The sequence below is a fragment of the Achroia grisella genome, unplaced genomic scaffold (assembly GCF_030625045.1).
Source record: "Achroia grisella isolate CSIRO2021 unplaced genomic scaffold, CSIRO_AGI_Agris_v1 utg7089, whole genome shotgun sequence".
Lineage (NCBI taxonomy): Eukaryota > Metazoa > Arthropoda > Insecta > Lepidoptera > Pyralidae > Achroia > Achroia grisella.
Window position 1 is genome coordinate 1 of NW_026713000.1, and position 58,086 is coordinate 58,086.

The following is a 58,086-nucleotide window of genomic DNA, read 5'->3' on the forward strand; positions in this document are numbered from 1 at the left end:
AAATTAGAACTATAACTATTATTTATAAATTAAATATATTAATAACATAAAAGAGCACTACTGACTTTTGCAACTACCGCCGAAGAAAAAAAAGCCTATTATATTTCGTTCTTCATTCTTCAGATATACAATTATATTAACCAGGTAGTCCTTTTATCCTACATGGCAACTCGCACGATTTTTAGAGGTACAATCGATAAAGTTATCGATATACCCCCTTTTTATTTTTATTTTTATTCTTTTGTCTATCCCTGCATATTTCTCGTTTTCTGTTCATTCTTTTTTCGTGCGTGGCAACGAAAGCACCTATTCTTAAGTATCTCGGTAAAATAAAAATAATCATGCCGAAAAGGTGTGCTCAAGAGAAGATCGAACATTACAATCGAAAAATCAGAAAATTAGAAGAAAAACAAAAGCGGAAGAGAATTCGGAGAAACGTAATTTCGACAGACTCAGACGAAATCTCAGGTTAGTAAAAGTTCAAATTACTATAGTGTACAAGTCTTAAGTACATTGTACATACATTGAAGTACTTTAATAGCTAACCTGCAGTACTTCAATACTATGTGTAAAATGGGCCTGGAGGTTGACTGCGGGTCATCACGACGGTACCTTACACAAGATTATTATTTCAATAATCGTTATTACGAAGGCCCAGAGGTTGACCGTGGGTCATCACACGGGCTAATTAGTAATCATACTAATTTTCGTTAAATACGATGAAATAATAGTTACCTTTTCTTTTCCCGGGAGGTTGATCGTGGATCAACACGATGGTATATGTAATCATGCACCTAGAGGGCGACCGCGGGTCACCACAAAAGGTCATACAAACTTATATGATTAAACAAAATATAATATTAAAGGTTTCACAAAAAAAAAAAAAAGTTTATTGTAGTAATAGCCTATTACATAAACATACATAAAAATATTTATATTCGCTATATTACACGTACACTAAGCTACCTCAGTTGTACACAACTGAACTTATTTTTCTCGTTATTTTTTAGATAACGAGCCACGAGTCAGTAGCGAGGTAGTAATACCGGCTGCTACTCCACCAGAAACAGCCGCAAACCTACCTGAAGCTGAGACATCTAATCAAGATGCTAGTGAGACAGTTCAAGATTCAACCATAGTTCCCGAACTAGATCCCGAAATACTAATCGCCTTCGGCGAAGCAACGGATGACTCACCAAAATATGGTGAAAACATACACGACAATCTAGCTCGACTATGGCAACCTATTCTCAAAAAAGGTTTGAACAAAGAGTCAAAGGATAAATTATTGAAACAATATTTAATCCCGGCTAACTGTACGCTCCTTAAAGCCCCAAAGCTAAATCCAGAGATAGCTGCAGCTGTCTCGGACGCCGTCAGAGGACGGGATAAAGAGTAGAAGCAGTTCAGGATCAGCTGGCTTTAGGGTTAACCGCACTAAACAGAGGTCTGTCGATTCTCCTGGACAATGATCAAGATAAACTCCAGGCAATAAAACTTATAAGTGACAGTTGTCGCATTTTGTGCGATCTACACTTCGTTGAAACTCAAGCTAGGACGAAATTCGTGACAGTCGGCTTGGAAAAGTCCTTCCTCAAGGTCATACAGGACGTTGACCGAGACGAAATGCTCTTCGGAAGCAGCCTCCCTGAAAAAATAAAAGCTTCAAAGGCAATAGAAAAACAAGGACTACAGATTAAAAAATCCAGTCCCATAGTTAAAACCCAAACGCCCGCTTCACAACAATCATCTAGTCGTACGGCCTCCCAGGGAAACTGGGTGGCCCCTCCCCGTTATCCATCGAACAGAGGAGGACGAGGGGGGGGCAAGAAGGGAGTAATGACCAACCGCAGAGCTCCTGTTTCGAACGCACCAAAAACTTCATTCCAGACGAGACAACGTGCCCCAACGCGTCATTAATTGAGGTACATGCTGGCAGAATACAGCATTTCTATAATTGTTGGCTTAAAGTTACAAAAAATCCCGTAGTATTAAAATGGATACGTAATGGATACCCAATCCCGTTTAATAGGAAAATCAGCCAAAATTGCACCCCCCGTAACATACTAAATTCAAATAAAGAATTTTCAGATATGAGGGTAGCGATCGATAAATTGCTAGAATTGGGGGCTATAACATCTTGTAAACGAACTAAAAATGACTTTACTTCTAGTATTTTCTTAACTCCGAAACCAAACGGAACAAAGAGATTTATCTTAAATCTAAAACCACTCAACGAATTCATTCCAAAAGAACACTTTAAAATGGAAGATCATCGAACAGCAGCAAAATTAATACCTAAAAACGGGTTTTTAGCAACAGTAGATCTCAAAGAGGCGTACCTATTGATACCTATACAGAAAAGTCATCAGAAATATTTGCGTTTTATCTTCGATCAAACATATCAGTTTAAAGTCATGCCGTATGGCCTTTCGGTAGCCCCGAGAGTTTTTACCAAAATTATGAAAGAAATAATTATCTATCTCAGACAGCAAAGGCTTAAATCAGTTATTTACCTTGATGACATTTTATGTATAGGTAACACTCGGGAGGAGTGCCAGGATAATATAAATAAAACATTAAAATTACTTAAATGTTTAGGTTTTGTAATAAATTACGAGAAAAGCTCCTTAAGGCCGCAACAAACTTGCAAGTTTTTAGGTTTTATATTTAACACAGTAGATATGTCTATATCACTGCCCATAGAAAAACGAAATAACATAAGCAATCTAATCGATAGATTCCGTTCTTTACAAAAATGCACCATTAGAGAATTTTCTCAATTAATTGGAGTTCTAGTCTCTGCTTGCCCTGCGCTCAAGTATGGTTGGCTCTACACAAAAATATTAGAAAGACAAAAATATTTAGCGTTAAAACTTCACAACAGTTACGATAAACAAATAAAATTAACAGAATCAATGTTACCAGAATTAGAATGGTGGAGAAAAAATATTATTTCATCCACCAACACATTGAGACCAGACGAAAATTTCGTAATGGAAATTTTCTCTGATGCTTCTAGAACAGGCTGGGGAGCATTCTGTAATGGTGCACGTGTAAACGGCTCTTGGACAGATGAGGAATATTTGTTTCACATTAATTATTTAGAACTCTTAGCTATATTTATGAGCTTGAAATGCTTTGCTCGCGATATGTCCCACTGTTCTATACTGTTACGCGTAGATAATACAACAGCTATCAGTTATATTAATAGAATGGGCGGCATACAATTCCCACATTTAAACGATCTGGCTAAATCAATTTGGTGTTGGTGCGAGGAACGTAACGTTTGGCTTTTCGCGTCGTATATTAATACAAAGGAGAATACTATAGCAGATGAAGAATCAAGGAAACTAAATTTAGACACGGAGTGGGAGTTATCAGATTGGGCATTCCAAAAAATAGTAATAACTATTGGAAACCCGGAAATAGACCTCTTCGCCTCTCGCACCAACACTAAATGTCAAAAGTATATATCTTGGAAAAGGGATCCAGAGGCTTTTATGGTAGATGCCTTCACTATTAACTGGGACTCATACTTCTTCTATACTTTTCCACCTTTTTCTCTTATACTCAAATGTTTGAGAAAAATCATTAGAGATTCGGCAACGGGCATTCTGGTTTTTCCCTACTGGCCAGGACAAGCCTGGTTTCCACTTCTACAAGACCTATTAGCATCAGAAATCATTACATTTAAACCTAGTAAGAAGCTTTTACTATCACGTTTCAGACAGCTGCACCCTCTACATCGCAGCCTTACCTTGGGGGCCGCGAAGCTCTGCGGCTCGCCTTTATCAAAAGAAACACACCGTCGGTCGCACTAGACATTATGGTTTCTTCGATTGCGGAAAATACTCTAAAACAATATAGCGTCACATATAAAATATGGTGGCAATTCTGCGCAGCAAAAAACATTGAAACGCTTAACCCTTCAAACAAGGACGTGTTAATCTTTTTAGCAGAACAATATACAGAGGGAGCTTCCTACGGATCGGTAAATTCACATAGATCCGCTCTGTCTTTGTTATTAGAGAATAATATAAGTTCAGACGATCAAATAAAACGTTTATTAAAAGGTATTTACAAACAAAAACCCCCGTTACCAAAATATATCAATACATGGAACCCCCAAGTAGTTTTTAGCCATATCTCTAACTGGTTTCCAAATAAAAATATTACATTGGAGAAACTGTCAAAAAAATTAGTAACCTTACTTGCTCTCTGTACAGCACATAGGGTACAAACAATTTCACTGATCAAAGTTGATAATATTAATAAGAGTCCAGAAGGATTTAAAATAGTAATTACAGACATTATTAAAACATCTGCAGCCGGAAGAGAACCACCCATCTTGTTTCTCCCCTATTTCTTGGAGAATCCAAACATTTGTCCTGCAACAGCATTAGAGGACTATCTAGATATTACCTCGGATTTAAGATCAAACACAATAGAAAATCTTTTACTCACATACAAAAAGCCTCATGGAAAAGCTTCAAGTCAAACCATAAGTAGATGGATTAAACAAACATTATTAGAGTGTGGTGTCGACGTTAGACTGTTTAGTGCGCACAGCACACGACATGCATCTACTTCAACAGCGAACTACGCAGGCATCTCACTGGATGTAATAAGGAAGACAGCCGGCTGGACTAATTCCTCTCAAACATTCGCCAGATTTTACAATAGACCTATTGTAGACGAGGGTCTTTTTGCAAAAACAGTTGCTTTTCAACCATAAGATTAATAAGGTCAACTTATATATTTAATTTATTAGATCAGGATGTGATTACCAATAATTTAATGATAACTCTCAAATTATATTTATTTTCTTTCAAAAATGATAATCGCCTTTGTTATTATTATTAATATAAAAATAAAACTTTTCTAATTATTTCGAGGATTCATCTCTGAACATCTACCTGGTTAATATAATTGTATATCTGAAGAATGAAGAACGAAATATAATATATGATCAAACGAACTTCTGGAGTGAAGTTCGATCAATATTATATGAGTCTTCATTCTTCAGATATATAACACTCCCCCATCCCAAATCCCAGAAAAGTTTTATATTTGAGTCTCTAAAATATGAACAGAAAACGAGAAATATGCAGGGATAGACAAAAGAATAAAAATAAAAATAAAAAGGGGGTATATCGATAACTTTATCGATTGTACCTCTAAAAATCGTGCGAGTTGCCATGTAGGATAAAAGGACTACCTGGTTAATATAATTGTATATCTGAAGAATGAAGACTCATATAATATTGATCGAACTTCACTCCAGAAGTTCGTTTGATCATATATTATATGTTATATAGTGTTAGGTGTAACTTCCTGTGGTGGCGCCACCGTCGTGCGGCGTGTCTATAAAAGGCTGCGAAACCCGGTGTGCGGCCTCTTTTGGTCGACAGACGTGCTCTCGAACGAATCTCCGTATCATACTGTGTTTGCTTTATAAGTTCTTTTACTTAATTTTGTTAAAATTAATTATACGATTTGTTATAAGTTTCTTTTATTTAATTAAATTTAGAGCATACTCCTAACATCAGAAGTGGGATTCGAGGCCATTTTTGGTCGCGAATAACATTTTTGACTAAGGATTGATTACATGTCGAGTAGAAAACGCCCATCGTTACGAGAGCACGCGTCTCCGTTCTCCACCTATCAAATATAGGTGAACTAGGAGCGTTAATGGACGCAAGTCTCAACAATTGGTGTCGCTGGAACAACGTGCGGGTAGCTCAGCGAAACAGGGGTTCGCATATAGCTGCCGACGTAGATGCTGACGACGTGCCTGCGCCGGCACCGGCCCCGCCGCGCTGTCGCCGCCCGCGCAGACAGTCGGCGCGCCAGCCAGACCCGCCAACGAGCGCACCTGGTGCGGTGGCGCGATCGGTTGCTACCTCAACAGACATTACTAAACGTCTTATCGACGCTTAATGTCATGAATCTGGTGAGATCTTTCCATTTTTATATTTCATACTTTTAAGTATGCGCAACATTGACGAATAGTTGCGATGAAGTAGATCGTGGTCATTCAGTGAACCGACAGACGGTGTCAGTTTTGTCGTTAAAAGGTGAAGTAAGCGCGTAGTAACGTGAGTGGGCTAGTGATGATCATACTTGGTCATATATGATAGCAAACTACGTAGTATAGAAGTAGATTCTCAAATACGGTGCTATAGTTGCAATATAGTCGGGTAGTATAGAAGTAAATTTAGTTCTTTTGAAAATAACCTACGAACAAAATAACAAAACGTATATGCGTTTTGTAAGAAGATAGGTCATACTGAATACGTTTACTTTACAAAGAAATAATCTGAATTAGGCTAACGCAAATTTTCGCCGTGACTTGGACTAGTGATAATGCACATCGCGACGAAATTACCGCCGTAATATGCGGGTACCCACAGATGTTTAGTACGATAGTGGTTCAACAACTTCTTTTAAATCAAAATGATCGTCTTCGTGTTGTAAGATGCACATATTATGCTGTTTAAACGAAACGGATATGCGGTCTGATTATACCCACAAATGTTTAGTACGACAGTAGTGCAACTTCTTTTAAATCAAATGATCATTTTCGTGTTGTAAGGTCTGATTTTCTTACTTTATCTGCAAAATTAATAACATCTCACAAGAAGTAACTTCTTAGTACCTTGTGATTATCTTAAAGACGCCAGGACTTATTGGTAATGATAATTTTAATATTGAAAAGACATTGCGTATACGAAATAACGATTTTAAGCGTATTTTTAGAAACGGCTCTTGAAAATGATATAGCGCGTAGTGAATCGATAGCGCGACTTAAATTGATAAATACACCGTTCCGTGGTGATGAAAATGAAAATTTGTCTTAATGAATAAACATTCTGAATACTTTTTAGTGGCTCAGTCACAGCTATAGTCAACACCGTATAGAGATACACATTCAACTACTTGTTAACGAAGTAGCGTTATGTAGGTACGACGGTTAATTACCGAATCGACCATATAAATTATTTTACGGTTATAAATTAAGCATGCGTGTGAAAATCCAGGTTTACAATTAATTTCCGCTGAGTGAATTACCTCGCTCCTGAGGTTGTGTATCCTAGGAGACTGGAACTATTTGTAAGAGTCAGGTCAGGCCGAGCGTATACAAATAGAAAGATGGATTCTTCATTCAAACAAATTTCAATTTGAGCACTTCATTCATTCATCAAGTAATACTTATTTTTGAATCTTCCGCGTAAACTATCTTATCGTGTAAGGAACGAGCGAGGAAGACTAAGTCTGTTGCTCTTTTGAACACTTGTGGTAACTCTACATTTCAAGTTCAAATGTGTGAATACAAATTGCCAATTAGTACTAAATCATTAAAATCTAAATATTAAATACGCAATCAATTGGTTGATTAAGTAAATAAGATTAAAGCGGTGTTAGAGTAGGAAAGTCTCTACAAGCAGTCCTCGTTCATGTTCATGAACTGATCAAATGCAAACAATAAGATGTAAGGAGAGCTGACACGGTTTGTGCAGTCAGCTATCTTAGGCGGTATATCCCGTGATACACCCAAATCGCCTCTTGAAATTTTAACGGGGGAAAGAATAGAAACTAGAGAGATGAGATCATTTCTATATTGGCTAGTCAATCCGCGTTGCTTATCTTTGACCATTTACGGACTGAAGTCCATACGGATGCAAGTGCACTAGGTTACGGTACTAATTCAAATAGGAAAAGACGGACGCATATACGCAGTAGCTTTACAATATGTGCAGATCCAAGGTACTACTCCTGAGCTCGAGATACTTGCTGTTGTCAAGGCGTTGCAACATCGTCATCTCATCGGAAAACATTTTAGGGTAGTAACTAACTGCAGCGCCCTGAAAATTACACGAGGATTTCTTGCCTAGGGTAGTGCGCTGGTGAATGTGCCTACAGGATCGTGATTTGACGTTTGAATATCGTAAAGATTAGTTCATATCTCACGCATCGAAATCCTTTTAATAACCTAACGAATCGTAGTAGCATGTGCTGCTGATGAGGAAACTACTTGTACAAGGGCAGTTGAATAGTTTGCGATATATAAAGAAAATAATTATTAACATATCTCTATAGGAAATAGTCGCGATTATTGTTATATTTCTAAAGACTACGTGTTGACCATATTGACGTGGAAACGTTGAGTTCAAATTAGTTGACGGTTTCAAAGTTGGATTCATCTTGTAAAGAAATATTATAGGGCACGGAATTGTTTGTTTAAGGTGTAAACATGTTACCTTATATCACGTTCCTCTCCACCCAATGTCCAGGTCCACTATACTTTCAATACCTTATGATGCAGTACATAAAATGTAACAAATACAAATATATTCTCGTACACTCAGATGCTTTCTCTATTGTTCTAACCTATACAGAGTCAAAATAGTGCAGAGTCAAAAAGGAATTTGAGTTTTTCAAATGTAATTTGTATTTTTGAGATAAATTTTATCGTAAGGTATTTAGGTAACACCTCGTGTAAGGCTTTGTGCAGCATCGAACGTGTTATAGGATACACCTCGTGTAAGGCTTTGTGCAGCGTCGAGTGTGTAATAGGTAGCACCTCGTATAAGGCTTTGTGCAGCATCGAGGGTGGCTATAGGATACACCTCGTATTAGGCTTTGTGCAGCATCGAGTGTGTCATAAGATACACCTCGTGTAAGGCTTTGTGCAGCATCGAGTGTGTCATAAGATACACCTCGTGTAAGGCTTTGTGCAGCATCGAGTGTGTTATAAGATACACCTCGTGTGAGGCTTTGTGCAGCATCGAGTGTGTTATAAGATACACCTCGTGTAAGGCTTTGTGCAGCATCGAGTGTGTTATAAGATACACCTCGTGTGGGGCTTTGTGCAGCATCGAGCGCGTTGTAGGATTCACCTAGTGTAAGGCTTTGTGCAGCATCCAGCTTGTTATAGGATAAATCTCGTGTAAGACTCTGTGTAGCGTAGAGTGTGTTATAGGTTACCTCTCGTGTAAAGCTTTGTGTGGCTTCTATGTATACATGCTTAGATCAGATTTAGATTAGTCCTTGTGAGGCAACGTGATCCTACTTCCAAAAATAAAATGCTTACCACTAACTTATGGTTCACAGGTTGTGAAGAGTCACTGTTGACTCGTCTCAGAGCAATAGCCCTGAGAATACCTTTAGCCTGGACAGAACGCATAAGATTAGCAGTCGGACCAGACGACGCGCCGTGACCAGAAAGCATCGGGGACGATGCTCCGTCAGGAGAGGCCGTGTTAGGTGTAACTTCCTGTGGTGGCGCCACCGTCGTGCGGCGTGTCTATAAAAGGCTGCGAAACCCGGTGTGCGGCCTCTTTTGGTCGACAGACGTGCTCTCGAACGAATCTCCGTATCATACTGTGTTTGCTTTATAAGTTCTTTTACTTAATTTTGTTAAAATTAATTATACGATTTGTTATAAGTTTCTTTTATTTAATTAAATTTAGAGCATATTCCTAACAATAGTGTATACAATTTCATATCAAATTTGTTATTTCAAGATGCTCCATTTTTTCACGTATTGCTCGTAACAGTATTATAACTTGCTATGCTCGTTGCCAGACCCATATTGTTGTTACAACCCCCCGCCGGACCCTCCTAAACTATACTATTTTATAAATAAACTTACGTCATTTTAATAAAGCTGAACTTTATATATATTATTGAGATTTCTGTCAAACTGAGTTTCCTAAATTGCCAGACAGTTTTCTAGGTTCCTTATCATACCAGACTCATTGAAACCGTATATTGGGTAACAACGGTGTATACAATTTCATATCAAATTCGTTATTTTAACATGCACCAAATTTTCACATATTGCTCGTAACAGTATTATAACTTGCTCTGCTCATTGTCAGATACTTAGTGTGGTTCCAACCCCCCGCCGGACCCCCCTAAACTATACTATTTTATAAATAAACTTACGTCATTTTAATAAAGCAGAACTTTATATATATTATTGAGAGAACTATTAAACTGAGTTTCCTAAATTGCCAGACAGTTTTCTTGGTTCCTTATCCTACCAGACTCATTGAAACCGTATATTGGGTAACAACGGTGTATACAATTTCATATCAAATTCGTTATTTTAAGATGCTCCATTTTTTCACATATTGCTCGTAACAGTATTATAACTTGCTCTGCTCGTTGCCAGACCCTTAGTGTGGTTCCAACCCCCGCCGGACCCCCCTAAACTACACTATTTTATAAATAAACTTACGTCATTTTAATAAAGCTGAACTTTATATATATTATTGAGAGTTCTCTCAAACTGAGTTTCCTAAATTGCCAGACAGTTTTCTTGGTTCCTTCTCCTACCAGACTCATTGAAACTGTATATTGGGTAACAACGGTGTATACAATTTCATATCAAATTCGTTATTTTAAGATGCTCCATTTTTTCACATATTGCTCGTAACAGTATTATAACTTGCTCTGCTCATTGCCAGATCCTTAGTGTGGTTCCAACCCCCCGCCGGCCCCCCTAAACTATACTATTTTATAAATAAACTTACGTTATTTTAATAAAGCTGAACTTTATATATATTATTGAGAGAACTATTAAACTGAGTTTACTAAATTGCCAGACAGTTTTCTTGGTTCCTTATCCTACCAGACTCATTGAAACCGTATATTGAGTAACAACGGTGTATACAATTTCATATCAAATTCGTTATTTTAAGATGCTCCATTTTTTCACATATTGCTCGTAACAGTATTATAACTTGCTCTGCTCGTTGCCAGACCCTTAGTGTGGTTCCAACCCCCGCCGGACCCCCTAAACTATACTACATATTTTATAAATAAACTTACGTCATTTTAATAAAGCTGAACTTTATATATATCATTGAGAGTTCTCTCAAACTGAGTTTCCTAAATTGCCAGACAGTTTTCTTGGTTCCTTATCCTACCAGACTCATTGAAACCGTATATTGGGTAACAACGGTGTATACAATTTCATATCAAATTCGTTATTTTAAGATGCTCCATTTTTTCACATATTGCTCGTAACAGTATTATAACTTGCTCTGCTCGTTGCCAGACCCTTAGTGTGGTTCCAACCCCCCGCCGAACCCCCCTAAACTATACTATTTTAGAAATAAACTTACGTCATTTTAATAAAGCTGAAATTTATATATATTATTGAGAGTTCTCTCAAACTGAGTTTCCTAAATTGCCAGACAGTTTTCTTGGTTCCTTATCCTACCAGACTCATTGAAACCGTATATTGGGTAACAACGGTGTATACAATTTCATATCAAATTCGTTATTTTAAGATGCTCCATTTTTTTTTGCTCCAAAATAACGAATCCAAAAAAACGAACACTAAGGGTCTGGCAACGAGCAGAGCAAGTTATAATACTGTTACGAGCAATATGTGAAAAAATGGAGCATCTTAAAATAACGAATTTGATATGAAGCAAATGGCTACGCTACCAGTCCGACACCAGTTAGTACATTTTGCTCATTCTGTTTCAGCTTCAGCTCAGCCTACTGCGCGTCTTTCCGTATTCGCTGTTGTTGGCTTCTCTTTTTGGACTTGGATTTTTGTGAATTGAACTTGTTGATTCCATACCGACAACTTTGGGTTGTCTCTTTTGGAATTGGACTTTTGTGTTGGTATCCTTGTTATAATAATTATAATAATGTTTAATATCCAAATTTAGAGCGCTATCCAGATCACTGCTTATATGTACCGGCCGCACTCACGGAGGGCGGCCATTTCCCGAATCAAATACGGGCTGGAGGTAGAACTCGCTTTCCTTACGAGGAAGAAGTGTTGCAAAAGGTCGCAGATGACCAAAGTATTTTCGTTTGTACACAAACGAAAATACTTTTCTTCTTTTTTCTTTTTTTTTTCTTTTTCCCGTTCTTTCTTATTGTAATAGCACAGCACATCGTATTTTACAAAGACCCGAAATGCATCCGTTTCACGTACAACGAGTTCAAACTTTTCTTCCTCAATATTATCCTTATTTAAATAAGGATAATATTTAAATATAAACTAGGTTAAGATTTTTCTTTATTTTAATTATTTTACTTACTTTTGTTGACTTTGGTAAAAGTGGCGTCATATCTGTCTCGCTCACTCAAACAAACATGTTCACTATCCATCTCCCTTATTATTTTGCCGTAAAATTAAGATTCCTTGGTAGGTCCAAGGAAATAAATAAATAAAAAAGTGAAATAATGAAAAGTATTATATAAATTTATTAAAACGTATGTATTAATACGTGAAGTAATAACTTTGTATCCTTTTTACGAAAAACAGCGCGGACGGATGAATATGAAATTTCGCGTACTTATAGTTTATATAGAGAAGGTTTGCAGAATAGTCATATTTTTTTATTTAAATTATGCATAAAAATATAAATAATCATGTTCAAACCTATAATTATTCAATAATTTCATTTGTATGAAGTTAATAGATCTTTTATGATTAGGTTGTAATTGTTCACGTCCTTTTTACATGTAATTAAAACTTAATATTTATTATAATAATTTATAAATTGTAAAAAAACTGTAAAAGTTTTACTATTTTGTCATAAAGTGTATATCTTTACGTACTTTACTTACATATAATGTTAAATTACTTACGCATTTTTAAAAATATACTTTTTAAAACATAAGAAATAATGTCCACTACGCGTATCAAATAAATAAAATTAAAGTCACATACATTATTGCTAAATTTAGGTTTATTGTATCAAATATATAATATATATAGATTTTTTAATTGATATACCTATCATCCACAGAAACGTAGACTTACTGTCTCTTTTATAAAGTAACTAACCTTCGTATATTTTCACATTTCTTTTAACGTAAGTACGTTAATGTAGTATACATTAAAATATCTAGCTGTTTCAAAAAATGTCGTTGGCAAATAAATAAACGTCGTAATTACCAATTACAATATATACGGAAAACACAAAGATTATTTTTTGGTGTTTCTTTCAAAGATAGTAATAAAAGCACTAGTTTACGTTAATTATAATCACGGGAATATGTAACTCTACCTCAATATTTCTATTTAATTCTTTACTTTAAGAATCTTTTTAATTAATTCGTATCGTAGTTAGTTCCACTGTATTGTAAATTCTAAAATATCAATGTGCCTTCATAAATATAAATTATATAAACAAACAGGAAGACTCCGTAATAGTTTTGTTCAATTGGGGACCGAAGCTTCGTCTACTTGATTCACGCGTTACATTGCGACACGGACGCGTGTTCGTGATATCGTGGTACGGGGAGAGAGAGCGAGCGCTGGCGGTCGATCGGCGACACGTAAAACTATCGAGGTGCATGAGGTGCGCAGAGCGCGGGGCCCGATTTTGAAGTAACAGTTTATCACGGCGTCGCATTAACGTTTACATCTACCTACTAAGTTGTCAATATAAAGCGTCCCGTTAAAATTGTTTCGCTTGGTACCTACATTCTTTTATTGTAACATCTCTATTCAGTGAAGATAACCACTTGTTATGATTTTAAACTGGTTTTCTGTATGCGAGAATATTGTGTTTATGGTACTTTGTATGCTCACTCTGTATTAAGTAATATTTAGGTACATTCTTGATTTGTTTGAAAATATAGTTGATTACTGAAAATATAATAATAATCTTTATTATTATATTTTATTTGGCCTTTATAAATACTCGTGAGTTATATCTTTATATTATATTAAATATTTCTTTTGTTTGTGGTAATTAATAATTAAAATAAATATGTCGAATCCTAATGATACGGTGAAAGCGTGTTTATTCAGTGAAACTGTTGAGTATCTTCAGTCAATGGGTACTGTCCGATTAATCAGTGACTGGATTACGGATACTTATGCTTTGCTGCCTTCTGCGTCACGTGATAGGCTTATCGTGCGGCTTTTTGAACTGAATGAGAACTATGCTAAATTTAATGAAGCGTGTTCTTGTCTCCTTGGCGGTTTGGACCCGGTGATTGATACGAAGGAGTATAAAGATACTCTAACCTTATCTAAGTCAATGCGGCCTATGGTAGATGAGTTGCGGCTTAGGTTTAGTGAGTTGCAGCCTGAATTGTTCCATGATCCCCCTACAGAGTCGAGTACTCCTAAGCGGCTTCCATTGATATCTTCCCCTCTAATGTGTATTAAAAATAAACTACCCGACTTACCTATTCCTACCTTTAATGGCCAAAGCGGATCCTATTTGAGCTTCGTCGACCAATTTGATAGTATTGTCGATTCCCAGCCTGACCTTAGCCCTACTAATAAGTTACAGTACCTTGTTGGTGCATTATCGGGTGAGCCTAAACGTCTACTATTACATTTACGTATTGAAGCAGAGAATTACCATATCGCTCGTGATTTGTTAAAGCGGAGATATCATAATACGCGAATACTGGCGGATACATATATAACACAGATCCTTACCTTACCTAACATACCACCTAAATTGAATGGATTACGTGCTTCGTTTCTCAACCCATTGTTAACAGCTTATCGTTGTTTAGAACGCTTAGAGCTACCTGTGACTAGTTGGTCATATATGCTAGTGCACATATGCCTTAATAAGTTGCCCCTGGAGTTAAAGGCTCGTTTTGAGCGGCGTTACGGTGGTGATAGTGATCGACTGCCCCAGTTTGATCAGATCATCACTTTTTTAGAGGATGAGTACCGCCACCATGATAATGTAGGTGATGCAGCATTAGTAGATTCTGCCCCAACTTCCCGTACGTTTGAACGAAGACCTAAATACTCGCATAACCAGCAATCTAACCACCCGCGTAGGGCCTATGTTTCCCAGGTACCAGTTTCCAATAAGAAGTGCCATATGTGTAATAGTGATTCCCATTATTTACGTGAATGTCCCCAATTTCGTGATATGAACCCACGTGACCGATCTTATTTTATTAAATCGTCTGGCCTGTGCTATCGATGTTTAGATAAACATTCGATAGCCAATTGCACACGTGATTACAGGTGTGCTGTCTGTGCTCGGTCCTCCCATCACACCTTACTGTGTTTTAACAATTCTCGAGATCCTGTTTATCCTAACCATCAGATTCGAAATAATACAAATTATCGCAATGCTGTTGTGCATAGTGCACCGCGTACATTACCTCCCCGCACGGGCGGGGGCCGTCCCCCTTATAACAGCCGTACTCCCTGTTGTGATTCTTCTCCTCCTACATACTCGCGACAAGATTGTCGTCATACGTCCCCTCCCCCGCGGTCACTTCCCGAGATAAAACATACCATAAGTCACGTGACCTCCCCGACCGTTCTATACATACCAACCATAGACGGAACTCGTCCCAATAACTAGGACCTGTATCCCCCCTTCTTTCTCACCACATATATCTATTCCCTCCAATTCCCTAGTCCTCCTACATACCGCCATTATTCATGTCAAATCGGCTTATGGTTATTTTATAAAGGCCTGTGCGTTATGTGATACAGGCGCACAAGGTTGTCTGCTTACTACCGACTTAGCTGTTGAGAGATTGAATGTCCCCTTATCATCAAACTCAATACCTATTCGCGGTATTGGCAACATTCAATCTGTATATTCCCGCGGTTCTATTTCCCTTACCTTTAAAACAGTTCATAGATCGTATCCGGTGATAACAACCCCTGCAGTGGTTGTTGATGTAATTGCAGGCCCCCATCCTGAGATTGAGTTGCCTAGGCCTGTCGTTAATAGTATTAATCACCTTTCCGTAGCGGACCCCTTCTTTTATAAACCAGGGCCTATTGAGGTATTGTTAGGTGCCGACGTGTTCGGTTATCTTATGCAACCTGAAAAATCGATTTCTCTTCCTCATGGTCTGACCGGCCTTTCAACCGTTTTTGGTTGTGTGTTGTCTGGCCCTGTTGCTGGTAATTTCCCCGACCTTGAACCCCCTATGACTGGCATTTCTCTATCCTAGGTCGTAGAGAAATTTTGGAAAATTGAGGAACTGCCTCAAGTTCTCAATCCCAATCCTGAGGAGTTAGAGTGCGAACGCATTTTTAAGAATGGCATTACCCGTAAGAGTGACGGTCGTTTTATGGTCCGACTTCCGTTTATCTCTGATCGTCCCCAGCTTGGTGAACCAAGTCTACAGCGGTTAAGTATTTCCTAAATTTAGAAAGACGTTTCAATGCCAACCCAGAGCTTCGTGAAAAATATATTATATTTATGCGTGAGTACATAGATCTTCACCATATGTCTCCCATTTCCTATAATCCATCATTACGTGAGCATTATTATATTCCCCATCACGGAGTGTTTAAGGCCGACGACCACTCTAAAATTCGTGTTGTTTTTAATGGAAGTAGCCCAACCTCTAATGGTATTTCATTAAACCAGTGTTTACACACAGGTCCCAAGCTCCAACGAGATATCACTCATATCCTTCTTAATTTCCGTAGACATGCTGTGGTCTTTGTGACAGACATAAAAATGGTGTTCCGGATGACCTGGGTGCACCCCAATGATCGTCGGTATCAGTTAATCTTGTGGCGTGAATCCCCATCTGCATCTCTTGTTACGTACGAGTTAGCTACTAATACTTACGGCCTACGGTCTAGTCCCTACATTTCCATTCGTACTCTTTTAGAGCTTGCTGAACGTGAGCGCTCATCATACCCACAAGCAGCTGCTGTTCTGGAAAATGATAGTTATGTTGATGACTGCCTAACCGGAGCGAGTTCACTCGGTGAAGCTCAAATATTAAAAACAGAACTTCAGTCCCTAATGGCCTGTGGTGGTTATGAGTTGAGAAAATGGATCAGTAATAAACCCGAATTGCTCAAAGACATACCCCTCGAACATCTACAGAGTCCATATGAATTTCATGACCCAGATAACCCACCAACCATTCCTGTACTTGGTATTCAGTATAATCCGACTGCAGATTCCTTTACATTCAGTTTTTCCTTTAACCCTCAGAAGTCCCTAACCAAGCGTACAGTTTTCTCCCTCATCGCTCGTATTTATGATCCATGTGGATGGATATCTCCAGTTGTATTTAAAGCCAAAGCGTTTATACAACGTTTATGGATGTCGGGCCTCAACTGGGATGATCCTCTTAACCAATCCCTTTCTGATGAGTGGTTATTATTTGTACAAGACCTGCAAATTATCAAACAGCTGAGCATTCCTCGTCGGATATTGCCTGCGGATGCCACTTCCATTTCCTTACACGGCTTTTGTGATGCTTCGGAGGCTGGTTATGCAGCTGTTGTATACCTTAGACTGAATCCTCTTCTGGCCATTGCTCCGTCCATCTCCTCATTTCTAAGAGTAAGATTGGCCCTATCCGTACTCGTCTCACAATTCCCAAGTTGGAATTGCAATGAGCTGTGCTCCTCACAAAATTAATTCATCACGTTACCATCTGTCTACAGAAGGTAATCGTGTTGGATGCTATCCATAGTTGTACGGACAGCAAAATTGTGCTGGCATGGATAAAGACTCCTCCTCACCCGCTTCAAACATTCGAAGCAAACCGCGTGTCTCAAATCACCTCATCCGATTTCCCTTCCGAGTGGCATCATGTTCCTGGTTCTATTAACCCTAGCGATTGCGCTTTCCGAGGTCTTAGCGCATCGTCTCTTCTTAACCATGATCTATGGTGGTCTCCTTCCTGGTTGACAGAGACCCTAATCATTGGCCTATTGGTGCAGACTTAACAAACAATCCTATTGATTCTTTACCTGGCCTTCGCTATTTGTTAATTGAAATACCTACGCGAGCTATGGATCTCTCGTTTCTCCTCGACCGGTATAGTTCCTTAAATGAACTAGTCGGAGTGTTAGGCTTTATTCTGCGTTTTATTTATAATGTTAAAAATGTTAATTTACGTGTTATTAATCCTTACCTTTCTGTTGACGAACGACGTAATTCTTTGTTGATGCTTATTAAAGCAACCCAGTTACATGCATTTTCTAACGAGATAGAATCCTTAATATGCGGTAATGTTATTAAATCCCCTTTAAAACGGCTGTCGTGTTTCCTAGATGAAAACGGTTTAGTCAGAGTTGGCGGACGTATACGTAACTCTGAACTCCCATACGATGCTCGTCCCCATTACTTTTACCTAAATCTGGCCCCCTTGTTAAATTAATAATTTCCCATTATTATATCGAAAATTCTCATGCTGGTCCTAATGCCTTACATGCTATCCTTTCCCGTGAATACTGGATATTATCGGCCCGACGTGCTATTCAAAACATAATATTTCATTGTCTCTCTTGTTACCGCTTTAAAGCATCCGTATCTCAACCCCCTATGGGTGATCTACCCAGGGACCGGGTTACATCGGCTAGACCATTTTCTCGTGTTGGCACTGACTTTGCGGACCCTTTCTATACTAAAGTACAATCCTATCGAAATAAGAAAATAGTAAAGAGTTATCTGTGTGTATTTGTTTGCCTGTCAACTAAAGCGGTACATTTGGAAGTAGTCTTCATCTTTTCTTCGACTAGCAACACCAACGACAGTTGTCATTTTCAGCTGGCCGTAATAAATAAATAATTTTTAATAGTCTATCACACGAATATTATATTTTCGACATCGTTATTAGTGATATAATAGTGCAATAAGTGTCGATTATTGTTTGTGTACAATTTGGTAGTGTATTATTTGCAAAAATCGACATTAAAATAGTGCACCGGCCATCTGTCAAACTTCTTTCGTTGGTAAACAACTAATTTTAAAACTATTTTATAACTATTTGTTGGCCTTGTTCAAAGAATTTCATAATATATACAAGTTTTATAGAAAATATTCACATCAAGTTAAATTGATATTAATAATTGTGAAGTTCAGTTGTTGCGTACGTCGAAGGAAAAAATATACCCACAAAATATATTGTAAGTAATTTTATGTTTTATATTAATGTAATTTGAAGGAAAGGAGCACAATCTAATTCCATTTACTTAATCTTGTAAAATATAGGTCGTATACCTAACAAAAATTATTCAAAATTTTACACATAAAATAAGTAAGGTTCAGTTGCTGTTCTCGTTGTGATACTTTTTTTAGAAATAACTCACTTCACTCTCCCTAGTAACTATTCATATATTCAATAATGTCACTATCTACCCGTTCCACAACTGCACGGCAGACAGTGAGGATGGTTGAAGTGGCCCTACAAGAACTTCAGGCATCGAAAGATCTCAGTGACAAGTTGATCAGGGAGAGAGAAGAGAGTGAAGATGAAATTTTAAAAATTATAAATAAAAATACCCAATTAAAATCAGAATTGTCAGAACTTCATAATAGCCATCAGGAAGTTATTGAGCAGCGGGATCAGCTTCAAGAACTAATAAGTAGCTTTCATCAATGTAGTGACACTCATGAACAAGCCTTGAGGCGTATCACTGAATTGGAACTTGAGTTAAAGCAGGCATATTCTAAAATCAATGATCTAGACACAAGATTGGAATCTCGACAAAGTAATGAGATTAGTAATTTATATGAGGAACTTATTAGTGTTGACTGTGTGCCTCCTTCTACTACAGTTCCATGCACCCATCCTGTTGTAATTGACCTTACTAGTGATACATCACCTAAATTAGGCAACTATAACAGTAACATTTGTATGTTGAGTAATAATAAATTAAAAAAATATTTAAAACTAAAAAAGTTTATAATTAAGAATCGGAATATATTAAATAAGCGTTGCAAAAAGGGACAATTATTGAAAAAAAAAAACACTTTGAATAATTTAAAATTGCATGATTATATTAATAAGTGTAATAATAAGTTAGTGGAAAGCCAAGTTATATGACATTGATACAGACTACCTAACTTCAAAAATCAATAGTTTAGAATCTTCGCTTCATGATTTAAATACAAAGTATATTATCTCTCAGAAACAAATCCAGGAGCATATTTTAGCAATGGATGATCTGATTGATGTCAGTAAATACAATGCTGACCGTTTTGAGTCGTTGACTAAGCATTGTACATGTAATCACACAAATATATCAAATAATAATTCAGTTGTAACTGTGCTGGAAAATGAAGTTCAGGGTGTTTGTGCCAGTGACTGTAACCCTAAGAGTAGCACAATGGTGTTCTCTGACAGAATAGGCTGTAACTTTGGGTCTATTTTGAAGTATCATCTTAAGGGTGATTTATTAAACTACTGTATGCCAGAAGCATCATTCACACAAAGAATAAATAAACGACAGTCTACGAAAATGAACAATATGACCACAATTGTGTTATTTTTTGGTAATAGTATTCAATTAAATAGGCAGGATGTAATTAAAGGAATTGAATATTTATTACAATTAAATGTGTATAAGATTGTATTGTGCGCTTTTCCTTACACAAATAGACATCTTCATAAAAAAATTAACAGTAAGGTACATTACCTGAATAACTTATTACATACATTGACATGTCGTCATAGTGACATTTTTACATTTTTTGATACTAATAGTTTTATTAGTGATTTTTATTTGACAAAAGATACAATGTATCTTTCTAAATCATCTAAAAATAAAATAGCCACTTTAGTGGCTTATAATATTGACTACATGAACAGTTTACATGGTAAACTTAAACATAAAAATACTGACATAACAAATAATTCTATTAATATTTGTGACATAAGTACTATGACTGCAGATTTAAACTGCTCACAAAGACAAAGGGAAAGCAATCAGAATTAATAATTGTTCATCAGAACATACAAAGTTTTCCCGGCAGCGAGTTAATTATACAATTATTTTTAGAAAAGTATAATATTGATATTGTCTGTTTCACAGAACATTGGCTTAAAGAGAGCAATATGATGTTCAATTTAAATAATTATAACGTTGTCAGCTGCTTCAATAGAAAGTCAGTTAACAGAGGCGGGTCTATGATAATTGCAAGAAATAATATTAAAGTAAAGGAACGTGCTGACATTGTTAGACTTTCTATTGAGTGTTGTATAGAATTATCTTGTATAGAACTAGAAAATTATATCCTTATATGTGTGTACAGGCCTCCTAATAGTGATTACAATGTTTTTGAAGGGGTGATGGAGGATATTTTAAAAAAAGTATTTAATAGTATTAAAAAAATTATTGTATGTGGAGATTTTAACGTTGATATTCTTTGTAACACACCCACATGTACAAAATTTATTAGTTTATTTCAGTCGTTTGATTTATGTCATGTCTTTCATGAACCCACTCGTGTAACTGCCACGTCTGCTACTTGTCTTGACAATGTTTTTTGTAACTGCGAGTATACAGAAAAATTCATAATAAATAAACTTCCTTCAGATCACTGTGGTCAAGTTGTTAAGTTTAGCAGTCAAATCAATAAAGTCAACAATAATAAAAAATCAAAAAGACAAATAAATGTTTACAATATTAATAAATACAAAAGCGCGATTAAAAATAAATTGGATTTGCTGTTACAATCTAGTAATAATCCTGATTATCTTTACACCAAGCTAATTAATATTTTATCCGGAGAATATGAACAATTTTTCAAGAAAAAAGAAGTTCATGTTAAATCTAAATTCACGGAATGGGCAACAGTAGGAATACTTAAAAGTAGAAATATTTTGTTTGATTTATACGATCAAAAAAAATATCGATTTGATGACAAATTCACCACTTATGTGAAAAATTATTCTAAAATTTTTAAAAAAGTTTGTAGTTATGGCTAAGTCTAATTATTTTAATAAACAAATTAAGCAGTCTTCTGACAAAATTAAAACCATCTGGAGCATTATAAATAAAGAAACTGGAAGATCTAAAATAGCCTGTAATCAATTTACATTAAATTATGATAATAAATTAATAACAACAACAAAAGATGTAGTTAATATTTTTGAAGATTTTTTTGTTAATATTCCGATTGATATTACATCTTCTCTGGACTCATCTCAATCTCGAGCAAAAAAATTACTAGAGACTAATATCGGTTGTTGTTCTTTAAGATTTAAATTTTCACATGTTAGCCCCTTTCATATCATAAAAATATTCAAACAGCTAAATTTAAAAAATACGGAAGACCTTTGGGGCATGTCTGTAAAAGTAGTTAGTTCTTTCATAGATATTGTTGCTCCATATCTAGCCACTATTTTTAATAAATGTATTGATAATGGCGTTTTTCCACATTTAATGAAATTTAGTAAATTAATCCCACTATTTAAATCAGGAGATAAATTTGAGCCAGGGAACTATAGACCTATATCTATTTTGCCAGTTCTAAGTAAGGTGTTTGAAAAGATAATGTTAAATCAAATGTTACAACACTTCAGGGTTAACGGACTGCTTCACAGTCAGCAATATGGTTTCACCGCCGGCAAGTCTACCACTGACGCAGGTGTTGCGCTAATGACACATATTTTCGAATCTTGGGAGAAGTCACAGGATGCACTCGGAGTTTTTTGTGACCTATCAAAGGCATTTGATTGTGTGGATCATAAAACGCTTTTGTACAAGCTCGAACATTATGGTATAAGAGATAATGATCTAAAATTAATGAGAACTTATTTAGAGGATAGGGTCCAAACTGTAGATATTGACGGTGTAAAATCTAAGGGAGCTAATATTAAGATGGGCGTTCCACAAGGGTCAATCTTAGGCCCCTTTCTCTTTTTAATCTACATAAATGACCTTCCCTTTATGGTAGAGAAAATTGCAGATATAGTGCTGTTTGCGGATGATACTTCGTTAGTGTTTAAAATTGGACGTCAAAGTAATCAATTAGACGATGTAAATTGTGCTATGTCTGCAATATTAAATTGGTTTACATGTAATAACCTATTATTAAATTCCAGCAAAACAAAGTGTATAAAATTTACACTTCCTAATGTAAGACTAATAAATACACAGTTATTGCTTAATGACGAAATAGTAAATTTTGTTAATGATACAGTTTTTTTAGGTATTACAGTAGACTCGAAATTACAATGGGGGCCCCATATTTCAAAATTGGCCAGTAGACTCAGTTCTGCTGCATATGCAATTAGAAGAATTAGGCAATTAACAGACGTGGCGACGGCTAAACTTGTATATTTTAGTTATTTCCATAGCATAATGTCTTATGGCATACTGCTGGGGTAAAGCAGCCGATATAAATACTATATTTGTTTTACAAAAGAGAGCCATACGTTCTATTTATGGTATGGGTTCAAGAGAGTCATTACGTCAGTGCTTTAAAGACTCAAATATCCTCACAGTTACTTCACAATACATTTATGAAAATATTATGTATACACGGAAGAACTTAGAGAGTTTTAAAAAACTCAAAGACTGTACAAGTAGAAACTTACGCAATATAAATAAGCTTATTTTACCTAAATGCCGTCTGCACAAAATCAGTAATTCATTCTATGGTAATTGCATAAGATTTTATAATAAACTGCCAGAATCTGCATTAAATCTGACAGAGAGGCAATTCAAATCTTATATTAAACAATTTTTATGTAAGAAAGCCTATTACAGGATAGACGAATTCATAGATGACAACATATCAAGTAAATAATTAGTTTATTAGCATACAACGTTATAATTTTATTTTCTCATTGCTTTCTTGATTTAATTGATTGATTTTAGAAATATGAAAGCGTAGCGGTTTTTGTATTAATTGCCGCATGCATTCTTATGTAAAATGTGAATACTATAACTATCAGATGGCAATTGTGAGTAGCTTTGACGTGGTCTAGTGTTTTGAGTAGTCATGCTCACTAAAATGTCCAGACTTGTGGCGGCGTGGTGGGCCGGGTCATTGGGCTCCCTAAAATATGGTCGAGCGCAGTGATGGCTAGCTCATCCGTCATACTCGTGAACGGGTGCTGCTTGTAGGGACTGGTCTGCTCTAATCACTATGACTGATTTCCTCTTATTAATTGTTTAACCAGTTGGTTATGTATTCAATATTTTTTCTTTTTGAGTATTTAATTGAATTAGTGCTAATTGGTGGTTTGTATTCACACACTTAAACTTAAAAATGTAAAGTAATAATAAAATTATTTAAAAGAGCAACACGCAAGTTTCTTGCTCGTTCTTCTTGTAATGAGACAGCTTTCCGAACGAGCGGTAGATTAAAAAAATGTAATGACTATTCAAAAGTGCTTCAATGTAAGTTTATTTGAATAAATGATTTTCTATTCTATTCTATTCTAGTATCCGACCTTACGACTGAATCGTTCCTATCTACCTTTACCCGATTTGTTGCGCGTCGCGGATTACCTACCCTTATACGTTCGGATTGTGGACGAAATTATTTAGGAGCGAGTAACTATATTAGAGAGCTTGATTCATTCCTGTCCCAAAAGCATGATGATCTTGCTTCACAACTAGCCCGCAAGAATATAAATTGGGTATTTGACCCACCGGCCTGTCCTCACTGGGGAGGATTGTTTGAAGCAGCCGTTAAGTCTGCCAAGACGCACCTTAAACGAGTAATCGGTGAAAATCCCCTTACCTTTGAGGAATTGACCACTGTATTTGCAAACATTGAGTCTGTACTTAACTCTCGGCCTTTGTGTTCCTTATCTCAAGATCCCAATGATCTTGAAGTGTTAACCCCTGGTCACTTTCTCATTGGTCAACCCCTTACTGCGTTACCCGAGTACCCATTGAGAGACGAGAAGCAGCATCGCATTTCACGCTTTCACTTATTGCAACAAATTACTCAACATTTTTGGTCGCGGTGGCATTCAGAGTACCTATCAACCCTTCAAACTCGTAATAAGTGGACTTCTCCTATGAATCCTCCTAATGTTGATGAATTGGTTTTGATAAAGGATGACAACCTCCCTCCTTTGGAGTGGCGCCGCGGACGTATAGTACAGTTATTTCCTGGTCAAGACGGTGTAATTCGAGTGGTCGAGGTCAAAACCTCTACTGGTTCCTTAAAACGTTCTCTTACAAAACTGATACGCCTCCCTATTGAGTAATATATTGTATAGCCCCTTTACCTTGTAATTTTTCCCTTAATTTTGATAATTTGTTCCGTAAACATCATAGCTGTTTAGAGCGGGGGCTATGTTCAAAATATACCCTGTATCATCGTAAGCACAGATTATTATATTAGAGTCCGTTAGTTTGTGTTCGAGCGGCTTCCCTTCCCCTCCCTTACCTAGTACTGAACCGACTGTACGGCGGCCATGACGCGCGCGCATTGTGTTGTGAATTAAAATAAATTAGAACTGTGAAACCTACTGTGAAACTGGAAAGCTAGCGAAGATACCTTCGAGACCCTGAAGCCCAAGAAATCCGCAGAACCATACAGGTACGAAACTGACGCTTCCACTCATTTTTCACTATATATATACAGAGAGTAAATTCCCTAACATTTTGGTAGCAGAGTAGTTTCCCAAACATAGATTAATACTGTAAAATTACTATGTATTTGTACGGAAACGACAAAAATATATTTTTGTGCTGCGACAAAAATCCTTACTAATACTCGTATTATAAATGCGAAAGTAACTCTGTCTGTCTGTCTGTCTCGCTTTCACGCCAAAACTACTGAACCGATTTGAATGAAATTTGGTATACAGATAGTCTAGAGCCTGAGAACGGACATAGGCTACTTTTTAATGCGAAAAAAGGGTTGTAAGGGGTTAAAAGGGGGGATGAAAGATTGTATGGAAGAATCGTCATTTTTATAGCTAGAAGCTTGAAACTTATTTTTTAGGCTGCTGATTGAGTTGTATGGAATTCTATATGGAAATTAGTCATTTTTGAAGCTAAAACGATGAAACTTATTAATTTGACTTATATTGTATTAATTGAGTTAAATATTTTTTCATTATTTACGCGGACGAAGTCGCGGGTACAGCTAGTAATATTAATATAATTAAAAAACTATTTCAATGAATACGGTACTCTGTGAACGGAATACGGAACGTTTATGGTGCTCTGTGATTTGTTTAAAGTAAATAAATTTATTTGTTTAAAGTTTTTACAATTATGTACAAATTTAAAAAGATGTGCCCATATCATTTTAATTTTATATGGATACCTACGTACTTACATATGTATCTATAGCAGAAAAAAAAAAATAATTTGTAGGTTAGATTAATATTATTAATGATTATAAATAATTTGTATAAAATATGCTTTTATATTCAAAATTATTAACCTTATTTTTTCATTACAATAGAATAGACTTTCTTTATTTTATTTTATTAAATGTCTATTAATAAAATTAAAATAAAAGAACAAGTGAACGCTGCAGTTTATTTTGTAATTTTTGAACGCAATAAAAATTGTTTCAAATCAACCAACTAGTGTATTAACCCAATAATTTAAAGCTTTTCGAAGAAATAGGCGCGAATTGAATAGTTCTCAAAAAATATTTATATTTATTGTTAGTTTCACTGCAAATAGTTTATTTTTCCTTATATAAATAATAATTACGTCGTATATAGTTGTTAAATACCTATCTTAGTATCATGCCTGAGGGGGACGGCGACGTCCCGCCTCCGGGCCGAAAAACTGCAAGGAGACAAGATATCTCCTGAAATGATTACTTTTATAGTACACCTTACATAAAACCTGGTTATAAGAGAATCTTTCCAGAAAACACAGTGGTGAGTGGCGAATACACTTTATTTATCACAAGCTCCACTGGAGAAAAAATTAGAAAACCAAAATCCATTGGTGATGGCCAATCTATTTAAGAATGATGTCAAGGGCGTGCTTAATATTAAGCGTATTAATGCAACTAAAGTCTGTGTGGCATTTAAACAATTAAATAATGCGAATATTTTTTTGCACAATGAGGACTTTCTCAATAAGCACAACTATCATACACACATTCCAACAGCAGGGGTGGAAACAATTGGAGTGCTCAGGTTTGTATCCACAAGTATAAGCAATGAAGAGCTGTTTAAAAAGCTTACCTGTACGTATGAGATCATAAGTGTAAATAGGTTTACAAAAAAAGTAGATGGAGAAGTTAAACCGTTTGGTTCAGTTAGATTGACTTTTTTGTCTGGAAGTCTTCCAGACTATGTGTATTTAGATATCTTTAGATATAGAGTATATGAATATATGGCTCCTCTTTTGCAATGCTATAAATGTTTCAAATTTAACCATGGCGCAAAATTCTGTAAATCTGCTCAAAAGTGTTCAATATGTGCAGGTGATCATCACTATTCTGAATGTAAAGCAGAAACGATTAAACAATGTATTAACTGTGGAGGTCAACACCTTGCTATCTCTCGAGATTGTCCTGTTAAAAAGTATAAAATGGAGGAAAAAACAATAAAATTAAATATGCTCAAGCTGTGAATTTTAAAAATGTTGACCCAAACAATATTACAAAAAACTATGACACTAACTTCCCCACATTACGTTCTAGTTCTAGAAACAATAATAATACTCAAGTAAAAATAAATAATAAATCATCTACGGAAAAATCCCCATTATCAAGTACACAAGATGAAAATAAAATTGAAAAAAATTCTTAAAAGTGATCATGTACTAAATGGTCTTATTGGAGCATTAGTCTCCTTAGGAAATTATAGCAGGGCACTGACGTCCTCAGTTATTAAGGACATATTAATAAAAAGTTTTAAAAGTGATTAAGTCATTTATTAGAATATCTCAATTCAATATACAAACTATGTATAATAAAAAACCTTTACTTATTCATTATATTCATGAGAATTATATAGATATTTGCTTACTAAATGAAATATGGTTGAGACTCTCTTTGCCACTTTAACATGCCTGGTTATAACTATGTAAATCAAAATGATATAGATGGATATGGAGGTGTAGGTATATTAATAAAAAACGATTTTAAATATACAATTGTACTCATACCTTTTTATGACTTCATGCAATCTGTAGCTATAATATTAAAAACACAATTAGGTAACCTATCTGTTGCGGACCACGAGTCGGCATCGAAAATATGTAAATAAATTTGTGTATAAATTTGTATTTTTCCAGTGTTTTGACTATTGTTTAGGTTAGACTATTGTTTGTACCGTATACCCTTTGTAGCGGCATGGATACTGTGAATTCTATGTCCGCCCATTGTGTAAATTCTTAGGGATCACAGCTTTAGTGTAGTCTGAACACGTGGCATTTAGTCGCACGTGGTTTTTGGTAGTTTTTTATATTGTTACTATTGTATTTAATTTTAAATGTGTGCGTATTCGCTGTTCCGGCCCGTCGGTCACCGACATGTGCAGGAATTGTCGGGAGGGTGGGACGGCCGACGCGCACAGCTCGGCGGGGGTGGGGAAGGACGCGCTCGGGCGCCCGTAAAAGGCGGGTTGGTTCTCGTTCGCGCTCTAATAAATCCGACCCATCCAGTTATCGTCCTATCAGCCTCCTCAAGGCTATAGGCAAGCTGTACGAGCGACTCCTCCTCGCCCGCCTAAAGGAGTTTATATACTCCAAAGGCCTGCTCATCAATGAGCAGTTTGGCTTCCGCGCCAAACACTCATGTGTCCATCAAGTGCACCGCATCACGGAGCACATTCACAAAAACACTCTGTACTTCGCCACCAAGTCCCCCAAAGGCGGTACAGGCGTCCTATTTTTCGATGTGGCTAAGGCTTTCGATAAAGTCTGGCACAATGGCTTGATTTACAAGCTTCATCAGTTAGGTGTAAAAATTGACGAAAGTAGCTTCACTTTGCGATCTGTGCTTGTGTTGCAACTTTTTATATTGCAACACTAAAATAGAATTTATATTTTATGTAATATGGCAACATTCTTCCCTTCTTCTCGCCGCTACATCGGAGACAATACAGTGCTGTGAACATATTTTGGATTTTATTTAAAATATCACCATCTCATCACGTCAGCTTCCTTCAAAACACCAATAACATTCCGCTGCTGCTCATGGTCCTTCGACATATACAAAAAAAACAAGATTGGTGAATGGTGCAAATTCATAAGTGCTGCAAAACATTCTCCGCAAGTAAATTGGTAGCCATTTTTATTCAAGTTGGGTGGCAGTACGCGTACGCAAGAAATAAGAATATTCGTCACGCGCTGCAATACTACCATACCAGAAAAAGAGAGAAGATATCTTTTAACACAAGAAAAAACGAAACGCAACATCAACACTTCAGTCAAACGTCACTCAAGTGTCAAGCGTAATAAAGAAGTGCGATAGACTTATTCAACGATACGTAAGTGTGAACGGGACAACAACAAGTTACGTCGTACTATTCGACACCAAGCTTACTACTTCGGCAAGATTCGTCTGGTTGTAGATGAGAAAAAAGGCCACGCTTCCGGCTACATTTTATTCGCGACAGCAAGTTCCAAGTTACGAACGCCATTTTTTTTTCTGTTTCGAAACTTTGTTTTGTGAAAGTTTTAAAAGTGTTTAAAATAGTTTATTTAAGCATAGTAATAACCTTGTTAATTAGTATCTCAATCGTAATTGTAATTGTAACTGGTGGATTGGTCGGTACGCGATGGAGGAAGAATTAAAGAAAAAATTGCCGGTCGCGGTTACGTGAAAGGCAATATCACGCGTCTTTTGAAATTAACCGAATTAGATCTCACTCCGTATTCTGTCGAATATCTAAAAGGTAAACGTGAACGCTTAATTACTTCTTTTCAAGAATACGAAACTTACTGCAAGGATATTCTAACTTTTGACGAAAAAGATTCAGAGGTAGAAAATGTAGAATTGATAGAGGAAAATTACTTTCGTATCTTGACTCGATTAGACGAAGAGATAAAACGTAAAACCTTCACGCAACCTTCCCATCCACCGGCCACAAGAATGTCACTACCAGCTATTTCAATCAAAAGCTTCGATGGTAAGTTTTCAGGATATGTACTCTTTATAAATTTATTTACATCTCTGATACATCTAATGATCGGAGCATAGATTTAATACAAAAACTGTATTACTTAAGATCATTTCTGAAAGATGAGCCTCTTGATTTAATAAAAAATTTGCCTATCTCTAGTGACAGCTATAACGATGCATTAAAAATTTTAAAAGACCGCTATGACAATAAATATAAAATAATTAGTGGCCATATTTATACATTGTTAGATCTCAAAAATATAAGCAAGTCAACGGCCACCAATAGTTTGTTTTAGGGATTTATTAGGGAGTTTGTGTCATGTGTTAGACAACAATTAGCTGCTATTAAAAATCATGAGCCTGATGTCCTTAAGTGGGACCCAATTTTGATATGTATATTGTGTCGTAAATTAGATCCGTTCACGGCACGTGCATACCAAATGGAGCGTGATCATAACACCAAGCCTATGCTCGGAGAATTCCTCGGCTTTATAGAAAAAAGAGCCTTGGCGCTGGAGAATGCCGAGCAGGGTCACAATACTTTGCAACATCAATCATCAGAGAAAGTGACAGCACATGCTACAACAATGTCGTCATGCAACTACTGTAAGTCGAATCATAAATTAATTTTATGTAAAAAATTTCAATTAATTCCAGTAAATGATCGAATTCAATTTATTAAAGAAAATAACAGGTGTACCATATGCTTGGGCAAACACATGGGCCGATGTAAATTTCACTTTCGGTGTTCAGAGTGCAAGGGCTCTGACAACACTCTGTTACACTGCAATACTGTAACACCGGCACCACCAGTCACATTGACTAGCAATTGTACTAATAATAATGTACTTCTTCCCACAGCAAAGATAAGGGTCAACGGAAGAGATGGTACTGAATTTCATTTACGAGCGCTACTAGATAGCGGCTCCCAAATATCCTTTATTACAACAAAAATTGTAAATATTTTAAATTTAACACCAAATGAGAGCAAAATAAGTATTATTGGCATAGCTAATAAAAGTAGTATGGTCAATTATTGCATTCCAATACAAATTCATTCCTTAACATCAGCCTTTGAAACTACAGTTAATTGTCATGTGGTAGATCAAATCACCTGCAACCTACCTCAAAACAAAATTGACTTACAAAATATATATATACCTATTGATGCAATGCTTGCTGATGACAAGTTTCATGCACCAGGTGAGATAAACATGTTGATCGGTTCTGATGTATTCTTCCAGGTGTTGAATGGGAGCCAGCGACCCACACAACTATCCGTGATGCCGCAGTTGATCAGCTCACAACAGCCATCATCGGTAGAATGTGTGGGCAACAGCTTCATGCAGCAGCCTGGAGTATACCTTATAAGCACTCACCTGGGTGACGTAATCGGAGGTACTCTACCCCATTATATATATAAACCTAGTTGCAACAAAGTTGTGCTGAAATGTGAATTAGGTATCAGGGATATGCTTAATAAGTTTTGGTCTCATGAAAGGGTTCCTGAAGTTTATACTGAAAAGAGTTCAGAACAGGAACTCTGCGAACAGACATTTTTAAATACTGTTAAATTGGAAAATAATCAATTTGAAGTAGCCATACCCTTAAAATTACCCCTCTCAGAAGTTGATGAAACTCTGGGTGAATCATTTAAATTTGCAGTCAAAAGATTTAATAATTTAGAAAAGAAATTGCATTCTAACCCTCAATTATTTATAAAATATCAGCAATTTATCCATGAATATTTATCACTCAAACATGCCCATTATGTGGATATTGAGTGCTATGACTCAAATAGAAGTCCAGTGTACTTTCTTCCCCATCACGCAGTCATTAACATGAATAGTAAAACAACCAAACTGCGAGTTGTTTTTGATGGATCTATGAAAACAAATAAGAAAATTTCAGTAAATGACTTACAATTAAATGGGCCTGTGGTCCAGCGTGAGTTATTTGATATAATTTTATTATTTAGATTAGGCAAGTTTACATTCACTGCTGACATCAAACGTATGTTCCGGAATGTAAAAGTAAATCCTAAATTTACCTCTCTCCAAAATATACTCTGGAGGGACGACCCTAATGAACCCATAAGGTGCATTAGACTAGATACTGTTACATATGGTTTAAAGACATCAAATTATTTAGCCACGCGTTGTTTACACGAGTTAGCGATTAGACATCAGGACACATATCCTCTAGCATCCGCAATAATAATAAACAATATTTATGTTGATGACATCATTTATTCTGACAATGACTTGAAAACTACTCTTGATGCAAAAGACCAATTGTGCAATTTACTCAGTTTAGGAAGTTTCTTTACTCACAAATGGTCTTCAAATGATGATAGAATTTTGTCTAATATTTCATTGAGTGAAGAACAGTTTGATAGTCGAGATCTTAGTAAAAATAATTATACTATGAAAACATTAGGATTATGCATCAATATAAAAAAAGATCAGTTTGTAATTTCATCTCCGGAGCCATTTGAATCTACACATGTTACAAAAAAAAGGATACAAAGCTATATAGGTAGGTTCTATGATCCTATGGGCTTTGTAAGCCCCATTGTAGTGACAGCAAAAGCCATCATGCAAAAACTGTGGATATCAGATACTAATTGGAATGATAGTCCACCTCCACATATTCTCCAGGAGTGGCTTCAGTTCACTAGTGATCTAGCTATGATGGAACCTCTGTTACTAGAAAGAAATATAGACATTTCAGAAGCACATACGGTTGAACTGATCGGCTTTGCAGATGCTTCGAGTACGACTGCCTATGGTTGCTGTGTGTATCTACGATACATATATTCGTCAGGTACTGCTTATACACATTTACTCTGTTCCAAATCAAGAATAAATCCCATTCATAAAAAAGACTCGACAGTTCCCAGATTAGAACTTAATGCTGCGCTTTTACTTTCAAAATTAATAATGAAAACACATGAAGTTTTAAAGCTTAAAACGCATATAAAGAATATTTATCTGTTTAGCGATTCTCAAATCGTTCTTGCATGGCTAAAAACCGAGTCATTGAAGCTTGAAGCTTACGTGGCGAACAGAGTGAATGTTATTCGTCAAAACACAGCTAGGTGGCGCTGGCTATTTGTCAGCTCTACTGAAAACCCAGCCGATATCATCAGCAGAGGAGCAAGACCGAGCGAGCTGAGAGACAATAAGTTTTGGTGGCACGGCCCTGCATTCCTACGAAACAGTGAGTACAATTTTTTGTTGGATGATAATAATAAGGTGCCTGCTGAAGTAAACCCCTGCTTGTCATTCTCCAGCAACTTGGTCTATCAAAATGTCAATCCGCATATATCATTGAACGATTACATAAATACTCAGATATAAATAAAATAATCAGGCTTCTTGCATATATATTGAGATTTTTAAATAACATAAATAAAAATAATAGTAAAATTAAGTCAAATTTTCTAAGTACTTCTGAATTAAATAATGCGTTAATGACCTTAATTAAAACGAGCAAAATAAATTATATCAATCTGTTATCGATGCTGATATAGCTTTTACTCAGAAACATCCCATCATTTTACCCAAAGGCTCCTATATTACCTACTTGCTTATAAGAAGTGAACATGAAAAATTGCTACATGCAGGGCTCAAGCTTGTGCTTGCGAATTTAAATCAAAGATTTTGGATTGTCAATGGCTTGTTTGAAGTTAAGAAAGTTACACACAAATGCATAACCTGTTTTAGGAACAAAGCTACAGTTGCCAAGCAACTAATGGGCTCTTTGCCTCGAAATCGAGTAACTGTCACTAGTAGACCGTTTGAAAAAGTCGGAGTGGATTTTGCTGGTCCGATAGAGGTTAAACTCTCGCGCGTTAGGCGATCCTTAATAGGCAAGGGTTATATCTGCGTATTCGTGTGTTTCACAACAAAGGCTGTTCATTTGGAACTTGCCTCAAATTTAACCACTGAAAGCTTCCTAGCATGCTTAAGAAGACTTATTTCTAGACGCGGACTGCCCACTGATATTCACTGCGATAATGCTAGTACATTTAAATGCGCACGGAATCGATTAGTTGAACTTTATACTTTGCAGTCATCATCATCACAAAATGGGATTTCCTTTCACTTTATCTCTAGTTATTCACCTATGTGGGGAGGCCTTTGGGAATCGACTGTAAAGAGTACAAAATTTCACCTGAAAAGAGTGTTACAAAAACATGTATTAACGTATGAACAGCTGAATACCATACTCATCGAGATAGAGGCTGTGCTCAATTCTAGACCTCTTTTGCCATTGACCTCAGATCCCAGTGATTATTGTTATTTAACACCTGGTCACTTTATTATAGGGAATTCATTAACTACATATCCAGAAGCAAATGTAAGTGAAATACCACAAAATAGACTAAAATTTTGGCAATTGTGTACCAATTTAAAACAAAACTTCTGGAAGGTTTGGCATAAATATTACCTAAATATATTACAAAATAGAACTAAATGGCAAAATAAAACACCAAATGTAAGAACTGGCAGTCTTGTAATTTTAAAAGAGGTGTTAATTTGTTTTTTGTAAAGGAAGAGTGTTTTTAAATGAAACTGTGACCTCTTCTCATGAAGCGTTTATTGCAACAACTTAACGTTTTTTAAATTACATAGGGGTGGAGTATCCACCCTTTTTATTGGTGCTCATATGTGTCGCGTGATGAGCGGTGCTTCTCACTGGTCGATTGACTGATGCCGTCATCGACGCTAGGTTTGACGTCGACCAGTGGTGGTTGAGGATGGCGCCTGTGACTTTGAGCATTATACTACTCACAGCAGATTTGCTACTACTGTTTTAACATGCCCCCGGCCTTGGAAGGTTCCACTTTCAATTCTTCTTCTTCGTTCCAAAGAGGGCATATTTTAGAGAATGCCCGCCTAACGATGCCGGTCTCCGTCTTTATGTCGGCGACTCTTGATACCCCGTCTTTGCCCGGGAGAGTGGAAATGATGCGTCCTAAACGCCACTTTAATGGAGGTAAGTGGTCGTCCTTGATGAGCACTAAGGTGTTTGGCTTCAGGTCTGCTTGGCGAGTTTTCCATTTGTTCCTTATTTGCATCTCAGATATATATTCTTTGGACCACCTTGTCCAAAAATGTTGGCGTATTTGTTCTACCCGTTGATATCGTGTCAAGTTTGATGGCGTGAAGGCGACGCCGTGATAAACTATTACTTCAAAATCGGGCCCCGCGCTCTGCGCACCTCATGCACCCCGATAGTTTTACGTGTCGCCGATCGACCGCCAGCGCTCGCTCGCTCTCCCCGTACCACGATATCAGGAACACGCGTCCGTGTCGCAATGTAACGCGTGAATCAAGTAGACGAAGCTTCGGTCCCCAATTGAACAAAACTATTACGGAGTCTTCCTGTTTGTTTATATAATTTATATTTATGAAGGCACATTGATATTTTAGAATTTACAATACAGTGGAACTAACTACGATACGAATTAATTAAAAAGATTCTTAAAGTAAAGAATTAAATAGAAATATTGAGGTAGAGTTACATATTCCCGTGATTATAATTAACGTAAACTAGTGCTTTTATTACTATCTTTGAAAGAAACACCAAAAAATAATCTTTGTGTTTTCCGTATATATTGTAATTGGTAATTACGACGTTTATTTATTTGCCAACGACATTTTTTTGAAACAGCTAGATATTTTAATGTATACTACATTAACGTACTTACGTTAAATGAAATGTGAAAATATACGAAGGTTAGTAACTTTATAAAAGAGACAGTAAGTCTGCGTTTCTGTGAATGATAGGTATATCAATTAAAAAATCTATATATATTATATATTTGATACAATAAACCTAAATTTAGCAATAATGTATGTTACTTTAATTTTATTTATTTGATACGCGTAGTGGACATTATTTCTTTATGTTTTAGAAAGTATATTTTTAAAAATGCGTAAGTAATTTAACATTATATGTAAGTAAAGTACGTAAAGATATACACTTTATGAAAAAATAGTAAAACTTTTACAGTAATTTATAAATTATTATAATAAATATTAAGTTTTAATTACATGTAAATAGGACGTGAACAATTACAACCTAATCATAAAAGATCTATTAACTTCATACTAATGAAATTATTGAATAATTATAGGTTTGAACATGATTATTTATATTTTTATGCATAATTTAAATAAAAAAATATAACTATTCTGCAAACCTTCTCTATATAAACTATAAGTACGCGAAATTTAATATTCATCCGTCCGCGCTGTTTTTCGTAAAAAGGATAAAAAGTTATTACTTCAGGTATTAATACATACGTTTTAATAAATTTATATAATACTTTTCATTATTTCACTTTTTTATTTATTTATTTCCTTGGACCTACCAAGGAATCTTAATTTTACGGCAAAATAATAAGGGAGATGGATAGTGGACATGTTTGCCATGAGTGAGCGAGACAGATATGACGCCACTTTTACCAAAGGCAACAAAAGTAAGTAAAATAATTAAAATAAAGAAAAATCTTAACCTAGTTTAGGTTTATTTAAATAAGGATAATATTGAGGAATAAAAGTTTGAACTCGTTGTACGTGAAACGGATGCATTTCAGGTCTTTGTAAAATACGATGTGCTGTGCTATTACAATAAGAAAGAACGGGAAAAAGAAAAAAAAGAAAAAAGAAGAAAAGTATTTTCGTTTGTGTACAAACGAAAATACTTTGGTCATCTGCGACCTTTTGCAACACTTCTTCCTCGTAAGGAAAGCGAGTTCTACCTCCAGCCCGTATTTGATTCGGGAAATGGCCGCCCTCCGTGAGTGCGGCCGGTACATATAAGCAGTGATCTGGATAGCGCTCTAAATTTGGATATCTTTCACGATAAAGCCTAGCGACAGCAATTGCATTGCATCTGCATTCCTCATAAATGAGGTGCTTGTTCGCAATTTTTTGTGAACTAAATAACAAGGATACCAACACAAAAGTCCAATTCCAAAAGAGACAACCCAAAGTTGTCGGTATGGAATCAACAAGTTCAATTCACAAAAATCCAAGTCCAAAAAGAGAAGCCAACAACAGCGAATACGGAAAGACGCGCAGTAGGCTGAGCTGAAGCTGAAACAGAATGAGCAAAATGTACTAACTGGTGTCAGACTGGTAGCGTAGCCATTTGCTTGGTATGGCGACTGTATCTGTTTCATTCGCGCGCGTTTAAACGACGCATCTCCATCTCACTGCGTGGCACATCTGTCTCGCTCGCTCACGACAACATGTCCACTACCCATTTCTCTCATCATTTTGCCGTAAGATTAAGAACCTACTACTATAAGCTTGTGTGAATAAGAAACATTTGAACGGAATAAAATGGGTTAGCAAAAATCGGGTTACTTGAGGTTTTTTTCTCGTTTTTTTTAGTATGAAACTAACAAGTATTGTATATTTACAATCCTGATTAAATGTCCGAACTTTTAATGGCACTTGCCAAGGCACTTTAGTACATTTTTTTAAAAGAGGGCCTTTCAAACTCGACAATTTATGAAAATTTTAAATATAGTTTAACAAATAGTCTTAATTCTAGAAAACTTGGGGCAATTGTGTCATTATTTTTTACTGTGATTCTAGAAATGTTATTTGGCTTTATGGTTCCAAAGTTTAAATGAACAAAAATAATAAAAATTAACCACAATGACCGAATAATGGTTATAGTCTGACCAAATTTCTAAGTTTTTCTTTAATGCCCCTAATTTTCAAACTGCATGGGATAGATTTTTTTCTGATTTTTCTCAAGATGGTTACAATCAATTCTCTCACTGCTTGAAATTGAGTTCTGGGACGGCCTGTATAGTATAATCGAAGCCAAATATTTCACCATTACTTTGATTTGCTTTCCATAGCCACAAAGACAAGTGCTTACCTAGACTTACTACAGATAAAAAGTACTTATCGGGGAAAATAAAGTTGAAAATATGTCACAAATATTTATGTGATACTCCAACATATAGTCGGACAGACAACAATGATTAATTAAATAATATTTTAGTGAAATTATTGACAATCAATAAGTTTCTTGATTACACTAAATATGTAGTAACATTGAGAAAAAAATACTTTATTTTGGATTCAATATTATATATTATTAGTATTAGTACGTATAACATTTATTCGTATAAGTAAATAAAATAGTGTAAAAAATGTAAAAAGGGTAACTAAATGATTACATTACTTGAAATAGTAAAAGAATTAAGTTACAGCAATATTTAATTTTTGTATAAATTCATAGACGACTCCACGATTTTACTTTGTTATAATGGGTCAGTCGATTTTTTCTTTGGATGTAGGGTTGTCACTTCGCCAATCCTAATAGCCGGACAGACCATCCAGTTTGGCGGGACATATTGGTAAAAAGGCCGGATACCCTACATTATTGAGGGTTTTGTGTCTCAATATCATGTAAATATTTATTACAAATAAAATTTTGTAAATTATTATTAATAAGTGTTACTTTAGGTGCGACCCGTCAAAATATTTAAAATTTAAATTGGCCCGTTGATAAAAAAGGTTGCTCACCCCTGTTCTAGATAAACAGTTATCAACATTTTAAAATTCTTCTTAACGTCTAATGAAAGGTAATTGCATAAATAAGTATTATTTACCTGTACCTGTTACTTCAGCAACTAACGAAATAAAAAAACATCTAAACAAAACAAAACTTCTTGAGTTAAGAAATAAAAAATAAAATTAGTTTTACAATAAAATAATGTAAAATCCTACTAAACGGCGTACAAGACTATTTATTTTAGCCAGATGCCAAAAAAAGTCCCGTCAAAATCAGTGCAACCATTTCAGAGATTAGCCGGAACAAACAGACAGACAGACAGACAAAAATTGTAAAAAATGTTATTTTGGTGTATGTATTGTATTTATATCCATATGCATGTTGTAAAAAACGGTTATTTCAATATTACAAACAGACACTCCAATTTTATTTATATGTATATATAATGGGAGTGCCCCATTTTATTTATAAATAACTACGAAATCAAAATAATGTAAAATTTGTTTATATTTTCTTAACCATTTCTTTACATTAATACTAAAAGTTTTTTATCATTTTTAACAATTAATTGTCACTACTTTACAAATTATGACTTAGTATTACATTCGTAATATGTACAATAAATCATTACTAACTGTATTTATTAACTTAAATACAGTAATTGTTAAATGTAAAATTAGTAACTGTCACCCGCACCATACTATAGCGTACGCAGTATAGTATGACGAAATAATTTACGATTTGATAGCGCGCGTTCTCAGGCGAGCTATCCGCGCTAAGCACAGGTCCGACGTTGGCAGGGGCCGGGGACTGACTGACTCTCATACAAAACAACTTGTGAGCAAGAGATTTTTTTGCGGAAAAACAGTTTATCTTGTTTAAAATAAAAACTATTGGTTATTATATACATCTGAATTGTACTATTTATGTGCGTATTTAGTATAATGTATATTGGAAAATTCGAGTCTTAAATCAGTCCCGTTTTCTTATACGAATCAAAAATATATTTTATAAGACCAATCTTTGAGATTTTTTTTTCTCTACTACAAAAGTTAATCAATCATCTAACGAGAACTGTCAATATGATGTCAAAGATCTGAAAAATGAAATACCTAAATATCAGCCCCGAATGATTTGTAATTGCTGAGAAAAGTTAAGGTATCTGAGGTCAATATTTGCGATGCGTCGCCTGAAGTCTTGAACATCAGAGCACGGCGGCGCAGTCAGCGGACGACCGACCAAGAAATGAGCTGGGCTTAAGGGATAATAGTCATGAGGATCTGTGGACATAGGACTAAGTGGACGGGAGTTCAAAACAGCTTCGTCCTGTGTTAATACCGTATTGAACTCTTCATATGTTAAATGCAAGTTACCGACTACGCGTCGCAATACATTCTTGCATGAGCGTACACCACTTTCCCACAGACCACCCCAATGAGGAGAATAAGGAGGTATGAAATGGAATTTAATTTTTTGACCAATAGCGTAGTTAATAATATCTTGTGAACAACTAGAGAGAAAATTTTGAAATTCATTCATGAGTCCTACAAAGTTTCTGCCGTTGTCTGAAAACATGTCAGACGGTTTACCACGGCGAGAAATAAATCGTTTGAGAGCTAATAAATACGCATCTGTTGACAAATCACCTACCAATTCTAAACTAACTGCGCGAGTAGTAAAACAAATGAAAATTGCAACATATGCCTTTATAACGCGTGCTCCCCGGCCCTTGCGATTTAAAATATAAACCGGACCCATATAATCGACTCCAGAACACATGAATGGAAATTCAGGGGTTACCCGTTGCACAGGAAGATTACCCATAAGAGGTGTTAGCGGTTTAGCACGAACGCGAGCGCATCTAGCACAATTATGTACGGTTTGTCTGGCAATATTTCTTCCACCAATCGGCCACCATACTTCTCTTATCGCATACAAGAGAGCCTGTGGCGCTGCGTGCAGTAGACGTTTGTGTTCCGCACGAAACAGTAGTATGGTAAATTGATGTTTGCCTGATAATAATATGGGATGTTTTTTGTCGTAAGTAAATGAAGTAGAATTACTAAGCCGACCACCTACTCTAATTAAATTATTTTTATCTAGAAATAAATTTAAATTTGATAAATTGTGCGAATTATTTAATTGATTATTTTTTATTAATGTAGTGTAAATGTCAAAGTAGGATTCCAATTGAACAAAATGTATTAACCTTTGTTGTGATTCACTCAACTCATCGACACTCAGTACACCTGTCCGTTTATTATTTTTAATTTGTGTGTTATTTATGAAGCGTAAAATATACGCACAGGCGCGTATCATGCGATTGAGTTGTGAGAATATATGAAAAGGAAACCAACTCAAATCTTGTGTTATGTGATAAGTATGAACTGAATTTGATTTAACCTCGGGTAAATCAGACAACAGACGACCTGAACTGTCCTCATTCTCACTACAACAAATGGTTGATGAGTTATACTTTGAATCAATTAAAATAGGCGGTCCCTCCCACCATAAATTATTAGTGTGTAGTGTATCTAAGTAGGCACCGCGGGATACTATGTCCGCTGGATTTTGGCTACCACATATATGCCGCCATGAATGATCGCGCGTTAACTCCTGTATTTCAACCGTCTTATTTTGTACAAATGGTTTTAACAAGTTAGGATTCATTCGTAACCAAGCGAGAACAATAGTCGAGTCGGTCCAAAAGACTATATATGACTATATACTAAAATTACATCGTAGTGACTGTTTAATTTTTTCATATAGCCTAGCACCTAACAAAGCTCCACACAGCTCGAGACGCGAAATACTGGTGGGTTTTATAGGCGCGACCTTTCCTTTTGAACATAACAATCGGACTGTAATCTTATTATCGTTACCTATACTGCGTACGTATGCGCAAGCTCCATAAGCAACCTGTGATGCCTCTGTAAAAATATGCAATTCTATGCGTAATGAATTGTTACCTATTACGTGTCGCGGTATATTTATTTTCGTAAGTAATGGAATGCTATCAACAAATCGCAACCACTGGTGAGTGACGTCATTGGGTAGCGGTTCATCCCAGCCAACTTTCAATAACCATAGCCTTTGTAATAAAATCTTTGCGATAATTATAAAAGGACTAAGCATGCCTAACGGATCGAAAATTTTAGAAACCTTTGACAATATGACGCGTTTAGTTAATATTTCGTAATCGATTTTGAATTCTGTACAAAAGTTAAATGTGTCAGATTGATTACACCAACCGAGGCCTAATGTTTTTTGATGCACATTATCGCCGAGTGATAACTCCTTTGAAGCGTGTGAGTTATGTGATGGTGTTGATGACGAGTCCTCTTTGTAGTTAAATATCCACTTGCGTAATGGAAAGCAACCTGTCATCAAAATCCGACTAATCTCGTTACATGTGTGAGTTAAATTATCTTTGCTGTCAGAGTTACCAGTAATTAAATCGTCTACATAAAAATCCTCGCGTATAATTCTACTAACGTTTGTGTTTGTAGTTGTAGACGCTAATTCTTTCAAACACCTAACGCTAAGAAATGGGGCTGATGCTGTGCCGTATATCACAGTGTTGAGTTGGTATATACCTATCTCATCAGTGGGATTTTCGCGCCACAATATTAATTGTAGGTCACGGTCATCGTTATGTACCAACACTTACATTTTATAACACTTATATTTTGATACATTTTTTCTTCGATGTCTGCGCATGCCACACACCGATGTTGCCTAAAGCGTAATAATATGGCAGTTAGATCGCCTTGTATAGGTGCACCTACAAGTTGTAAATCGTTAAGCGATTTACCCGAGGTGGTACTTGCGCTTGCGTCAAATACAACCCGTAGTTTTGTTGTGGTAATGGGCGCGAAAAACACCATGATGTGGCATTATGTAGTGTGGAGTATTGTATGTGTGTATTCGTGACATATGCCCCACCTCAATGTATTCCCGCATAAATGAAATGTATAATTGTTTGTAATTAGGTGTGCGTTGTAATCGTTTCTCAAGTGCATAAAATCGATTCAGTGCCTGAGAGTATGATTCACCTAATAATTTAGGACTATCCTTGAAAGGTATGCGCACACAAAACCTGCCTTCCTCTGTACGCGTTGTGGTACTTGTAAAGCGTTCCTAACAAGCCCTTTGCTCAATACTAAGTACATTAGTAACCCTCGGTAATTCCTCAAGTTCCCAGAATTTACGCAACTGTGAGTCTAATGTATGAGTAAAATTGCATGAAACTTGTGGGTATTTAGGAGTGTGCGTATATATAGGTCCCGAAATGATCCATCCTAATTTTGTGTTTTGTATAAATGGACCATTTCTAGACGAATCTTTCCTTCATCAAGGAGATCCCAGAATAAATCGGCACCCAATAGGATGCCGACCGACCGATTGTGACTCGAAATATTTTGCGTCCGCTAACTGTATATGAGAAGGAATGCAAATATTACTATAGAAAAATAAGCAGACAAATGAAAAGATTAAGAAAATTTTTCAAACTTAATCAAACTGCCTTATCAAAATTAGTAAAAGAAAAAGAATTTAATTTTGAAAAACAATTACAATATTATGAAAATCAGTTCTGGACCCATAAATTACAGTTTGATACAAATACTACAAGGTTATTATTGCATATAAAAGAACTGGAAACATCATTGGATGCTATTAGTGACAAGTACTCACATGCTCAGTTTCAAATATCAAAACATAATGTTGTGATGAAGGAATTGCTTGAATTTAACTCAAAAAGTGAAAGTGGAACATCAGAACAACTGTCACAGCAACATGCAGACTGCAACACTATGTCGGGCAATTACACATCACCTTCATCAACATCCATTGTCACTCCGGAACAAACAAATATACTACCCAATGTTGTTAGTAGTCACCACACATGTAAGAATAACACTGTAATATATTCAGATAGTATAGGAATAAATCTAGGATCACTCATGAATAACTGTTTGAGTGAACATATCCAAAACAATTGTATGCCGAATGCCCCATTTAATTATATAGTTGATAGAATGTTAAAAAATCAAAATAGTTATACTGAATACACAACTATTGTGTTATTCATTGGAAATAGTTTAGGTATCACTCAAAATGATTTGATGAACTTATTTGAATCTGTCTCAAATATGAGAATTAAAAAATTTGTAATATGTACATTTCCATACTCAAAATCATTATCAAAGAATAGAAATAATTATATCTTTAAACTTAACACTCATATATATAACATGAGCTGTTATAATGACAACATTCATTGTTTTGATACAAATAAATTTGTAAAAAAATTTACATTGACTAAAAATACTTTGTATTTGTCACATTTTGATAAAAGACATATAGCTACTTTGTTAGCTTATAATATACACAATCCTGTTATAAGTAGTATAACGGGTACTTATTCTGACTGCACAGTTTTTAGTAGTTTTACTAATGTTTCTGTGCAAGAATCTTTAAACTTAAGTTACAGACAAAGAGAAAGCCATCACAACTAAATTTAGTACATCAAAATATTCAAGGCTTTCTTGGCAAAGAATTAGAGATAGAATTATTTATAAGTAAATTTAATATTGACATTGTATGCCTCACAGAACATTGGTTGAAACAGTCCAACATGGTATTTCAGTTACCAAATTATGAAATATTGAGTACATTTACTCGGCAAATTTCAATTAGAGGTGGTTCAATTATTTTATTAAAAAATAACATTAAAGGGAAAGAACGTAAAGATATTGTAGCACTTTCAAATGAATGCATTATAGAATTATCATGTGTAGAACTAGAGAAACACATAATTATATGTGTGTATAGGCCTCCTAACTCAGACTATGAAAAATTTGAGTCTACCATGGAAGATGTACTGAAGTTAGCATTCAAAAGTAACAAATTTATTTTGGTATGTGGGGATTTCAATATAGATCTTCTTGTTGATAGTCCTATAAGTAATAAAATTAGAAACCTTTTTAAAAGTTTTGATCTGGATCATATTTTCTTTGAACCTACTAGGATTACATCCACTACGGCAACATGTATTGATAATATATATTGTAATTTTAGTATTTTAAATAAATCGATTATAAATAGATTGCCGTCAGACCATTGTGGACAAATAGCAACATTCGCATGTAATGAAAAAAACGAGATTCTGTATAAGTTCTACAGACCAACAACAGCATTTAAATTACAGAATTTTAAAAACAGATTAAATGGAAGTTTACCGTTTTTGATATTTGCTAATATTGATCCAAATATATCATATAATCGTTTTTTCAATATAATAAAAAATCATTTTGATAAAAATTTTACAGTAAAGAAACTTAAAGTCAATAATTCTAAGTACGCTGAATGGTCAACATTAGGTATCAATATAAGTAGGGAAAATATGTATCAATTATATAATATTAGATCATATTTGCGTGATCCTATATTCTATGAATATGTCAAAAATTATTCAAAGTTATTCAAAAAAGTATGTAAGGCCGCCAAGGCACTTTATTTAAAGAATAAAATTAAGTTTTCTAAAAATAAAATAAAAACTACCTGGAATATAATAAATACAGAAACAGGTAACATTAAGTCGCGCCAGTCAGAATATGAGTTAAAAGCAGAAAATGGCGTTATTATTGATAATAACGAACTAGTTGCTCAAACTTTTGATAATTTCTTTTCAACAATACCTCTCAAAGCTACGGAAAATTTAAACTCGTCACCTAGTTTAGCTGAAACATTATTAAAAAATACCATAAATGCTTGCGTTCATGACTTTACTTTTCATCATATCAGTTGCTCCTGTGTGATAAAAACGTTCAACGCTCTCAATCTAAAAGGAACTGAGGATATCTGGGGTATGTCAGTTAGAGTCATGAAAACTGTAATAAGTGAAGTTGCTTCACATTTAACTGAAATATTTAATATGAGCATTGATCAAGGTATTTTTCCAGATCGAATGAAAGTGAGTAAAATAATACCGCTATTTAAATCTGGTGACAAAGACAATATATCAAATTTTAGACCTATCTCAATTTTACCAGTATTTAGTAAGATTTTTGAAAAGATACTACTTACACAAATGTTAGCTCATTTTAATACACATGATTTATTTCATAAACAGCAATTTGGATGTATGAGTGGACGGTCTACTACTGATGCAGGCATTAACTTAATACAAAGTATTTTCGGTGCCTGGGAAGATTCACAGGATGCCATTGGTGTCTTCTGTGATCTCTCTAAAGCGTTTGATTGCGTTGACCATAGGATATTATTACGCAAACTAGAGCATTATGGAATTAGAGAAAAATCCTCAGAACTCATTGGATCATATTTGCGCGATAGAATTCAAGTGGTAGACATTAAAGGAAGCAAGTCCAAGGGGTCATTTATAAAAATGGGTGTACCCCAGGGTTCTATACTTGGCCCATTTCTTTTTCTTGTTTATATAAATGACTTACCATACCAGTTTCAAAACATACTTGACATAGTATTGTTTGCTGATGACACATCACTTATTTTCAAAGTGAAAAGAAATACAAAGGATTTTAATAATATAAATATTGCTCTTGAGGATGTTCTAAACTGGTTTACATCAAATAATCTAGCGCTTAATTCAATGAAAACAAAATGTGTTAAATTCTCTTTACCAAATATAAAACAAGTAACGACAACTGTTAGTATGAATCATCATGTTTTGGACTTTGTTGATGAGACTTCGTTTCTTGGTATTGTAATAGATAATAAATTGCAGTGGGGTCCACATATATATATATTCACACTAGCCAAAAGACTAAGCTCGGCTGCTTTTGCTATCAGAAAAATTAGACAATTGACTGATACTGCAACAGCGAAACTAGTGTATTTTAGTTACTTCCATAGTATAATGTCGTATGGTATTATATTGTGGGGAAGAGCGGCTGATGTAGAATCAATTTTTATATTACAAAAAAGAGCAATTCGTTCAATATATAATTTACCGTGTCACGAATCTCTTAGAGAACGCTTTAAAGAAACAGGTATTCTTACTGTTCCCTCTCAATATATATATGAAAATATTATGTATGTACGCAAAAACTTAAATTTATTTCCAAAAAATAGTCACTTACACGCTTTTAATACAAGGAATAAAAATAAATTAAATATGCCTAGTTATCGTCTCAAAAAAGTAAGTACATCTTTCATGGGACATTGTATACGTTTTTATAATAAATTGCCAGATAGTGTTTTAAATTTAAGTGAAGCCAAATTTAAGATACATGTAAAAAAAACACTTTGCTCTAAAGCTTATTATAAAATAAACGACTACTTAAATGACTACAATGTGTGGACTTAATTACAATTTTAACTTTTGTTATGAGGCATATAATTTTTCCCATTGACATGGATAATGTAATAACAATAAACTTATTATAAATTTTGTAATGACATATTGTAAATTAAATAATGTAAATTTAATATTGTAATGGGTGAAAACTGTGATCGGTACAGCCTATGCTGTAAATAATATAATTGACGTAGTGGAGTAACCTGAAACAGTCATGCTCGCTATAAAGTTCAAACTTGTGGCGGCGTGGTGGGCCGGGTCGATGTGCTCCCTCAAATATGGTTGAGTACAATGATGGCTGGCTCATACGTCATACTCGTGAACGGGTGCTGCTTGTGGGGACTGGTCTGTTCAGGTTGTGAACACTGATTAAATTTTTTGTTCTTTGCGATAGCATATGCTGGTGGTCACTCTATTCTCCCAAATTTGAATTTTAATAACTGTATTTATCATAAACATGTTCCACTATTATTTGAAAAAAAATTACGAGCTGAGTTTCTTGTCAGTTCTTCTCATCTCGATATCATTCCGAACTGACGGTAGATTTGACATATCATAAGAGTCTGTAATAGACCTACATGAATAAAGATATTTTGAATTTGAATTTTGAATTTATATTTATTGATGTTGATGGTAACTTTGTTGTTATATGTTGTAGCACTAAACATTGAATATTGGTAGTATAGGAGCTACACAGGGACCTGATATTGATGTTACAAGTCTGTGTGCACTGTGTAACGGCGCTGCCTACACCCTTTATGTTATAAGTGGACTGTATTAATTGTGCGTTTATTTTATTGCATAATGATTGTGTTATGAAAGACCGCTGACTACCGCTATCGAGAAGCGCGCGGACGCTGACATAGTTTTTACTTTTGTCCCATACGCCAAGAACTGCAGTAGATAGCAAGACCGGTTCACTACTAGTCGACACCTGTGCATGCGATTTGTTATCTAATGTGAATAACGTTAAAGCGTTATTTTGCGTGCCTCCATCAGTAACCTCTCGTTGCAAGTGTGTGTCATCTCGATGTAATAGTGTATTATGTTTCAAATTCAAAATATCTTTATTCATGTAGGTCTATTACAGACTCTTATGATATGTCAAATCTACCGTCAGTTCGGAATGATTTCGAGATGAGAAGAACTGACAAGAAACTCAGCTCGTATTTTTTTTTTAATGTTGTACATATTTACAATAATACTCATTTAAATTCAAATTTGGGAGAATAGAGTGACCACCAGTATATGCTATATTTGTGTTTACACGAACAGTGCCGACATGGACCGAATCGACAGTCAGTAGCCGAGTGTCCTAAGCGTAAACAGTTCTCGCATAATTTATTTTGTGTGACTATTTTACATCTATCTAAAACTGATAGATTTAAAAACTGCTGGCATGAATATAATGGATGTTTGGAATGACACATAGGGCAGGATTTGTAGTGTGTAATTGTATTTTGTTGTGGTTTATTTGTGGACATGGAAGAAACGTTACAGTGTATCTTTTGCGACTGATTAATGTGTTGTTTTTTAATATTATTGTGCATCGGTTTGTTTGACACTATTAACGTTTCTAACATGTCCGCCCTACGACCAACGAAATCAAGCAAATTTTGAAGTTTTAACCGACATTGAGAATCACTGGTGTTAATTAAAAATAATAGTGTTTTGTGTTGCTCCCATTCGCGTTCTGTGATGGGATCGAATTTTGAAACGATTATATAAATAATTAGTGTGTCCCAATGTTCAGTAGGCTCACCGAGAATTTTTAATGCGCGTATATTCTTAAGTACAGTGTCGATAAGCTTTCTCAATAACTCTGGTGATTCCTTTGTCAATGGTTGGATTGAAAATAATGCTTTAACGTGGTTATGAATTAGTAATCTATTATTATCATACCTATTTACGAGTAACTCCCATGCAACGGAATAGTTAGCTGCAGAAAACTCTAGTGAGTCTATAACTAATTCAGCGCTACCCTTCAATGATGATTTTAAATAATGAAATTTTTGTATTGCGCTTATTTCTTTGGAGTTATGTATTAGTGATAGGTAACAATCCCTATACTCCAGCCAATTTTCAAAGGAACCGTCATAGGAAGGTAAAGATAAGGTCGGCAATTTCATTAAATTAAGAGATCCTTTATGAGAATCTTCGGTAGATTTGTCACCAGATAGCAACTCATCAGCCCTAGTAATCACACCGTAATAATTTGTTTCAAATTCTTCCCTATGCTCTAATTGTTCATCGATATCATCAGAATACTCTTCATTCAGACTGAACTTCATTAAAATCGGTTAATAGAGAAGATGCACCTTGTATGCGTAATTTGAATTCGGCTTTTTTGAATGAAGACGGTTGTAAAAGGACTGATTCTATTTATTTATGCAATTTTGTTAGCCTACCTTTAATGACGCCTCTTTTGCGTATATATAGACTTAATTCACTAGTCTTATTAGGAGATCTAGTAGGGGATTTTACGGGAACTGATAAATTAGCCTGATCCATCATTGGGGTTGTGTGGTATGAATATGGAGTACTCACGTTTGCGAAATTTGAAGCGTTGACCGTTGACTGTAGTCACTAGCACCGATCGTAATTTGCGTGAAGTATTAACACACGATACTAGAAACGTTGAAAAAACAGTATTAACACAGGTGAAGAGGAAGGTTGAGGGATATCTTGGCTGGTACGTCTTACCGAACTGCGCTTTATTGATGATGTTCGATATACTGATGTGCTGTTGCTGCCTTTTATCCAACAATTGTCCTCCTCTGGTTGCTGGTTGATGAAGATCCGGCTCGAAGGACCAAGAAATTATGTTAATTTGTTTTTTGTAAAGGAAGAGTGTTTTATACATAGGGGTGGAGTATCCACCCTTTTTATTGGTGCTCATATGTGTCGCGTGATGAGCGGTGCTTCTCACTGGTCGATTGACTGATGCCGTCATCGACGCTAGGTTTGACGTCGACCAGTGGTGGTTGAGGATGGCGCCTGTGACTTTGAGCATTATACTACTCACAGCAGATTTGCTACTACTGTTTTAACAGAGGATAAAATCCCATGTATGTCATGGCCAATGGCAAGAGTTATCAATGTACTCCCTGGACATGATGGCAATGTAAGAGCTGTAGAAGTTAAGACTCCAACTAATAAAACTCATATTCGGTCAATTCATAAAATATGTGTCTTACCAATACCTGATAATTATGATTAATTCATTAACTAGTATTATATATATATATAAGATTAATATAAATATGTTTTGAATAAATATAATGTGTACTTGTAATAGTCGCAAAATAAGAAATAAGGTTTTTTCTTTTAATTTTAATTATACTTTTTATTTGTCATATAATATAATAGTAATTAGTACTCAATAACTATGTTATCTTAGAATTTAACTTTGATTTCAAGTAAGAAAGGCATCTATTTATAATAAGATAAAACTTATGTTTGATTTTATGTTTAAAAAAACATTAATTGTTACTAACTTAGATTATCATTGATTGTAATGTATAAGATTTATAATAAGTTAAAACTTATGTGAAGAAGTCAAGCATCTTTAATTTTCAACTCTGTTATAGTGTATTTGCATGTTTATTACATGGGTACTAAACTATTTACTTCATAATGTTTGAAATATTAAACTTGCCTTCCTTACATTCATATATGAGGAATACATATTAATAAATAATAATTCCTATACAGTGTGTTCAGAAATGTTTATGTATCTATCAAACTAAAATTGTCAAAATTTCTATATACTTATAAATTTAAGATGCATATGCATTCATTACTTGTGAGGCCGCAGCATGTTGCAACTTTTTATATTGCAACACTAAAATAAAATTTATATTTTATGTGATATGGCAACATTTTCCTTCTTCTCGCCGCTACATCGGAGACAATACAGTGCTGTGAACAAATTTTGGATTTTATTTAAAATATCACCATCTCATCACGTCAGCCTCCTTCAAAACACCCATAACATTCCGCTGCTGCTCAGCTTGTTGAGACTGCCGTTGGTCGTGTGATCCTCTGTGAGATTCCGGTTCGCCGTCGAGTCTCCAGAGTGAGCCCCGCAACTGGTGCCCACTAGCGCAGGTCGACAGAGTGAAGATACCGTCAGTGCGTTACGATCTTAACAAAGCGAGCTTTGATTGGTGCAAATTCGTCGCTGCAATCCAACTGCGACAGTCACCACAGTGACTGCTGCCTTCAGGGCCACAACCCACCTTCTTAGAAGGTTCGCAGTGGGGTTCCAACCCCCACACTACCCTCTCCAATCCCGCAGGTGCCGCCTCACGGGGAGGACAAGTGCACCTGCGTAAGATTGGTTAGGGCGCGGCCTGGATTTTTCAGGTCGTGTCGTGTCCCAAACGCAGGAGTAGACCTAAGAGCATGTACCAACGGGGAAAGGCCCCTAGGAAACCCCCGATAGGGGTAACCCACGCACAGTTGTGCGTCGGGACCTAACGGACCCGACCAAGCTCGTCCCCACCACAGAGTTTACGTTTTACGCTCGCCCGGCAACCAAGGGCACCCCCCTGCCCTCGCGGGGAAGCGGCAATGATGCCGCCGACCGGGAACAAGGCGGGGGGTAAGGAGAGCACAACCCGGCCCCTCGAAAAGGCGCACGCCGCCGTCGCCGTCGTCGCCGGCTCGAGGTGATAAGAGGAGGGACATGGAGGAGTCCCCCCCATCCGACATCGACCTAGAGAGGTCGCCTCCGAGGCCCCAGTTCCGTCTGGTGGACAGGAGCAACCAGCCCCTCCCCCAGACAGGTGCAATGCGGCGATCACCGCCACCCCCTCCGCGCTCACCCTCCCCCCCGCCGGATAGCGGGAGCGAGGAGGAAGGGGAAGAAAGGAGATTTTACGGTGACGCATGCTCGTCGCCGCCACCAGCGTCGTCGCCCGAGACATCGCGCGCACCCTCGCCACTACCCCGTTCCTATACATTGGATAGGGGTGGATATGACGCCACGTCATATGCGGCACTCGAGGCGGTTTCACTATCGCCCGAACCGATGCTCCCCCCCGTCCCCTCGCCGCGACGACGAACCCCGCCGTCCTTTGCGGCAGTAGTGGCAGTTCCTGCATGAAGCACTTTGCATAGAAAACACACGGAGCCGCAAAACCTAGGGGATCAAATAGTCGACCAATCTGGGACAAGACTGTTCGTTTTGAAATGACAGGATTAGGTGAAGTAGTAGCGAATGTGAACATATCACTCGCTGGCAACCATTGAAGTCCCAACACCTTGACATGTTGGTATCATCATCGAATGCAACTGGCGTTTCGCAATGAGCCTCATCCAGGTGCTCCACGACTTCATAATAATTATGGAGACCATCTTGTCGCCGCCATTGGCTTTCACATTTGAGGAGGGCATGCTGGATTCTTCGGGAAGATTGTGTGACAATTGGGAGAAATGGAAAAAAGGTTTCAAGATATATTTTTGTGCGTGTTAGTTGGAAAAGAAATCTGCAAGTATTCAAATGAACATATTATTGCATGTTATTGGAGAACAATGTCGTGAAATTATTGATCAGTCAACGGAACGTATAAATAACTTAGACGGTGTTTTTAAAAAATTGGACGATCATTTCAAAATTAAAAAGAACGTTACGGTGGAACGTCATAAGTTTTTTACAAGATCGCAAAAAGAAAATGAATCTATTGAGCAATATGTTTTGGATTTAAAGAAATTAGCACAAACATGTGAATTGGGAATTTTGAATGAAGATTTAATAAAAGACAGATTAGTGTGTGGATTACATAGTTCTACTATTAGAGAGCGACGTAAAATAAAACGACGTACTCACGTTGACAAGTGGCACAGAGAGAGAGAAAAAAAATTTATTACAGAACAAACAAATATGTCTACCGACATTACACAACAGGTGGCAGCACTTAGCATATTGTATAGATATACTTTTAACACACCCACTATATCTAACAATATAGACAAAAAAAAAAATTATAATCTCTGAATACCTAATACATCCAAAAACTTATAATGTTTCACAACACATAAAGCCTTTGTGAATACATCAGCTGGCATCTCAGCTGTAGGCAAATATTTCACATTTACAATTTTATTTACTACACATTCTCTACAAAAGTGAAATTTAATGTCTATGTGTTTTGTACGCTTGTGAAACATTGGATTCATAGTTAGCTTTTGTGCACTCTGATTATCATTGAACAAATCAATGGTATACAAATTTTGTGTAATTTCATGTATTAAATTTCTCAAATAAACAGCTTCTTTACATGCTTCTGTAATAGCCATATATTCGGCTTCACTACTAGACAAGGCTACAGTAGTTTGTTTTTTAGATTCCCAAGAAATTACACAACCAGACAAAGTGAAACAATATCCCGTATATGACCTCCTATCTATAACATTTGTACCCCAATCTGCATCTACATATCCTTCTAATATTGAATTTCCATCAGCAGTGTACTTCAAACCGTAATTTTTAGTAAATTTTAAATATCTCAATAGGCGCTTTACATATGCACAATGTTCTCTAGAATAGCAATTGTTAAATTGACTTAAAAATCCAACTGTATAAGTATTATCAGGTCTGGTTAGAACTGCTAAGTACATTAGACATCCAATAATTTGCTGATATGGAAATTTTCCAACATAGTTTTCCCCCTTAGATACATGCAACTTAGTTTCCATAGGAGTCTGAATGGGTTTGCATTGACTCATGTTAAATTTTTTGTAACACCTGATCAATATAATCAGACTGGTTCAATGTGATAGTTTTCTCAGATTTATTAACACTTACATTGACACCAAGACACTTTTTAATTTCGCCTAAATCTTTAAGTTTGAAATGGCTAGCTAATACATTTTTTAAATATTCTGTTTCTTTACAATCATTCGAAAAAATAAAAAAATCATCCACAAAGAGTGTAACAATAGTCCTCAAATTATTTCTAATTTTTGTGTACATACATGGTTCTATCTTAGATCTCCTATAACCAATATTTAACAAACATTTATCTACTTTCCTGTACCATGCTCTCGAAGATTGTTTAAGTCCGTAGATTGCCTTTTTTAATTTAAGTACTTGACCCTCAGCAGACCCTGCTCGGAAAATCCTTCTGGCAACTGCATAAAAATGGTTTCATCAAGAGCACCGTTCAGGAAGGCTGTAGTTACATCAAGGTAAGTAATGTCAAATCCTAACTTTACTGACAATGCAAATAGTAACCTCAATGTAGTATGCCTCACAACAGGCGAAAATGTTTCTGTATAGTCTATACCTTCAATTTGTGAAAAACCCTTAGCAACTAAACGTGCACGGAACCGAACTTTGTTATCACTATCATATTTTTTACGAAGCACCCACTTACACTGTACAACCCTACCATCTTGTGGACTATCACATAATTCCCATGCATCATTTTCTTTGAAACACTGTAGTTCTTCTTGCATGGCCAACATCCACTGTTTCTTTTCTGATCCATTTAAAGCATCATACAGTGTCAAACCTGCCTCATCATCATAGGTTTTAGCGCTTGTACAAAGATTAGACATACCCTATCTCTCTGGTGGTTTCCGTGTGCGTCTGGATCTGTACATTAAATCTTCATTTTCACACTGAAGTGTACTCTCTGAGTCTTCATAATCGCTTGGAATATATGTTTTATCATTGTCATCATCATAGAAATAATCATTTTCACTGTTGGAGCTATCTTCAAGACTAGATGTTGATTCAAAACTTGTTACCTTCTGGCCTTTTTGTATTTGTTTAACCTTATCCCCCACTGAAGCAATATTCTGGTCTTACACTTGAATCATACATTCAGAATTGATTTCTGGCTCAATAATGACCACATCTCTACTTGTAAACACTGTTCTTGTTTCTGGGTTATAGACTCTGTATCCCTTTATGTTATCTGGGTATCCTGTAAGAATACATTTCACAGATTTCTTATCCCATTTCTTACGCTTTTGTTTAGCAACATGTACCATGACAGTGCTACCAAATATTCTAATATGACTGATATCTGGTTTTGTGCCAGTCCATAATTCATATGGTGTGCTGTAATCCAACGCAGCAGCCACAGTTCGATTCTGTAGGTATACTGCCGTATTGGTGGCCTCACCCCAAAACTCTTTTCCCAGGTTTGCATCAAACAGTAGACATCTCGCTTTTTCTACGACTGTGCGATTAGATCTTTCACATAAACCATTTTGTTCTGGGGTGTATGGGTTGCTTTTCTGGTGAATAATACCAGCACTGTTTAGGTAATCTTCAAATTCCTTATTGCAATACTCTAATCCATTATCACTTCTTATCACTTTTATTGTTCTTTTTGTTTGATTTTCCACCTGTGCTTTGAATATCTTGAAATACTTCAGAGCCTCATTTTTGTGCTTCAGAAAATAAACAAATGTTATGCGACTGTAGTCATCGACAAATAACAAGAAATATCTTGCACCTCCTATCGATGTAGTCTCCATAGGGCCACAAATGTCTGTGTGCACTAAATCTAGCAAGTTACTGCTTCTTTGGCCACTGCTTTTAAATGGTAAGCGACACTGTTTACCTTCACAACATGTTGTACACGAAGCCTTGCTTATTTCTACTTTTTCATCTAATGACATTCCCAAGACAGCATTTTTCATTTTATTTAAGTATTCCCTGTTGACATGTCCTAATCTGCGATGCCATGTTACTCCTGACACAGCTGATGCAGCCAAATACTCCTGGGATACTAAGTTTACTTTGTATACCCCATTGACCAATACTGCTGTAGCGACTAGCTGTTGCTTTTTATTGTAAACACAACAGCCTTTGTCTGTGAAAGACACACTGTTTCCTTTTTTAATTAGTTGACTGACTGATAGTAGGTTAGTAGTCAAAGATGGTATACAGCATACGTCTTCTATCACGATGTCGTATTCACAATCATCAGTTGAAGTCGTTATTTTAACATTGCCAGAACACAATACTGTCATCTTCTCACTGTTAGCTACGACAATTCCTTTTTTTGTTCATATCTGGCATTCATAACCCAACTTTCGTTTGCTGTTAGGTATACACTTGCCCCGGAGTCGATATACCAATCATTTTTGTTAAAATTCGTGCTTAAAAATACTGCACTAAATGCGTTTGATTGCATTCTTTCTTTATTTTTCTTATTTGCTGGATAATTTTCGTTATTCATGCACTGATTTTTGTAATGGCCGACTTGTTTACACCGGTAGCATTTCACCGCCTTGTTTGACTTTGACGTAACAGTAGTACTACCAACATCACAATTTTTCTTGGCCATAGACAAATTATTCTTATTTTGCTTTGCATGATTTGAATGACTGACAAAAGCACCGTTCATTTCATTCTCGTTGTAATCTACTGACTCCATGTCTAATAATTTTGTCTTGATATTGTCTGCCGTAATGGAAATGCCCGAATGTTCGATTGCCATGATCATTGGAGCAAAACGATCAGGCAATCCAGCCAACAACAATGACCCTGTCCACTGATCATTTATTTCAAATCCTGTTCCACTTAATTTCTGCGCTGTATCTATAATCTGCGTCACATATGACGTCATAGAACTGCAATTATCTCGCCGGATTGAAATCAAATTTCTCAACAAACTTATTCTCCGTGAAAAGCCACTATCATCAAATAATTGCTGTAGTTTATTCCACAATTCTTTCGACGATTTAACAGTTTTTACGTGGACATACAACGACGGGTCAATGGTCATAATCAACTTAGCTTTAGTTTTTTCGTCCTCCGCGCTTGCTATTTCTTTTCCCGATTCTGGCTTGATACAATGTTTCATTCCTTCGAGAATTAAGAAGTTTTCTGCTGCGAAACACCATTCCGAATAATTATCGCGTCCCTTTAGTTTCGGCACATTGATAAGGTAGTTTGTAGCCATTTTGACGAACAGTTTCTACACTTATACACTGCGATGATTAATACTATCAGTCAGTTCACAGCTAAATCGCATTGAATACCGTTTTTAACACTTGCTTTATTTCAAAATCCTTGTTAAAAAAACTCAATATCGCGATTCTATGAGCGTATAGCCCATAACCTAAAATAAAACGACGTACTCACGTTGACAAGTGGCACAGAGAGAGACAATATTTATTACAGAACAAACAAATATGTCTACCGACATTACACAACAGGTGGCAGCACTTAGCATATTGTATAGATATACTATTTTACTATAAAATTGTTTTATAGTAAAATTTTTGAAAAATAATCCTTATGCAGCTTGTCAGTTATTTCAATTTAAATAATTTAATCCACAATAGTCAATTCGGTTTTTCCAAAGGTCGTTCAACTACAGACGCAGGTGCAGAGTTGCTTAGACACGTATTTGCTGCATGGGAAACTAAAATGGATGCGATAGGTGCTTTTTGTGACCTTTCTAAGGCTTTTGATTGCGTTGATCATAATACATTGCTAAAAACTTGCTTTTTATGGCGTCAAAGACAATGCTTTAAATTTAATAAAATCTTATCTATCTGATAGAATACAGAAAGTGAAGGTTAGCAACGCTACGTCTGACGGGTCACTTGTGCAAATGGGTGTACCTCATGGATCTATTCTCGGTCCATTTTTATTCCTAGTTTACATTAATGATCTCCCATATGCCATGCAGGATAGATGCGGCATAGTATTATTTGCAGACGATACTTCATTGATTTTTAAAGTTAATAGAATGACTAATAATTATGACGATGTAAATAGTGCTTTGCGGCGTCTCCTGCACTGGTTTACAGCTAACAATCTTATGTTAAACGCCAAAAAACAAAATGTGTTAATTTCTCTCTGTCTAAAAGTTTTAATACTAATTGCAATATTAAATTAAATGACGAATCTCTGGAATTTATAGAATCTACTGTCTTTCTAGGAATCACACAGATAATAAAACACAATGGGGTGCACAAATTCAAAGCCTTGCAGCGAAACTAAGTTCAGCAGCTTTTGCCGTGCGTAAGGTTAGACAGTACACTGATACTGATACTGCTAAGCATTAGTCTATTTTAATTATTTTCATAGTTTACTCTCTTATGGAATATTACTATGGGGAAAAGCGGCAGATATTAAAAAATATATTCATATTACAAAAACGTGCCGTTCGAGCGATCTACTGTATGAAGAGTCGTGACTCATTAAGAGAGAAATTCAAAAGGCAAATATTCTCTCAAGTTGCTTCTCAATTTATATATTCAAATATCCTATATGTTCATAAAAATCTTGACTTATTTCAAAAAACAGCAATATTCATAATATTAATACAAGATTTAAAGACAAACTTGCTGTTGTCCCCAAGTATCGTTTAGAAAAAGTTAATAGGTCCTTTATGGGAATAGGTATAAAAATTTACAATATGATACCAAAGGATATGTTGGAATTACTCTTAAATAAATTCA

General features: G+C 35.9%; 2 protein-coding genes and 1 pseudogene across 2 annotated transcripts; 2 read left to right on the forward strand and 1 right to left on the reverse strand.

Annotated features, from left to right (window-relative positions):
• The first annotated feature begins 341 nt into the window (after nucleotides 1-341).
• On the forward strand, nucleotides 342-3,815 carry LOC131850200 (uncharacterized; annotated as a pseudogene).
• LOC131850199 (uncharacterized) lies at nucleotides 2,685-3,824 on the forward strand. Its single transcript, XM_059200371.1, has one exon. It carries the CDS (start codon nucleotides 2,685-2,687, stop codon nucleotides 3,822-3,824), a length of 1,140 nt encoding a protein of 379 aa, XP_059056354.1.
• Nucleotides 3,825-34,330: 30,506 nt separating this feature from the next.
• On the reverse strand, nucleotides 34,331-41,696 carry LOC131850198 (uncharacterized). Its single transcript, XM_059200370.1, has 3 exons — nucleotides 41,048-41,696; nucleotides 39,502-39,589; nucleotides 34,331-34,927 (listed from the first exon to the last, which is right to left on the reverse strand). Exons 1-3 carry the CDS (start codon nucleotides 41,694-41,696, stop codon nucleotides 34,570-34,572), a joined length of 1,095 nt encoding a protein of 364 aa, XP_059056353.1. The 3' UTR covers nucleotides 34,331-34,569.
• Between the last annotated feature and the right edge of the window lie 16,390 nt (nucleotides 41,697-58,086).

Bases quoted from the DNA above. Each gene is read 5' to 3' on its own strand.
- LOC131850199 (XM_059200371.1), top strand. From the start codon at position 2,685: ATGTCTATATCACTGCCCATAGAAAAACGAAATAACATAAGCAATCTA.
- LOC131850198 (XM_059200370.1), bottom strand. From the start codon at position 41,696: ATGACAGGTTGCTTTCCATTACGCAAGTGGATATTTAACTACAAAGAG. The intron at 39,590-41,047 runs GTAATTTTAGTA...CTATGTCCACAG, and splicing joins AATTAAACAGTCACTACGAT to ATCCTCATGACTATTATCCC. The intron at 34,928-39,501 runs CAGGCGACGCAT...CGTCGCCTTCAC, and splicing joins TGCTCTGATGTTCAAGACTT to GCCATCAAACTTGACACGAT.